We start from the raw sequence: 60948 nt of genomic DNA, 5'->3' as shown, positions 1-60948 counted from the left end.
AGTGAGTCACGTACACCGCTGTGGAAGTTGTTGTGGTGAGCAGCTAGTATTTCTGTTAAAGTGACACCTTATTGCGAAGGTCACATATGTGCACTTCCCGATGCAAAATGCAATGAGTCAGTGATTGTGAAAATGTGTGCGGCAAGCAGCAACAACATCATCAAGCGTGCAGTAGGAAGGGTAATAGCGCTGTAAAAGCACCGGCCCTAAATGTCAAGATCAAGTCGTGAGAGTGAAGAAGAAAGGAGTCCAGCCAGGAAACCACGCGTTGTGAGAAACATCAGGGCAGCAGTTGTGAAGAAGAACCCACCCACCCAAAGCAAACGTGCCATCTCATGCAGGAAGTCTCAGAGCACAATGTGTTGATTCACAAAGGACAATTTGCAAATAAAAAAAAAAAACGACATAAGGCGATGGGCCATAAGTTATCACCAAGGTACATTCAAGAGAGATTCAAGAAAGTTGTATGAACAGTACCTCTCAGATGACAAATGGTAGTGGGTTGTCACTCTGGATGAAGCCTGGATCTACCTTGATAACACCAATAAGCCCAGGGCCATTTTTTATTCACCACATGATGCGAAGAGCCGCGGCGAGTCCGTCCGTGAATGTCGCGAGAAGTTTTCGAATTGCTTCATGATGGTGGCAGGTTTCTGCGACAGTGGGAAGTTGCCAATGCATCGTGTGAATTTCGAGGGCAAGGTAAATGCAGACTACTTTCAAACGAACATCATGGAACCCTTATACAGAACGCACATCCCACAGTTGTATGGCAGGGACACCCGGAAGGTGTGGATCCACATGGTCAAAGCATCCAGTCATAATGTGCGCAGTTCTGTCGCGTATTATTGGCGTATGGCCACGGAGACTGATGTGTCTTTTATACCCTTCTCGTTCAAACTTGTGGAGTCACCAGATGCGTAGCCAATGGATTTCTGCGCCTTTGGCCTTCTGAAACAAGGACTCACACAAAGGCGTCCCATACCATAGTGGGCTTTGGAAAGCTTGTCAAGCGGTGTGGTCTACAATTCCCCTCACACATCTTCTACGCGCAATACTTCAGTGGCAACTGCGTTGCAGGGCGATAGTCCAGGCTCGTGGCCGCCACATCGAGCACAACCGTTGGTGGAGGAAGGAATTGTCTGAGCAGGTGAGCGCACAAACTTTGGACATCTTAGGTGAATTGAATTCTGTATGGAAATGGAAAACATTTCAGTTTTATTTAAATCTTGGAAAAGAAACATTCTCTGTGTGCAAGAGGTTAATCTATACATATGACGATACATCACTCCAAATGTTTAGAAAATATTAACTGGCAGAGTATATAGTTATCCTGGGGGCAAGAAGACAAAGGGATTTTACTGAAATTAAAAATCGTAGTATAGTGGTACGTACCCTACGCATGAATTTACTTGGGAGGAGGGGTCCAAATTCAATGCGAAGATAAATTATTTTCAGATTTGTCAATTTTCGAAGTTTATGTTTATAATTCCGTACCTATACGTCCGAGCGCAAGTGAACTACGTCAGTCAAACATCGGTCCTTACTGAACAAACTTGGGCACAGATCGTTGCAATTGCGTAATTAGAAGGCGCACCATAAATTCGTATTTAGGTTCTAAACATCGTGTGCGTGGGTTTTATCGTGGTTCTCCCGTTTCCTTCCACTTTTTTCATTCCACCATTTCATTCATTTCTCATCATCAGCTGAAAGAAAACGTAAAAAAAATATATATATAGTTTTAAACGAAGAGATAAGGCGCAATGTAGAGGAGTCGCTAAAATTAATTCTCTTTAACGAGGACGATTTACGAAACATCATCTACTAATTGAAGTCATGATTATTTTCCAATACAGTAAATTTCAATAAACTTTCTTGTTATCGTTAATTACTCCATATCGGACTCCCGAAGAAAACTCATCGAAACAACTTATTGACCGTGCAAATAGCGACTACTCTGTCATGACTCCGTTTTCTTTCATTCAGAAATAGGAAAGAAAGAGAAGAAAGTAGAAGGGTAAAAGAAGGAGGTAGGAAAAGAAGAAAGAAAAGAAATAGGGTATTTTAATGAGAAACAGATTACTGGATAATTCCGGAAATATAGTAAGAAGTCGAGAAAGTCCTCGAAAGATGAATCATTCTAAATGTTATTAACGACTAATCAATTTCGGAATGCTTCGGAATAGACACATGTTCCCTCATACCACCCAGACCTAGCTCCAGGCACCACGACCGTGGGATTGCCCAGACCTAGACCTGGAAACGAGAAAGGTGAAATCATTCTTTGTACTGTTATTCCAACCGGTGATTGATAACCATCCAGCATCTGAACTCTGTTCTCTAGGATCGACCACACATATGAATTAGCCAAGAGGAAAAAAAAATCAGACTTATAAACTCAATATAAATTTATGTATCGTATCAATAAGAATTTCAACTTCCTGGAAGAAAGATGTCGTATTTAGGCTCATCCTGCTATTTTTGCTTCACTCCTCGAGCCGATTTAAACCGTTAGTGACGGTCCTTCATGACCTAGGTTATTTACCTTAACACATATGTCAAAACATGACACATATATTACAGATGTTAATATGACACATGATATCACACAAATTACTTAAATCTATCAGGCATTCACACGCTCACTCACTCAGGACAGTGTATATATGTTTAAAGGAAACCAACTAACTACAAAGATACAAATAGTTTATTACATTCATAGTGGAAAGAAGAAAAAATTAATTACAACGACAATCTTAAGAGCACAAGTTCTTGGTTATATATTAATAGAGTACATAGTGTTATATTTTAGTAATTTTTTTATATATCCAATCATCTTGACAAATAGAAAGAGAAAGAAAAAAAAATTATTTACATGTATCATATCTTAGGCATGCTAAAACAAATTATGATTTGCGACATACGCAAAAAAGACACTTATTTCACTTGAAAAAAAATTGACAAAGAGGAAAGAAAAGAGAAAAAAAACTTTTTGGTGTATCAGAACTTATATGAGTCTCTACCTCACATCGGGTAATAAAATATTAATGATTTTGAGCGTTCAAATCACAGATCACGCACTACTCATAGTGTCCAAAACATTTCGCTCCATTTGACTTAGTTTGTGGTCATTTATATATCTATATATATATCTAACTATCGGTTTACAAAAACCATTTATCGTCTATATTTGGTTTGTAACTCGTAACAGTTTATGTCTGCAATCGCACATTACGACGCTTTACCCATCTAGGGATTTTGAGAAAATAACTTTCACTAGAGGATGTTTCTCCTCTTAGACGATCCATTTCCAAACTTATTATTTGAATAGTTTTAAGTTATTTATTTAACACAGGGACACGTCATGAGACCTTTCTTCAGGATCACTTTCGTATATATGTGTATATAATTCGGATTTTTAAAAACGATCTCCCGCAGGTGTACGGAGTATAAAGGTTCAAATTGAGGATAAAAAAAACTGGTCAAGTCACAGGATACATATGAAGGTGAGAAGGATTCAAGGTGCACTTTCCACAATGGTTTTAGGTTGGTAGTTCAGGGATGATATGCGTTATGATGTGAGTTACGTTTAGACCTGCCGTTACTTTCCAATACATGCCATTACATAATTACATAAGGTACCATTTACATTTATTCAAAAGAAAAGGAAAATTACTTAAGTGCACGGCGGTATTCTTAACAAAATCTACATTCTTACATTCGTCGGAGAACTTACTGGTAAACTATAGCAACCAACACACGTTTAGGGGGACAGACACGAGCGCTCTTACATATATTCATATAATACTTTTAATATCATACTTTTACTATAAAATCATATTCGTATACTAAGTACATATACATCTCGACGTATTCATTTCTCTCTATATATATATATTTATTATAAATGCGCACACATTTAAATTAATCACCCCCAACAATAAAATTTTTACAAGGTTGCAAACATTGTCCAAAAACAAATGACTTCCGACATTACATATGAAAAAGAAAATTGATTTTTACTTGATACCGCGCATCTATAAATTTTTCACTTTTATATAATCAACTCGTGTTTAAATCATGAAGGAAAAAAAAAACTTTGGAAGGCAGGCACGTAACACAGAGCATTTCTAAAGATATAACTAGATAACCTAAAATACAATTTCTGGGCCCAGATCAACTACGAGGTAATCGAAAACCAAAACAGAAAGGAAAGTGACCAATGGATTAAAAAAAAACTTAAAGGGACGACGGTGAAAGAACGTAATTGAAGTGTCGTCAAATATGAAGTCTTTGTTCATTTCGGCGATAGGTCAAAATGTGATGGAAGACCCAATCATTATTTACTCCACTCATGAATCGTGTCTTGCAACGTCTCAGCTGGTAATTTCAGATCAGAATTGTACGTTAAATAAATCGTAAGCAACAAGTTCAAAATCGGGGGGGGGGGAAGGTTGAAAATTTAAAAAAAATCTCGAAGTAAGAAGGAAGAGACAAGAGAGAGAAAGCGGCGCCAACGAAAGAAGAAAGATTAAAGTACTACTCACTACACAGAAGAGTGATCGAATTTAAATATATAACAACTCATAGCCAAAATATTCTTAACATGCCAAAAGGGGTGGTCTACTCAAATACGTAGACTCAAGGGGGCGCCCTGCTGCCAAGGATGCAAGTTCTGTGTCCATCAGATCCCAATCCCACAAGAGTTTGGTTGTAAGATTGAAATCCGAGCCCCGTATCCGGCCCAAACCAGCAGGATAAAAGGAGAGGGGGAAGGGACCAGGTAACTGCGTCCCTAATTTTGAAATCTCTAAGTAAGACAAAAAAAAATATTCGACCCGTCAGAAGAACTAAGAAGGTTCTAGGACAGTAATGAAACTAGAGTAAAAGTAATAGCTAAGATATCCCTAACTAATGATTTGCCAAAATAATAAAAAAAAAATTAAATAAGCTGAATTTTGGATCGGTGATTTCTATTGCCAAACTTCACCGATAGCTCCCCTTCGCAGAATGCGCTAAATTCTGAGGCATCGATTAATTTCCATCACTATCTAGTTTGGAAACTAAGAAAAGAAAACGAAAATATTCAAGGGGGGAGAGGTCGATGCCCGGGTACGGTATAATAAATTTCAATAATTAATTGTTTTGATTCTGTAACCCTATCAGAACCGTCGCCTCCATGAACATTGTAAGCTAGCCTGAGTAGGTAACGTGAAGAAAAAAAAATCTCACGGAGTGGTACATTCTATTTTTAAAACCGACCAGAAGATATGATTCACTACAGCCCTGTTGTATAACTACTACTGTCTTTTCATAATTGATTATTCAATATGTCTAGTCAGCGATTATATGATGCTACCCATTCTATCAGACGGTATTCCTATGGTTGATTACTACTATAACACATAAAACTACAAAGTATTACCATAGTCCGACTATATATCGCCCTCCTGTCCGCGTGATATCATGGTGCAGGGGTCAGAACCTGAGATGTTTGTAGTTACACGTATCTATTCAATATCTATATATCAACACACGGCGAAGTATTCACTGGGCTACTATATATTTAACTATATGGGTGTCCTATATTCTATATTCATTTACTACAATATTCATATACTTTATATTCATATTCACATTAATATTCATATCATATTCCTATCATCATTCTTTTCATTTGCCACGACGCTATATTCTACAAACACCCTGTTTCCTCTATCTACGCCCAGCCTATATACACATTTCATCATAACACTTTAAAATCTATAATCACTGCAAACATTTCCCATTCCGATCACCGCACGACAACCTCACTCGAACCCAAGACTCTTTCACCACACACACAATACTACGTAATACCTGGTAGCTTTATTAAGAACGAAGGAAAAAAAAGAATCCTACGTATATTCACTGAAAATAGAATTATCTGCGATAATGTTTAATGTTTATAAAATTCTGCAGCAACAATGAACTTCTGCAGCCACGAAGAAAAATGAACATCTAATATAATTCCAAAGCGAAGAACTAGCATCATATCGCCCGACTTCTGTTAAAAATTTACGTATTGTTTATTTATTTAAATATTTCGATTTCTAGACTAGGCAGAATGTTGAAATTTTCAGAATATATTAATTTTGGGTCACTTGACCTAACTGTACATTCATATGGGCTGTGAATTATACCTTCTAGGTTTTATTTCGGAAAGAAAGGTCAATTTCATGAAAACTAAATCACTAAGCACCTCGACAGAAGAATGGCGGTTAGTACTGACTTTTGACACTAGGGCTAGCGACGATATAATCAACCCTTGAACAACTGAATGTGACCTTGTACACGGAATTATTATACTATATTACGTTCACTATTAAATATTGTGTATGAGTTCACTTAATGACGGAATAATAAAGAATTTATCGCATAGTAAATACTACACTGTCCATATTTAATTATCTCACACACTCTTTCATCACTTAACTACCACAATTACTACTACTAGAACATGTTTCTACATTACGAACACATACATGCCACATTCATACTACACACTACATTAATACATGTTATACTAATAAATATATACAGAAAACATTCATATTTTACCATGTTAAATCGGCTCTATGAAAGGTAACGAAAGGAAAGAAATGAACAGGGCCAACTGGCCCTTATATTTACTAAATCACATTCTTTACTCAACCTGTTTAATCGATGCCCTGAGGGGACATATCGAAGTATTAGCTAACAATAGGACCCCTGCCCTGAAGGGGCAGGAACCCGGAAACAAACTAAATGTTCAACTCATCCCGCTGGAAGCCGTACTCCCAATTTGGGAGTCAGATAGGAGCCCTTACTGTAAATTTACACGTGCATTATTCTACCTATCTTAACTACAAAGAAATTAAATACCGCCATGTTACGAATGAATAAATACAAAAGAAATCACATCCACTATATACACGAACACAAACGGTAGTGGGGCAGGTCTTACGTAACTAGAAAAAGAATAATTTTAAGGATAAAGTATTTTAAGGGGAAAACACCACTTTCCGAAACTATTTGTGGATCCCTAAGAATAACTCGCGAACTGATGCACTTCACAAACCTGTCCACTATTGACTATATCTGCTCAACATGGCGTTACTAAATTATGCTTCCTATTTTTGCTTTTTAGTCGAGTTTTTACTCTGAAATTTAATAGTTTATGGCTCCCAAGATTTCCAGTGATTTTTAGACGTTAATAAAGTTCCAATATTACCTTTATTTGTAGTTTTTCTCACTCCTTTTCGACCTTTCTGATCGAGAAGATCAGAATCTGGCGTCTTCAGCGAGACTTCCCGGCATGGAATGGAATAATTGCGCCCTAATATCATAGCGTGGGTTTATCAGCCAATCAAAACTTAGCATTTTGGCGGTGGGGCTTTGAAACGAATAAAATTTGGTAAAATCTGGATTAAACTAGATTTTAGAAGGACCTAGGTATCTAAAAGAGAGGTGAAGGGTGGTCCTGAAAATTCTGTCGAATTTTAGATTGGTTATTTGATCTGGAAAGTTCCGTCCAATAGTGGATCTATATTTTCGGATAGCACTGACACCGTAAGAATTGTAATAATCCATATACACATCCATATACAAGACTTGTAACTAATTTAAAATATAAATAAAGGTATTGATTCCCAAAACTATAATTCCTAATGAATTTTTTACAGTTTTCCATGTTAATTTGAAATAGAATAACGAACAATATTATGAATTATATGAACAGCCAGAAATTTCTTGTTGAACGTCAAGTACAGTCAGTGCAAAAAATTTCGGGCACCCTCCTATTAAAAACATAATCTCATTAGACTGTAATGGCATATTACACAGCGTCTACTTTAGCCTAACCGGCATAATCGTAGGACGTGAAACTCAAAGATTTCATTTCATTTCATTTTCGTATTAAGGTTCTAATCCTTGATTTTTCTCACTTTTATATTTACCATAATCTATTAATTTTTAATTACTAGCTTCGTTTATTCAATATCGACATGATACTTTCAGGATATATTAGTGGTGGGCTAAGGTTTATTTTATGATAGTTGCATCTGTCTCTTAGCAGTATTTCCAGCCATAGAACTATTTATTTCCAGACTTTTTTGGTAAAAAAAAAATCCCTTTTTTCCCTTCTAAAATTTGCCTCTTATTTCCTTCTCTTCTATTGGCTACATTGAAACGAATATACCAGATTCTGGAAGCCTCATCCTTGACTTACACAACGCACTATAAAAAGTTTCACTTGGATAATTGGGGACACTACAATTCCGGTCTTACAGTATACCATATTACATAATTTTAAGGATAATAGTGACTTTCTAGGAAAAATGGTATATTTTTTTAAAATTACATGCTTAATTTGAGAGATATCATCATGATACTAGCTGAATATATTATTGGTGGGCCAAAGATTACTTTAAAATTGTTTGCTTCTGACTGGTAGCAATGTTGCCAGCTACAGAAAATGTTAATTGTAATTGTTTGTGAAAAATTTGGGAAATTTATCCTTTGCCCCCTATTATTTCAGTGTCCTTGGCTATATTCAAACCAACGTACAACTGTCTGGAATCATCCTTGGCCTACAAAACGCACCATAGAGGAGCACGATTGGATAATTAGGGAAGCCGGTGAACCACCATGTATGCTGATTTTTGCTTCTGACGCGTAAGAAGTGCCAAAATTTAATGTGTATTATGAGAGGGTTTTTTTCTTTCTCTCTTTGTATGGGAGCCAGCAACTTCAGGTTTTTACTGTACCTTGTCAACATACCAGAAAATTCTTTTTAGGTGACTTGAACCCATGTGGCTTCGGTGTTGCCAGCTAGAAAAAATCATGAAATTCGGCTAGGGATTTTTTTTAAAAAAATTTTCACTCTTACATTTTTTCAATAATCCCTCCCGTTAGCAACACTGCAATCTAACTTAACAAGGCGTAAACGATATCAATCGGGCTAACAGAGTTTGGGCAATAAATCATTAACTGAAAGTCTACCAAAAATCCCAAAATCGATTTTGTCCCGAAAGGGTTAATGAGATATGCGCGCCAAAGATGTCGGGCTCTAATTTAATGTAATCCCCCCCCCCCCCAAGTTTCTGGGCTGGTCCAGAGAATGAATGGCCTACATAGTACTGTCTACGGGCTGGATGGGCTACCAAATTTCAGCTTTCGTTCTCCCATAGTTAATGTGATATAGGCGCCGAAAATTTGGGGGCTAACTTTACCAGAGCCTCCCAACTTTCTGGGCTAGTCGAGATAAAGATCGATGGGCTAACAAATTTCATCTTTTGGGCCAATATAGTTAATAAGGTGTGAAAACCAAAGTTTTGGGGCGTTAACGTGAGCCCTTAACTTTTTGGACAAGTTGAGATAATGGGTGTACCAGGTACTAAACTTCATGGGCCTTCCAACCCATTATTATTTAGCATTTGGGGCACTCAAGGAACACAGATACAGGGTCTCCAAATGTGAAAATGAAAATGCAATCTTTGTTTTATGTCCGACTGTCATCCTGGGTAGACTAAAGGAGACGCAGATGATGAGAATAAATGGAATGGTGAAATGAAAGAGTTGTGGGAAAGGGAAACTCCGAGAAAACCCTCACACACGGTGTTTGTTCACCACAAACCCCACTTTGCGCAAGTTGGTATAGAACCAGGGCCCCGCATCATGTGTGAATCCTCTGCCACTAAGCCACTGCGGCCCAGAAGTCCTCGAGACGAGACACATAGGCGTATACCTAACGTGTAATTTGTTCGTAGCGGGAATTTCTGTTATGGTATAGTTAATTACATACAATGAAAAACCGAAAATGTGATGTGGACAATCGCGACCGAAAATGTAATGTGGACAATCTCGAACAAGCAATAAACAATCTGCGTGATTTGTTTTAGATTTCGGAAAATAGGTTCTGCCAGATTTACGCTTATCGACTGTAATCGTTTATTTATTTGTTTATTTATTTGGGAGGGAGGCAAAATATAATACATTTAAGTCATTACACATGCAAAGAGATGTTTTATGGTAATTGTTTTTTGCTGAAATATAACTTCAGTATCTTTTATACGTGTTTAGGAGCTGACAAGTAAACCTTACGTTTGGGTGAATCGAGTTGCTGACTGAGACACATATGAGAAAGTAGTACTAAATGTGGTCAGTATTTCAGTGAAGTTGTAGGTGTGAAGCTCCAGGGGTTTAGGAGATACAGCTATCAGAACATCACATGGAAGTACAGAATAGTCTTCATACAGTTGGAGGTAAAAGCTCTGTAAGACCTCTTGTAACGACAAAAGGTAAATAACAAATATATGGGTATATATTAGGACTAGGGGGAAGTCATATAGTAAGGGTATACCTGACGGCGGCCATCTTGAAATCCGCCATTTGGAATTAAGGTTAAGTTTTTAAACTAGGAATAGGGTCATGTGATATATGATTTAAGGCGCAAATTTAATCAGAAGAACAATGGTCACGTTAATTTTGAGTTACGCACAATTGGTAAAAAGTTACAGGGAAATTAAATATTGTTGCAGCATACGTATGTATTAGTCCTTTACCCCACCTTGTAAATTTTGTTTTAATGATAATAATTAAATAAAAAGCAGGTGGATAAATATTAGGTCTATGGTAAGAGTTGCCTTGATGGTGGCCATGTTCAAATCCGCCATTTTGAAGCAGACAAAAGTTTTAAACAAAACGCATAACAGTGATACCTTATTAATAGCAAATTTTACCATAACTCCAACGGTATAACATTTTTGCTTTATCATTAAGTATCATTTGTTATCTCATAAATAAGTTGCTAATTTAAGGAAAAATGACCAAAGAATAATTGAGTCATAATTGAACTTGGGTCTTTCTTCCAGAAAAGTCCTCAATTAGTACAATCAATATGTAGTTCAGAAAAGAGTGCATGACTTGCACAAATGCTCTGCTCACAGTGAGCACACCTGACAAAGGCAATCGAGTTACACATGACACATCTGTCGTTAACAATTCCGTCAAAGCAGTAGTCGTAAGGAGCGATCCATTTAATTTTGTGCTGGTTAATGATAAAGCAAAAATGGTTATACCGTTGGAGTTATGGTAAAATTTGCTATTAATAAGGTATCACTGTTATGCGTTTTGTTTAAAACTTTTGTCTGCTTCAAAATGGCGGATTTTAACATGGCCGCCATCAAGGCAACTCTTACCATAGACCTAATATTTATCCACCTGCTTTTTATTTAATTATTATCATTAAAACAAAATTTACAAGGTGGGGTAAAGGACTAATACATATGCTGCAACAATATTTAATTTCCCTGTAACTTTTTACCAATTGTGCGTAACTCAAAATTAACGTGACCATTGTTCTTCTGATTAAATTTGCGCCTTAAATCATATATCACATGACCCTATTCCTAGTTTAAAAACTTAACCTTAATTCCAAATGGCGGATTTCAAGATGGCCGCCGTCAGGTATACCCTTACTATATGACTTCCCCCTAGTCCTAATATATACCCATATATTTGTTATTCACCTTTTGTCGTTACAAGAGGTCTTACAGAGCTTTTACCTCCAACTGTATGAAGACTATTCTGTACTTCCATGTGATGTTCTGATAGTTGTATCTCCTAAACCCCTGGAGCTTCGCACCTACAACTTCACTGAAATACTGACCACATTTAGTACTACTTTCTCATATGTGTCTCAGTCAGCAACTCGATTCACCCAAACGTAAGGTTTACTTGTGAGATTATTATCTAATAATTATAAGGAAGATACAAGTTTTTTTGGGAAGAGAAGTTTTTCACCTTCGTACAACAATTCATGTTTAATAGGCGTATAGAAGGGGCTCATACCCAAAACATTGGGACTCCATTTCTGGGACCCCATGGTGGGGGCCCGGTTCCTGACCACCACTGTGCTGAGGGGAATCGGATCTTTCCAACGTCACCATCTGTATGAACAACTCCATGCTTAAACGAGAAATAGAGTGGACTCGAGCCCAACATTTCGGAACCACATTTTCTGGAGCTTCGAGGCCAGGGCCCAATTTCTGACATTACCGCTTTCGTTAATCGACCCCGACCTTTCAAACTCTAACACTATAGTACAGCGTTTCCCAACCGGTGTGCCGCGGCACACTGGTGTGCCGTGAATAGGTCGCTGGTGTGCCGCGAGGAATTGAAACAAAATTATTAAGTTTATAGCAATGAAATTGCAAAACGTAGGGAAAATGTATATTTGTATTTCACATTACTATGAACCTCTACTGTGGATCTACAATTATAGCGGGTTAGTGTTCCATACCGGATTAGTGTTCTGTACATTTCTAATGTTGAAAAAAGTATTTGTTACCATTGTTATGACCATTATTGCTTCTTTATTGCTGCAGACTATTTAGTAACTTGAAAATTTAATATATCGTTCAATCATTTCGACAAATTACCTACATTTTTGTTTTAAAAGTAAAAGAGATTTTTCTTCGTTAGTTATTTTTTGATCTTCCTTCTTAGTAAAAGGTTGGATACAGTTTTTAAAAAGAAAGCGTATTTTTAAAAACCTGAGTCCAATATTTCATTGCAATTGTTTTCTATTTTTAAATTAGAATGAAAAATAATGGGGGAAAACCAGTGATCAAGCTTTCTTCTCTGTGAGAAGGAGATCAATAATCACAGAAAAAATCACAGTTTTATATTATTTATTTATTTCTAGACACAACAGGCTACATAACCCAATTACAGTGTCCGTTACATGTATTAAGCGACTATGACACATTCATACATTCATCTTATAATACATAGTTATAATGTGATTGCAATATCATTGATGTTCTTTCATTTACAATTATTTCTTATTACATTACAAAGAACTTCCTTGAATTGACTTAGGCTGTTACTATTAATATCCAAATCCATTGTGTATTTTGTTAACCTATTGTAGGTTGTACTCAATCTCCATACTGGTGACCTCTTGTTTGTGTTGGTGTGTAATCCGTCGCAGTAAAAGACATTGAAATTTTCAAGGCGAGTTACATTTGTAGGAGTGCGTATTTTAAATTCTTGCAGTAAATATGTGCAGTCGATTTTATTATTAAATAACTTATATAGGAACAACATATCTTGCATTATTCGTCGCTGTTCTAGACTTAACGTATTAAAGTTTAAATTTAAAGATTGACTATTATATGTTTTCGGATATACTTGTGTCTCCCTATATGTCAAGTACCTTAGATATTTATTCTGAACTTTTTCTATATTATTTAAGTTTGTTTTTGTGTGAGGGTTCCATATAGTGGCTGCTTATTCGAGTCTTGTACGTACGTAGTGTTCATATAGCTTTCGGATAGCGGCAATACTAGTAAATTCTTTACTGATCTTGATGATGAATCCAAGGTTTCTGTACGCCTGGTCAATTAAGTGATTTATGTGATTATTAAATGTTAAATTTCTGTCATATACCACCCCTAAGTCCCTGACAGTATCCGAGGTTGGTAAAGTGATGTCATTCATCTTATACGAAAATTTCTGAGGGGTTTTGCGGTTTGTAAAGGACATTACATTGCATTTGTTAGTGTTCACGTTTATGATGTTCTCTTTGGACCATTCCATCAGTTCATTCAAGTCCTTTTGAAGCATTTTACAGTCATTTAATGTTTCTATTGCCATGTATATTTTAACATCATCTGCAAATATCAGCGTGTGAGAGTTTTGTATACTTCGCGGTAGATCATTGATAAATAGTAGAAACAACAATGGCCCTAAATTTGACCCCTGTGGCACCCCTGATAGTTGTACATACTCCTGAGACTTACACCCTTTGTACACGACGAATTGTTTTCTGTTTTCCAAGTAAGATTTAAATAGATCAATAAGTTCGCTGCTGAGGCTAAATTGTTTAAGCTTGCTGAGCAATCTATTATGATTTACGCTGTCGAGCGCTTTCGCGAAATCTACGTATATTACATCTACTTGTCCCCCCAAGTCTAGTGTTTTACTTATAAAGGTAGATATTAGACTAAGATTTGTGACCGTTGACCTGCCTATAAGAAAGCCATGTTGTGATTCTAATATAGATGGTCGCACGTGTGCTATTATCCGCTGGTATAAGACTGTTTCATAAATTTTAGCAAAGGTGCTTAAGATTGAGATGGGTCTATAGTTTTTAATTTCTCTCTTATTATTATTCGATTTCGGGATAACTGAAACTCTCGTTGTTTTCCACTCATTAGGAAATTTTCCGGATTTAATTGACAGGTTAAATATGATTTTCAACGGTGTTAGGAAGTGATCTATACAACCCTTTACAATATAGCTTGGGATTCCATCGGGTCCTACTGCTCTTTTGGATTTCATCTTTTTTATTATATTAGCAATTTCCTGTATTTCTATCGATGATATACACAGTATATTTAGACCGTTATCTACCCACACTAACTGTTCTGTTGCATTGTCTTTACTTTTACTGTATACAGACTGAAAGTAGTCCGCAAACTCCTTAGCGATTTCGTCGTCGTTGTTTATTTCTTTACTATTATTAGACAAGAATTCGGCATTTAAATGCCGTGTCTTACTTTTTACAAAATTCCATAATTCGGATGGATTTTGTTCTAAGGATGCCTCGGACATTAATACAAAATTCTTATATGCATTCCGTACCTCATTTTTAATTTCCCTCCGTAATCTATTGAATTCTTGTTGATGGAAACTTTTACTCCCCTCTCTCTTTTTTAAATTTCCTATGATGATATGTTTTTGATTTAATTTTCTTAATTATATCCAAAGTAAACCACGTTGGATAATTTTGCGGGGGTTTTGTTTTCTTTGGAACACAGAGGTTAAATATGCTATATATAGTATCGTAAAAGCATTTAACAGCTTCGTCTAGATCACTGTACCCTGTAAGATAGTCCCAGTTTACCCGCCCAAGTTCAGTGTAAAGTTTTCTGAAGTCTGTCTTTCTAAAATTATACCCCGTTACATTACGCTTAGATTTTGCTTGTTTTAGACGACCCAATTGTATTTCAACGTTCAGAGTAGGGTGATGTTCATCTTCTTTGACAAAGGGATAAGGTTCTTTGCTAACTTTTACTTGGTCTAAATTACTTAGAACTAGATCAAGAGTTTTACCGAATTTATTATGTACATTATTAAATGACTGTAAATTGTTAAAGACATGAAATTTTTAATGCATTGTAGTTTGGCCGGAATTTTGAGATAATTATTGTAGTCACTGAAATTTCCGTCCGGTAAATTGAAGTCACCAAGTATGAGAAAGGTACAACCTGATGGACATTTTGAATCAATTATGTCGAAAACTTCCTCATATTTTTCAGTAGGTGACTCCGGTATAAAATATACTAACAGAATATGTATAGTTACTTTTTCGCATAACAATTTAACCAACAGACATTCTACATATTTATTTGATAAGCAATCAATCATTACTACTTTATACTTTTTTAAGACCGCTAACAGTACTCCCCCTCCTTTGGTTTTCCCTGTTCTTTTGTTATCTCTATCTGTCCTATACACATAATAGCGATCGTCAAGAATCATTGAATCATAGTGTTCTTTTTGAAGCCAAGTTTCACAGATTGCAATTAGGTCAAAGTTGGACGATAACACATTACAAAGGAACGATGACATCTTTGTCCTTAAGCCTCTGCAATTTTGCATATAAATGTTTATGAGGGTGTGCCGCGAGAATCCAAGTAACACCCGTAGTGTGCCGCAAGTTGAAAAAGGTTGGGAAACGCTGCTATAGTACAACACCATGTTAAATAGGCAACTAAAAGAGACCTGAACCCAAACTTTTGGGATCTCATTTCTGGAGTCTCAGGTCCCGGAGCTTTCCAACACCACAATCTGTATCCAATAACTCCATGCTTAAAAGAAAAATGGAATGAAGCCAAGCTCAAAATTTCGGGACACCATTTTTGGACCTTTGAGACAAGGGCCCAATTTCTGACGTTAACACTGTGCTCAGACGACCCGAACATTTCCAACTTCACCACCCACATACAATTCCATGTTTAATAGGCGTATAGAAAGAACCCGCGCCCAAAACTTCGGGACCCCATTTTTCTGGAGCCCCATGGCTGGGGCCCGGTTTCTGATATCACCACTGTGCTCGGGAGACCCGGACTTTTCCAATGCCACCATCTGCATCCACTAACTCCATGTCTAACACGGCTTCCCCATTGTAGGAGGATTTTGATGAATTTTCTGCAGGTTCTTTACAACTATTTACAACGTTTCAAACTATTCATAAGAAATGAAATTTCAATACATTAGAAACTATGTTCTTTTAAAATGTTCAAAATGGATGACAACATTGATTTCCAGTAATAATTGTAAACTTTCGTAATTTTATTCTCTATTTGAATAGTAGTTTAATTTCGAATCTTTTACGGTTGAAAATATTTTTGTGAAATGTAACGAAATACATTGAAATGCTCCTACTCCCACGGGTACGTGTTCTAATTATAAATCGCTTTGAGGTTCAGTGTACAAATGAGAAACTCCCAAAGCGAAGTACAATATTGTAACGTTGTTGACATACATATGAATAACTGGCGATTAGGTCGTTAAGCTGTACATAAAATCATATAAATTTTCATTCATATTACGCAGACAAGTACACACAGAACAGCATATGAATCTTTATCTGACTTTTGTTTCTCTAACTTTCTGACAACCTTTACGAAATAATATCTTTACAATCGAAATATTCGTTAAACATTATTATTATTCTTATCCTTCAATATTCATCATACATCATATTCTTCATTACTTTAAATTCTTCATATTACATAACTATTTTACATTATATTCCGTCGAAGCTGTTTCAAAGTTAGTGTTACACTTCTGACATAGTCATCATTACAAATCATAATTGATTCTTAATCCATACGCCTGTAACTTGTCCATCCTACCTGCAGTGTGGATCCTACGCAGTTTCGACCGTACGCAGTTTCGACCGTACGCAGTTTCGATCCTACGCAGTTTCGACGCTACGCAGTTTCGACCGTACGCAGTTTCGATCCTACGCAGTTTAGGTCGTGTGGAGTCCATGAATATAACCCTAATTTATAGCTGCACAGGTTAAAGAAATTAAAGAGAGAAAAAAATATATATATTTTTTGAGCGCATGATTAAAACTTAAATTATTTCAGGGCAACTGCGTACGATCGAAACTGCGTACGGTCGAAACTGCGTAGCGTCGAAACTGCGTAGCGTCGAAACTGCGTACGATCGAAACTGCGTAGGATCGAAACAGGTTTTGAGCTGAATTTTTCGATCGTACGCAGTTTCGACGCTACGCAGTGTCGATCCTACGCCGCATTCCCGTCGTCCACCCTAAAAAGAATTACTCGTAAGATCACTATTTATTACCGCTCAATATCTAGCACTGCATTTTCGAACGCACCCAAGTATTGTGGTTAATCAGTTTTTTGTGTAGGATTACTGTTCTTGCGATTTGGCGGGAATGTGATTTTTCGTGAAGTCGTATTCAATTGTAGCTGGAGAACACAATAACAAGATATTTTTTGAGGATCTTGCCAACAGGTAAGCAAGCTTTAATTTTATTATATTAAAATGAACTGATCAACTTGAATTTCTGATGCGGGAATATATAATCATTAAACATTGTACAGGGGTGCCCAGAAGGGGGGGCTATGACGCAAACTGCGTCATTGAAATATTTGGGGGGGTTAAAATCTATATAAATATGTTTGATGAGGGGGGGTAAAATTAATCGAAAAGAAGATTTTTTCATGGAAGAACACCTACGGATAGACAATTGGGGGGGGTGCGTCATAGACATAAGGGGGGGGGTGGGCACCACTGCATTGTATTAAGTAAAGTTTTATTGTTAAAACATTTTTCGTTATGTATATTAGGGGGGAGTCGACTACTGTATGGACGATGTGAATGCATATTTTGAAGTCGACCACCCTGGTCGACTACTGTGTTTTCCGATAGCCATTAAATACTGATACGATTCTTGCCTCAAGATTCCGCGAAAGAAATAATAAAGCATATAAAGTAGGAAATATTGTTAACTTTTGAATGAAAACAGTAGTCGACCTAGGGTGGTCGACTACTGTATTTGAGCTAATTATTGAAAGTCTGGTTTGAAAAATAGTGCTAAATAATTTCCTAATCATCAATTGTTACTGGTTATCGGCATGAATTGTCTCGTAAGGCATTTCATTAAACACTTTGTCTTTATTTAATTATTTATTTTAGAAAAAAAGGCAATTTAATGTAGAAACTTGGAAAGTAGTGAGATTAAAAGTATTTCTAGCGATAAACACTTCATTAAATGGTGTTGTAGCTTAGTTCATACCCATCATTTTTATGATAGGCCCTACCTTTCCATTCATTTAAATTAGGGGCAATACTCTCTAACGTAGCCAACTTTAAGCCGATATGCAGTTTAGGTTTGATCACGCATAGCTTCTAACTGAGTTCAAAAGTGTTAAGCGTTAGGCTCAAAATTCGCTTTATTTCTTTAGGCAGGAAAAAAAATATTCCATTTTTTATTGTGTTCGCTTGCCTGTTTCCCCTAAGTGATTGTACACACCATTCGAGTTTTGTCGTATGACTCACACAAATTACATTTAATTAGCCAGATGTAGTAATTACTTTGTTAATTTCATTCGATTCCGAATCGTAATCCAATGAATGGGAACAACCTTATTTAAATCAATGTAGGATAACCTTGTAGTACGACAATTTTTGTACGATAAAAATCGAATGGTGTGTACAGACACTAATAGTTTTCTTGCTGTGTAATTGTACTTACCATTCTTATCATGATCAAAAACCTAAAACAATCTCTCTCTTGTTTTCAGGGAAAATGGTCTAAGTCAAAGCTCCCATGGCTCCAGTCAACAAGAAACGTTTGAAGATGCTATGAAGTCATACACTGAAGATGCTATGAAGAATGCTTTGGAAGCCGTAAGGTCGAAGGGAATGAGTACGCGGAAAGCCTCTAGTACGTTTGGTGTCCCAAAAACAACACTTTTAGATAAATTACACAGCAGGCGTCCAGAAGGAAGAAAAATGGGTCCCTCAACTATATTGTCAGAGAAAGAAGAGAAACAACTTGCAGATTGGTTGATTGCTGTGGCAAAATTAGGGTTTCCTAGAAAAAAGGATTATCTTCTAAACGCGGTGCAAAAACTTATTACTTCTGGTGGTAGGCCTAGGCAATCCCCTTTCAAAAACGGGCGTCCTGGTGTTGGCTGGTATAATGCGTTTTTGAAAAGACATCCCGAACTGTCTGAGAGATCGCCTGAGGTAGTGTCGAAAGCGCGTGCGTGTGTATCTGAAACAGGAATAAGAAACTGGTTTAGTGAACTGAAAGATTATCTGACTGAATCAGGATGTGAAAACTAGAGATCCTACACGTATACTAAATGTTGACGAAACGAACTTCCAAATGTGTCCAAAGAATGGAGTTGTATTAGGCCCTAAAGGATGGAAAAATCTTTACGAAATTGCACCAGGTTCAGAAAAAGATACTATCACAGTACTAGCTGGTTTTACTGCTGATGGGGAAACTTTACCAACGATGGTTGTATTTCCATATGTAAAACCTCCTAAAAACATCGTAGAGTCGGTTCCGGCAGGATGGGGCTTAGGTCTATCCGATTCTGGATGGATGAAGTCTGAAACTTTTTACGAGTATGTTGCAAATTTACTTCTACCATGGTTGAAGAAACAACAAACCATGTTTCCCGTCTTGTTTTTTGTTGATGGGCATAAGACACACCTAACTCTTTACACAAGCCAGTTCTGCTCGGATAACGGTATTATCTTGTATGCCCTTTACCCTAATGCTACACACATATTGCAACCTGCTGATGTGGGAGTTTTCAGAGGTTTGAAAACTGAGTGGAAACGAATTGTTCATGAATGGCAAGGGCAGAATCCTAACCAGTTCGAAACCAAGACGAAAATGTAATTCAAAATAACATAGGCCTAACAAATACCATTGTTGCTTCTTTCAGTGTAACAGACCTGTGCGAAATTGTGCCAACAAATAGGGAGAAAAGCAGAAGCACAAATAATGTTCGAGATGATGCTGCAAATGGAAAAGTTGAGTGTATGCAATGTGAACAGTACGTTGACACTGAATTGAATAATCCGCTAAAGTGTGTTACGTGTAACCAATGTTCCGGAAAAATACATTTTGTATGCATTCCCAAAATACACCGAACATTTTATCCTAATTTAGAAGCACCAACTGCACACACTTATGAAGAATTTCAGTGTCCTCGATGCTTTTACGGACAAAGTGACTCCAGTGATGATGAATTTCTGTTGAACTGTAGTAGGATGTAAGCAAACGTATTACTAGCATTAGTATTACAGTTCTCTGCACTATACTAGTTTATTAGAAGGGACAACATACAAGAAAAATGTTTTAAACAACAGTTTTGTAATATATTGTGAAGTGTTTAGGCATATCTTTCATATTTTAGGCATATAACTGTCTTATACTTTTAGTGGTCGACTACTGTAACAAACACAGGTCGACCACTGATTTTGTGTGGTCGAGCACTATACGTTTTAGTAGTTTTCACAAAATTTAAATTTAAAACAACATTAGAAGAATTTTACTCAACGTTTCATCCATTGTATTTTTGTAGAATGTTGCACTCTATAAAATGCATGTACTTTTATTCTTTTGTAATAAACCAGTCAGCACTAGCAAAGTTCCAAAGTAGATAGTTGTCAAATTCGGTCGACTACTGTCGCATTTACCCTAAATGTTCAATTTGGTAAAAACCGTCTGCCAAAGTGCATGTCCATATTTTATAACAAACATAGTTTAATTTTATTCTACTTCAGTATCCATTCACGCACGAATGGATAAAAAATCGATAATCAAATGTGATACACTAACACCATTTTGGTTATCTGATGCTTGTATATTGTATACAAGTGGAGTTCTGATATGTGCGTTTTGTTTCTTTAGATATATCAGCTGACTGAAACTTGCGGAACACGCCATCTTACGTAGGGAAAACTCGAGTCCAACGCTACAATTGAGAGTACGCTTGAATCAATACTGCGACATAAGGAAAGGCACCTCTAGGTCTATATAATATCTCAATGGTCATACCACAAAGTCATTGTTCCGACGCTATTTTATTTGAGAAATGCTGAAGTTTGCATGGAAAAGAGCAATAACGTACCCTTCCCGAAAGCGACGGCTTCAGCACCATTTTGCCCACCACACCACCTTTACTCTGCTACACAACAGTTTTGTTGCTCTGTGAAAATCTGGTTTGACAGGTGTCGTTGTCTTCATGCTCTTCGAATGTAAACGGGTTATCCCCTGTACGGTTAGCAACAAAGGTAGTTAAATTCCTGATTACTATAACTTCATTAGGTCGGCCCCAGTACGTTTGCTGCCAACTCAAACGCCTAAACAGATGCAACCTAAGTTACACATAACTACTCCAGCAGGTGGTAAGTCTGTGGAGGATTAAAACAGGCTTTTACTGTGAACGAAAAAGATTCTCCACTTTAAGATTGATCTCTATTGCTTGGAGTGTGTTGCCCAATGAGTGCCATGTATCAAAGAAATTATAACTCGTTGTATATTTCACTATACTGCATATGAAAAGAAATATCAAAACAGTGATTCATTCATGAGTTAGAAAATGGTTCAAATAAACTGAAAATATCAAATTTGGAACAATTGAAGGAAATAAGTTTGTACGATTTTCTCGATTCATGGTCATTCTCCCTTTACCAATATTTCCCTCCTTTACAGGAGAATTTCTTGCTTATTACACCGAGCATAGATAGGAATTGAAGCTGGTTAAAAAGTTCGGACTAACTGGGATTTGAACCTGAAACTTCTACTTAAAAATCTAATGAGTTACCCTCTCATCTATGGGGGCCGCGGTGGCTCAGTGGTAGTGCGTTCACCTCTGGTGCTAGGAGTCTCGGGTTCAAACCCTGCTCCCGCCAAGTGAACTTTGTGGTGGACAAACACCGTGTGCGTGGGTTTTCTCGGGGTTCTCCCGTTTCCTCCCACTTTCTTCATTCCACCATTTCATTCATTATTCATTATCACCGTCTCCTTTAGCCTAACCGGCATAATCGTGGGACGTAAAACTCAAAGATTTCATTTCATTTTTCAGTTAGTTAACCACGTGTTCATGTGTTCAAATCTTGGAGTAGGTCTTTTTTTCTTCCTTCCCTACCCGGAGGCTGAGAACATTTCTGAGAATACCCCTTTAACACTTTTTTGTTTTGTTTTGTTTTCAAATTGAATTAGGAAACAATATCGTAAGAATTGTAAATGTGAAATGCCATAACTGAAGACATCTTAAATATCTTTACTATTCTATTGTCCTCTCGAGCGCTAGAGACCAGGGTTCAATATGGACCAGATCCCATGTTAAGTTTGTGGTCTACTTGTCAAATAATCTCGTTACTGAAAGGGATACAAAACTATTAATTAACCAACTACTATCCTCTGAATCATGACATAGAAATCATTCTGCGATGGTTTCTTATGAAATAGAATAGTTCACTTGTTTGTTATTATACATTTCGAAATAGCAAAATCCTAACTTGTATGGAAATGAATGAAGCAATATTTATGTTGTTCCTATTACAATTAACATGTTTAACACCGCGGGAACCGATTTTCGCGGGAGGAAGGTGCTTGACGCGAGTTAAAAAGTCGAGTATTATTTTTAAAGTCCCCTCTTGTATAAAAAATAGTGCTGGAAAGGGGCATTAAACTCTGCTTTAAAATACTTTCTTGTCCAAGCTTTTGCAAGCTCCTTGCTTCTCAATTTATTAATTAATCACTCTAACACAGTGCTTAAAGTGACATCAGATGAGGTGACGGTATGGAACAAATATGACCACTTAGAGCAGTAATTTTGACAGAACCCTAAAATGTATCTCTAATCCTGACATTTTTGCACCATTTTTGACGTGAAAATCTATAGAAAGAGAATGAGTGAGTAAGTGAGGACTAATATGTAAATGTTTTACTCCCCATTATCATCAGCTTGTATTCAATGAATATTGTTTTCCGTTTTATTCCATTGTATTGTATTGTATTGTAATCCATTAGTATTTAATGATTTTTTCCAATTTCATTTCCATTTTCAAAAGCTTCTTCTGGTCTCGTTTTGTCTTGTGGTCAACACTAATGTCCTTACACCAGACTTAGAGGTCTGCACGGGCCTGAATTTTGAGCCCGGGCCCGGCCCGGCCCGACTTGTGATTTTACAATGTGAGGCCCGACCCGAGTCTGAAATATGTTTTAGCATTTAGGCCAGAGCTTGTGTGATAATCAAATGAGCCCGAAATAAGCCCGAATTACAGAAACTTAATAATTAACGCAAAATTGATTTTTATGTACAGCAATTAGAGGTTTAATTTTGCAGTTGTGATTTAAAAGTTCTCCAGAAAGAATGGTGCAATATATGTCGTTGTACAGTACATTTACAAAGTTAGGTCCGAGAAATATGGTTGTATATTTAAAAATTCACGGCCCGAGCCCGAAGTGATTTTTTGTAGGCCCGAGCCCTTGCAGACCTCTAACCAGACTGTCCCTGAAGTCCTGCACCATCAGCACACTGACCTGCATGAGGTAAAACTTTGAAAGGATAGGTGGCGCCACCAGAGAAAACTGTAGGCATGCATAGAGGACAGAGGGATCAAGTGAAGGCAAGTACTGTGTGTGTAGCGAGCGTTCATGTAAAGCCAAATGGGCAACATGAGGACTAAATTTCAACTTGAGCTGTGCTACGATTTTTATGAAAAAAAAAAGGACTAACTGCAAAAACTGTAGCGAAAGAAAGGACCGTACAAAAAGCATTGCATTTCCTCGTCTGTCCGATTTGTGTGTTTTTTGGATATGTTGTAGCTGAGGACCTCCCGGGAAATTGTTTATATAGGGTCAACTCCCTATGACCAACCCTGTGCCCTCCAGAGATCACCAAAGGTCACATAACGGCTGTTGGTAGAATTGGTTCAAACTTGGCATACAAAAAATAGTTGTGTTATACTGGGCAACGGCAAATCAGGATACTCCACGTAACGATGTGACTTTTGGTGACCTCTAGAGGTCACAAGGTTGGTTATAGGGAGTTGGCTCCATGTAAACAATTGACAGGGTTCCTCAGCTAAAACATATCCAAAAATCACCCAAATCGGACAGACGAGGAAATGCAATACTTCTTGTACGGTATGACTTTTGGTGACATCTGAAGATTACAGGATTGGACATACGGAGTTGGCCTTATATAAACAATTGAGCAGGGGGTTCTCATCATCTACAACATATCCAAAAATCACCCAAATCGGACAGACAAGGAAATGCAGTGCTTTTTATACGTCATTCTTTGTCGTTTATAACACTGACAGCAGAACAGAGCAGAACAAAGGAATACTGGATCGACCGACAGCTACCCGTTGGTTCACAAAATTTACTTCGGGTGATTTAAACCTCGCGGACAAGCCCCGTAAGGGTAGATCTCCGATGGTATTAACGGCCCTCTGCAAGATGCTGTGAGTGCTGAACCCCAATCGAGTTCGTGTGTGTTAGCAAGAGTAGTTTGGACATCCAAATCGACAGGAAACCGTCGATTGCATGCCATGCATTACGTCAATAAACTGCCCCGACAAAGTCCTCATGAGCTGACAGAGGAGCAGGTCCAGCCTGGAGTGGCAATTTGCTAGAATTTGTTTTTAAAAATCCGCATGATCTTTGTTTTTGGTGGAGAATTGTGACAGGAGATAAGTGGGTGTTTTTGAAAAGCCCTCACACACGCAAACAGTGGGTGAAATGTGACCAACACCCTGGCTGAACTTGACGTGTTTGAGTTGTTACATCATCCTGTCTATAGTCCAGATGTTGCACCCTCAGATTGTTATTTGTTTCGCTTCTCTCTCTCTCTCTCTCTCTCTCTCTCTCTCTCTCATTTCTTGTGTGGTCGGCTATTCAACTCATATGAAGAAGCACATACTGCCTGTCGCGAGTTTTTCAATTCTAAACCTTCCAACTGGTATCGCCATCAGATTGAACTGTTGTCCCAAACATGGGTGAAGGTCACCGAACATGATGGTCTGTATTTTTTTGAGTAAAAATTTGACTTTGTTTCTGATATTCGTGTTTCTTTTTCCTTCATGTGTGGTGCAGAGCTTTTGGGACAACCTGGTAATTGTAAACACAGAAGTTCAGACAATGTGAAAATAATCCTTTTGAATTTAAAGAAGAGTCCTGTCAATGACAAAGGAGGATCCAGGTTAAACATTTTAGGCGGGTGGTACGGTAGTTAAAATTTTTTGAGGGGGAGTGGATTGCTCGCCCAAATGTTGAAAAAATCAAGAGCACAAATTCTGCCATTGAATAGGGTGATAGGGAACTGTTACTTCTTTCGAAGCAGCAGAACGAAGTATTTGATAGTACAAACATATTTGTAGACTGGATGCTAACGTCGCACTCATTTCTGTGTGTAATATCTTTTCTTTTCTGCAAATAAATTACAATTTAAATCAGTGATTTTTACCGGTATGCCATACCGGCCGATTTTCGAACTTTCGGATGCATAACCGGCTCATACCGTCTCACTTTAAGCACTGCTCTAACACAGTAACAAATACGGCACAGTGTGTCAAAGAAAAATCAATAAAATCGAGTATGTGTAAGTTAGAATTACTAAAGGCAAGCGAATGATATTCTGATGGCGCTAGGTCCGGGTATACGCTAGATGAATTAGAACTTCCCAGCCAAGTTCCCGCCACTTCTAACGGATCGGTCAAGTTATGTGCGGCCTGGTGTTGTCAGCGTTATATACAACAAACACACTGTTGACCCGTTCCGGCGGTTTCTTTTCAATTGTTATATGGACTCGCGCTAGTTGTCGACGGTAGAGCTCGGCGGCAGCATGTCGTGATGCATGATGACCTTCTAATCCCATCAAATGCACATTATAGCCTTCCTGGACGTCAACGTGGGCTTTAGCGACGTACACAGGAATTTATTTTGGTGGGAGTCCAAATCTTTTGGGAGCTCCTCCGTGGCTAAGCGGTTAGCGTACGCGCCTTTGGCGTGGGAGACCCGGGTTCGATTCCCGGTGGGAGCTCATGTGGTTCGGATTCCACGTTAATCAGTAGGTCCACGTCTCATATAGCCTGGCTGCTGAAAGGGACGCTAAACTAAAATCAACTCAACCAAATCTTTTGGGGAGAACAAAATCAATATAAGGATAAATTATATTAAAATTTGTAAAATTAAACTAAATTTACAGAAAAGCCGGGATTTTGGGGTTATCCACACACCCAAGATCCACCTCCTATCCTGGTGGGTTTGCCACAGATTGTCACTTCGACCACAATCATTTGTGCATATTGTAGGTTATCCACTTTTCAATTCAATCGAGTAAACTTTTCGAGTCAGATCATGTAGCACTCAAGTGTCGAGCTTCTTTTTGTAGTTAACTTTCTGCACATGGTTCATCACTGTCAAATTGTAAAATATATCCCAGTTTTGCGGAAGTTTTATACATCTTCAGGTTGCAAAAATTTGGTTACACTGCACAGCAAATTTCAGGCATGTTTTGTCATTTAGTTGGAAACAAGTTACCTACATTTTCATTTGAATTTAGTCACGGTGATAGCCCGATGGTCTTAGCGATAATGAAAAACAATCTATCATGCATCCTGGTAAAGAAATTACTACTATATTATCCTGTGATTTAATGTTTCAATTTATAAGAAAACTGCAAATAGTCTCCTAAAGGACCGTATTTTTGTAATATTTAGCCTTACCTAGTATCCAACTAACCGATTTTTGTCGGTATATACATCGAACTCATTAACAACGTAGTGCTTGCAACGTTCAATCGTGCGAGCCAAACTGATAAATAATACTTCGATGGTGATCTGCTTCGGGCGGTTTATTTGAATAAAATTTGGAAGGAGATTATTATTGACATTGTGAAAAGCATCCAGCACGGCCTTCCCTGATTGTCGATATGCACTATGAAACATTTCGAGAGATCGAGTGTCTTCAAAACTACATTGTTAATAAGAGCCTTTTTAAATTATCGACGGATGTCCGATGTTTCGAATTCAGTTCAAAGGTTTTCTTAGTTGATCTTAATTCACTGAGAGGCGCCATCAAATCTTGGAAAAGTTCCGAGCGATTTGTAATGGTTTCGTTTTAGGTTCAGGTATTATGAATTTGCTACCACTTTTGAATAGAATTACGATTTCCCATGTTTATATATATATATATATATATATATATATATATATATATATATATATATATATATATATATATATATATATATATATATATATATATATATATATATATATATATATATATATATATATTGTGAAAACACGTTAATGAGCAATAGAAAATACAACTGTTTTTTGGTTCGGATACGTTTGGGTTAATCTTTAGAAAATAAAATGAAGTGAAATCTTTGAGTTTAATGTCCCATGACTATGCCTGTTAGGTTGAGAAAGACCATGATTAAAGCAAGTGTATTATGAGGGACGAATTGATGGAATGAGAAAGTGAGAGTGCCCTGAGAAAACCCACGAGCACGATGTTGTCCGTTTCAAGCTTACTTGCCTTGGAAACGAAGCATGTACTCCACCCACTAGATAGTTTAGTGGGCGGGCTCCCTGATTCGATTCCCGGTAGGAAAGCCCTTGAAATTTTAACGGTCCTTGATGTATCTGTGTTCGTGTCCTGTCGTTCAAGGCTACTGAAAATAACTAAACCGAGTATGATAGAGAAAGTTACGGAGATACTTTCGGTGAATCAGAAAAATAGTCTGAGGCACCAGGCTCCAGTTAAGGGTTCGAATTACTCTTAACACCACTTTCTACTTCATGTCCTTGCGTGTTTGTATGTCTTTTTTAAATGTAAATTTGAATTCACTGGACTACCGTAAATACGCGCGTAATTTTCGCATCCCAATTTTGAAGGGCATTTTCTGTATATTTTATTTTCCTCGCGTAATTTGGGCACGCGGAAACTTTTTGTGAAACAGCATTTTTTCAGGAATCAACTACGGTAGCTAATGAACAATTGGCAACGCAGCAAAGCCATTGTTGCATTCCATTGAGCCCTGTCAACAAAACAAAACAAGTACTTCCGTACTCACCCCCTCTACTTTCCCCGCCCCTCGTCTGCTGTGCGAAGGAGCTTGTTTCGCGCGTCTTATCTTTTTCTCATCCCACTTCCAGTTACAAGCTCGTAATTTTTTCCCCGCATAATTTACGCACCCTTGTTTCAAAACAAATTTTTTCGTCTAAAAAAGTGCGAAAATTACGCGAGTAAATACGGTATATTATTTTGTCTTGACCGAAATCAGAGTTTTTCATCGTTAATAAAATATTGGACTCACAAACGTGTGCAATTTGCTACATACACGAGTATTTTTAACTCTTACCTTACAGAGTAGCATTAGGGTAGTGACTTTAAGCATTCGTTTCTTATTTAGAGGTCAAGTGTTCGATTTCCACTGAGGTAATGAAGGAAAGTTTTATTAATTACAATGTTGATACTTCTTATGTATAATAACATGAAAAATATTCAATTTCTCTCGGTCTTACAAGTTAGAGTAAAAACGACTTTCTTCACAGGGGATATACTAACAACATGACGTGACATGTCTACAACCTTGATTCGCACTGTCTCAGAACGAAACGTGTTTAGCAAACAATTCATAAATGCACAAGGGACATTCTTAGGGCCTAGAATGAGTCATAAATGTGTCCGAAACGTTATTATTTTATTGTGATATTGTTTCTAAGTTCTTCCACTCTTATTACCTGACCAGGATAGCAGTGCGGTTTTGGAAGGATGGCACTGCTGTTGTGTTTACATCAGTTTCTTGGCAAGCGCCGTGGGACAGGGGAGGGAAGAGTTCCACTGCAGTGGATCTGCCCCTCACTTGAGCATATGCGTGAAGTAGTTTATTACGAAGAGGACAAAAAGAACTGTAATAGATTGATTACAAGTAATCCGGTTAGAAACACTGCTGCTTGCATTTTAGTTCCAAAACCGGCCGCCCGCACTCGTTCGCTGGTCAGGTAATACTAGAAATTATAATAATATTTTTGTTCGCTATTTCCAACACGTTCCATACACCCGTTCAACCAACATTTTTAAATAGGAACTATTCTTTTCTTATATTTGTATGTATATCTTTTTAAAAATATCAATATAACGCATACATAATCCAAAGTCTTTTACACAAAGAAAGGGCATTGAAGACAAATCCTACTTAGTTTCTGTTAAGACAGCCCATGTTCCCATTTTCATATTGTCCAGGAGCTGACATTTTCCCCCTCTTTTTCTTCCGGACAGTAATCATTCGAAAGTACAGATGGTGATCAGAAAAATGGAAACAGCTGAACGAAATTGCAACTTACCAGATTAATATGGTGTCGGGCCAGTTTTCCCCTTCAGAACAGCCTTGATGCGAGGTGGGATGGAGGCATAGAGGTCGTGAATGGTAGCAAGTGGAATTTTACACCATTCCTCGTGCAGGGCATCGGCCAGTTCTGTGAGAGAGGATGGAGGTGGAAATCGTCGCCGGAGTCGTGTTTCCAAGACGGACCACAGATGTTCAATTATGTTGAGATCTGGGGATTGGGCGGGCCAGGGGAGGTGTTGAACTTCATCCCGATGTTCTTCAAGCCACGCTGCAACAACGCCAGCTGTGTGAATGGGTGCATTATCATCCTGGAAGATGGCGTCATTGTCCGGGAACAACGTCCGGACTATAGGATGCAAGTGGTCTCCTAAAATTGCGAAATAATCGTTGGCAGTGATTCGTCCGCTAAGTGTGACCACAGGACCCAATGAAAACCATGATATGGTGGCCCACAGCATCACCGAGCCGCCGCATGTTTCACAGTTGGGCGGAGACACTGCAGATCATAAGCTTCTTTGGGCGTTCTCCATACATAAACACGGCCCGTGGTTGGGAATAGGGTGAAGGATGACTCATCCGACCATATAACACGTTTCCAGTCCTCAACGGTCCAAGTGGCATGGTCGCGGCACCATTTGCGGCGTGCGAAAGCGTTATGGTCCCTGACGAACGGTTTGGACCGTGCAACACGCCCCCGTAAGTTCATGTCACGTAATTCGCGGCGGACTGTGATGTCGAAACAGGATGGGTGGAGGTGCTGATTGAGTTCCTCCGTCACTTGCTCCGCAGTGGCACGACGGTTCTGCGTGACAAAGCGCTTTAATACCCGGCGTGACCTGTCACTCATGATTTTCTTCCGCCCACTGTTCCGCTTCCCCGATGTGGTTTTCCCGTGTGTTGTGTAGGCCGTCATCACCTCCGACACTGTCCCACGCGACACACCTAACACAGTAGCCACTGCCGTCACACTCACTCCACATAACCGCGCACCAACAATTTGCCCTCTTTGAAAATCTGAGAGGTCTCCCATTTTACACTACCTCCGTCTGCTACAGCCACTGGACACTGCTGTTCCACTGCGCCTGACGTAGTATGGAGACCGACCTAACACACCACCACCAGCGGTTCGGCGCTGCGGGTGCCACGACACCACTGCCAACCAATACAACTGACGTGTTGCCAACTACAGATGTTTCCATTTTTCTGATCACCATCTGTATCTCTTACAAGGCAGTTCATCCTAGACAGGGTCCAAATCAATTTCTATTTCTATCAACTTCAGTATATTTACTTACATTGGAATAGGACGTAATATTGAAGTCTCAAATCTTCAGTAATAATAATAATAATATAGAAGACAAATTCCGTATGAGAACAGATTGTATTAAAATCTATAAAAATCGCCAACATTAGGCAAAAGTTACAAAATAGTCGGGATTAGATAGGTGTCCAGACCACCAGTATATACCCTCTCCATACGTTCCTACAACTAGCTGAATGTTAAACGAAAAGTTTCCAGGCAAATTTCATGTAGAAAGTAGGGCTACTGAACTCACAAGAGCAGTAAGAAAATTTGTTTTTAGGTCATGGTTATACCGACTAAACTAAAGAAGATTTGATGAGAATGAATGAAATACTAGAATAGAGAAAGTGGGAAGAAGCAGAACTCAGAGAAAACCCACACACGGCGTTTGTCCAGCACAATGCCCACTGGGCGGGAGCTGGGTGGAACTATTAAATTGACATTTCAGTAATAATAATAATAATAATAATAATAATAATAATAATAATAATAATAATAATGGTATTAAAATTTTTAGTTGCCCTTAAATTAGGCAAATCTTACTTAAAAGTTGGGATTTCGGGGAGGGGGTCCGTACCTTCAAGACACACCTCTGCAACTACCCAAATTTTAAACAAAAGTGTTCCACTAAAGTTTCATGTAGAAAGTATTCTACTGAACGTTTTAAGGAAAATAGCTGTAATATAAATAACTGAATATCACTAAACAGTAAGACATATAATAAACTAACTTTTAGGATATGCAGAGGTAATTATATAAGCTTTAATACAAAAATACAACAGAGACCATAATTCAATGAGCTCTGCATTACATAGTGACAAAATAGCGTATAAGATTCAGTCTACAGCGCAATTGTCACTTAAATAATAGGCATATACTATTTCAAGAATTGAGATAAGACGAGAAATGTTTACGATCTCATTTCCAAAACGAGATGATAATTTGAGTTAGCCTTGTCCCGTCTGGAATGAAAAATCTTAATTCTCGTCCCGATTTTGTTTTTGTTTTAGAAACGAGCTAAGAAATTCCATGGACAACATTAAACAAAACCGAAATGTTCTTGCCAAATGTCACGTTTCTGCTTGTAATGTAATGACCTGAGCGATAATAGGCTTCTTACTTTTAATCTTCTACGAGGTAATTATTATTATTACTATTGTTGTTCCTGAAGATTTGATAGTTCAGGTATTGAAACATCCGAGTATTCAAAACCCTGGAAATAATAAAACGTGTCTCATCGCCGATCAATCGCCACCAAAAGTCCTAAAAATAAATGAGATCGTTGATTCATTCCAAGAACCTCCAAATTATTGGTCGAGAGCCTTGACCACTGAACCACGACCGCTACGCAGATGCTTTAGTGTGTTTACGTTACGTTTCTTTACCTCCGCTTACAAAGTTTTACATTATGGGTCTTATGCAGAGTCGTTTTAACACATGATTATTGCCATACTAAGGAGTTTTCTAACATGTTTCCTGCAGTAGTCTGGCCTTTAGTATGACACTAATCATACGTCAAAACGACTCTGCATAAGGCGGTATATTTCTTCGTTTCAAAACTTCTTTCTTTCATATTTCTTTTATCATGATATGTCAATGATTTTTGGCATAGTTTATATTAATAACTTGAGTTATTCTTAAGAGGCCTCATCCCGGCGAAATTAAAATACCGCTAATTTTACAGTAATTATGTGTTATATTCAAATAGATAAAAGATAATCGAAATGTGGAACAAGAGCGCCCTAGACAATATCATTTTACATGAGATACCGTTATCACGATTCACTTATCTGCTTTCGATTTCGAGCCATTTTGAAAATCGGCATTTATTTTGGCGTTTCTAAACGGCTGAAAACGGAAAGCTACTAGGTGACTTGTGATAACGGTATCTTACGCAAAATAATGTCTAGGGCGCTCTTGTTCCACATTTAAATTATCTTTTATCTATTTGAAGATATCACATGATTACTGTAAAATTAGCGGTATTTTAATTTCGCCGGGATGAGGCCTCTTAAACCTTTTTTTCACAGTTTCTTCTTCAGACCAAACTACAGATATGACAGATTTAATTCTCATACTCTGCATTTGTTTCAAAGCAGTCGCCATTACCTGATCAAAGACTTCTGTCCGCCACGACACAACAAACTTCTTATGGAAGATCAAATTTTCATGATTTTGTATTCTTTTAGATACTTTCATCCAATCTTTATGCCCAGAAGGTATTAAGTTTGATATGGCACTAGAAGACGAAGATGTAATTTGTTTCAAGTCAGAAAATATCTTACACGGAAAGGAAAAGATAGCATTTTCACTTTTTGAATACACGAACCAGAATCTCTTGGTTTTCTTCTGGTTTGGAAGAACTTTGTACCACATGTGATTAGTTTAATCGCTTTCTTTCTCTGGTTGTACAAAAAAGTCTATAATGCCTGGATTCAATGACGAAATCATAAAATTTTTCCAAAATAGCACTTTTGTTTGTCTGACATTTTGCTTGACCAAGTAGCCTACTAGGATCTTCAATGCACATACCAACTTTTTTCTCGCGTTTTGAACTTCTCGTAATTTATTGATTTGGTATTTGACTATGTGCAGCAACCGGGAAAAGTGTGCTCCTCTGGTTCAGAAGAGCCGCGTGCTCATTGAAGAAAGCAATTCAGAAAACTTTTCTTTTCTTTCTTTTTCTTTCTTTCTTTCTTTTTTTTTTATTTTCTGCAATACTTTGAACTGCTGAATCATTATCATTTTCAGGTTTTTCCACATTTTTGGAAGAAGAAACATCGAAACTGTGAGACGACCCGCTCGGGAGAGTAATACTCCCGGAAGTGCGTTTTTCCGCGCGCTACTCTAGCCAGCTGTTTTATACGCTATCCTAGCCAGTTGTTTTAACTTGGTCACAAAATTTATATCATGAAGTACAAGGGGAACAAAACGAGCCCTATATCATGGAGTACAAGGGCATAAGTACTACAACTACTTATCTGCACAAAACTAAATAAATCACTTTTTAAAGTATTATTTTCATATTATTTTAATTTAATAAGTGTTATAAAAATGTAAAAAAAATAAGAAAACTTTCCGCGGGCCGGGTTTGAACTCGCGCCAAAAGAGACTTTAATCACTAGCATATAGCGCTAGCCCACTCGGCCACGAAAGCCGACACTTACAAGCGTTTGCTTTCTGCTGTTTTAGGGGCAAGAAGTGGATAACGTGGCAAGAAGTGGATAACGCCAACCAATCAGAACTGTGTTTCTCTTGTCTACTTTCGGGAGCATTACTCTCCCGAGCTAGTCCTAGCTGTGAGAGTCATCCTTTTTGTCTAACCACTTCTTTGTTGCCATTTCATACACCTTATTTTCTCCCTTCTTGGATTATTCTTTTTTCTATTTTCGTTGTTACAGAATTTCTTGTTTTCAGATACCGAAGGCATTTCGTCACCGTTTCTGTAACCTACAACATAAAAACTGTTTTTACCTTTTTTTCCTCCCAGTCAATGATTAAAAAAAAAATCACTCAGTTTATTTAACCCGGAAACGGTCGACATGTGAGCACAGCGCTCACCGTTGTTTATGTTTTTGTTTGGTAGCCGCCCTTGTGAAGTTACAGACCTAAGGCGCTGTCTAGCTGTCTCTTGATGTGTCTAGTATGTGGAAGTCAAGTGTCACCTTTTCATTCTCTTCAGCTGGAGAAACATTACCGTTATGTATGTGACTGTATAATTTGTGAGCGCCACGCTCATCTGTCGACTGACGGTGTGCGTGATTTTTCCGAGATCATGGGCAACAACAAGGAGCAGATTTATCCATGGTTTGCGAAAAAAAAAAAAAAACCGAAACCAACTATATGATGTGCTATTTGTGAAGTGTCAATCTGTGGGAAAGGCACTGTCAGCATTTGCTGGAAGCCTAATGGGTGACATCAAGACACTGATGAGACATGGACCAGAACCGTGTCTTATTACAAATACTTATGTATCGAGAGACATAAGCATAGTGTTTACACTAATATTTTTTATATTTTTCCTTTCATTAGAAAGTTCAATCTTAAGATATGAAAAGTATGAACATATGAAAAACAAATGCTGAAAACCCACTACGATTATGTAAATATTTTTTAAAAAATGTAATCCTTGTGTGATAATGATAATGTAATTTTACTTAATAATGATAATCAACTAAGCGTGTTGTGTATGGGATAACAGAAATTGATTAGATAAAAAACTTTGATAATTAAGATAGATACAACTTATAATAAGAAATAGTTTTATATAAACTTATTATATAACTTTGTGACAATAATAATAAATTACAAAATGTCAACATATAGAAATGTGTTCAAAATAAATTCCGTATTGAGTCACAAACAGCTATAAAAACTATTATATTGTGAGTGTCGCGCTCACCTGTCGACCGCTCGCGTCACAAGTCAACACTCGACCGTTCCCGGGTTAAAAAATAAAAAAATCAAAAGCGACTATAGAGCTCTCGAAAACAGTGCTTCCCAAACGGTGTTTCGAAAGGCATGTGTGATCTTCGTGGCATTAGTAATTCCTCAATTATGACTGTAGAGCTTGATGTAATTTTAGTCACAGAGATCATACCGGAGTCAAGATCTGCGTCATAGTGTCTCGAAAACACTTCTCTGGATGTTTAATGTCCCGATTCGATTCTCTGTTCATGGTCATGCTTTAGAGAACAGTCCGTTTTAGTTCAACGATTCCAACTCACTTGACATAGATCAAAACACGAATCATGACAGTGTGTGAATTATGGAAAGAGGATAACTCGGCCAAGATTTTTCGTTTGAGATGTTATAAAGCCAAATTAGAGAGGTGTAATTAGTTTCGCAATGACTATTTCGATTTTTAACCATCTTTAAGGTTGATGAAGATGTATGCTAGGATTGGGAGAGACAAAGCAAAATCTCTGTTCTGATCAATAATACAGATGGAAAGTCTCAACATCATTCATTACATTTGGAAGTACTTCTGTATTGGCGGAAACGAAAGAAAGAACAGAAACCCGAAAACTCCACTTATTAGCGACATTTGGAAGAAAATATTTTCAAGCATACCACAATAGTTCGGTTTATAAATAAGTTCAATTATCCTTATATCTGTTGCTTCTTATCTCATGTATTTTGTACATGCAGCACTTTAATACAGGAATGCAAATAACCACTCGCCCGGGGCGAGTATTTAATATCATACTGAAGGTAAGTAAATGAATTATGTTGTGAAATGTAGGCTAGTAGCTGTTTTCTTGGGCGAGTCAAATTTAGTTACTTATTTGCATCCCTGCTTTAAAGTTATTTTTAGCTCAAACGGCAAGTAAGAAATTAATTACCAGAAAAGTTAAATTAAGCCTTAAATAAAATTCAAGTATAGCCACTTAACTCAGATTCAGAGCGCAACAAAGTGTACTGTCAATTATTAAGACGACACAGAGTGATGTAAGATGTCGCAACATATTGTCTTAGAACCACTTCAATTGTTTTTTTCTTTGTCGCGAGAAAACAAACATTCAAAATATCGACTCCAATACTTAAGCATGAGCAAACAAAGAAAGGAGGGAAGAAAGCAATTTTTTTTACTGTTTCAATGCAAACGAAAATGCACTTTTGTAAACATGATTTTGTCATTTTGATCACAATCACACTTGAGAACTTCACACATTATTCCAAAATTCACGTTTTAAGTTGACCAAACAGATAATTGGTAGTGAGTGCTCTTTAAATCAAAGAGATACGTTATTTTTGTAACGAATAACTTTAGTTAACCCGGGAACGGTCGAGTGTTGACTTGTGACGCGAGCGGTCGACAGGTGAGCGCGGCACTCACAATACAGTATAATAGTTTTTATAGCTGTTTGTGACTCAATACGGAATTTATTTTGAACACATTTCTATATGTTGACATTTTGTAATTTATTATTATTGTCACAAAGTTATATAATAGGTTTATATAAAACTATTTCTTATTATAAGTTGTATCTATCTTAATTATCAAAGTTTTTTATCTAATCAATTTCTGTTATCCCATACACAACACGCTTAGTTGATTATCATTATTAAGTAAAATTACATTATCATTATCACACAAGGATTACATTTTTTAAAAAATATTTACATAATCGTAGTGGGTTTTCAGCATTTGTTTTTCATATGTTCATACTTTTCATATCTTAAGATTGAACTTTCTAATGAAAGGAAAAATATAAAAAATATTAGTGTAAACACTATGCTTATGTCTCTCGATACATAAGTATTTGTAATAAGACACGGTTCTGGTCCATGTCTCATCAGTGTCTTGATGTCACCCATTAGGCTTCCAGCAAATGCTGACAGTGCCTTTCCCACAGATTGACACTTCACAAATAGCACATCATATAGTTGGTTTCGGTTTTTTTTTTTTTTTTCGCAAACCATGGATAAATCTGCTCCTTGTTGTTGCCCATGATCTCGGAAAAATCACGCACACCGTCAGTCGACAGATGAGCGTGGCGCTCACAAATTATACAGTCACATACATAACGGTAATGTTTCTCCAGCTGAAGAGAATGAAAAGGTGACACTTGACTTCCACATACTAGACACATCAAGAGACAGCTAGACAGCGCCTTAGGTCTGTAACTTCACAAGGGCGGCTACCAAACAAAAACATAAACAACGGTGAGCGCTGTGCTCACATGTCGACCATTTCCGGGTTAAGAAAAGTAACGGAAAGATAAACAGAATTGTGCGTATCAAAGCCAGTCTGTCTGTGGGGTGATTTTGTTTCATATTTCAATTCTACAATTATAATACTGGCAGATTACTGACAAAATATCGTGAAAGAATTATATATTTTTACCCAAAGTAATTGCAACCTTACTTCAGTAGTTTCCAATCCTCAGAAAACACCTGGAAGTAAATATCGTTTCCATTGATTTTATTTTTATATTCCTTTCTTAATTGTGAAATAGTATCGTTTAAAACGTTCATATATTAGAATTTACTCAAAATGTTTAACACACCTTTGTTCAGCTACCTTTATTATCTTCATTAAATACAAATATTATCTATTGCATTTGACCAGCAATTAAGAAAGGAAAAACGTCTTTTCAGCACTTCTCATAAGACAAATAGATTTATTTTGGCCTGACAAAGTGTAAATTCATTCAACTAATTGCAGTGAACAAAATTAATAAATGTTGGAAACGTTGCTTTACTCCTCACCTTTGACTCGTGTTCTCCCATTTCCTCCCCCCTTTCTTCATTCTACCAGTTATCCCATCTTCATCCATACGGCCTGAACCAAACTTGCTAGCATTAATCTTGCATCGCAATGGCGCCCCTACATACTCTCAACCAGCTGCGCCCCGAGCATACGCTCCAAATTGCTTCCCCTAGATTCCGCTCTGGTATCAAGATAGCAACATATTTCTTCCAGAAATATTGGTTAATACAGACTTTCTTTTATTCACTCAGAGGTTTTGATCATAGGAAGTAAAATTAAATGAAACGAAATTTTTCAGTTTAATTTCCCACGAGTTAGCCGTTAGGCTAAGATAGACGGATGATTTAGAAAAGTGAACGATTGAAGAATTGGTGAATGAAAATGTGGAAGGAAACAGCAGTACCCAGAGAAACCCACGTACACGATGTTGATCACAAACCTATTTAACAGGGGATCGAACCAGAGACCCTACGTATCGTAGGTAAGCGCTCTACCACCAAACTATCGTATCCCCTCCCCCATTAGGAAGTGAAAACCTCAAGCTCAGATAGTAATTGGGCTCTGGATATCGATTCAATATTTTGCATTATCTATCTGCTCTTTCTAATAATATATTATATAATTAATTTTCATCTATATGGGTATACGTGGAGTGTTAATATGTGGATTTCTGGTTACAGGACAGGTTAAACTACCTCAATATTGATAAGAGATCTTAAACTGAAAATTATTCCGAAATCAATAAATAAAATAAAAATGGTAACAAAAGTCTAAAACTAGGGGGTCTATTGTCAGAAACTAATAAATATTTAAATAGTGTCAGCGGTGACTTAGTGGTAGAGCAGTGACCTCTAGCATGTAGAACCCTGGTTCTACTCCAGATTCCATCAAGTAGACCTTCTGGTGGATAAATACTGTATCCTTGAGTTTTCTCGTTCCCTCCCACTGTCATCATTCCACCATTGTCATCCAATTCATCATCACCATCTGGCTTAGCCTTGGTGCATAGTTGTGTGATTGTTGGACATTGAACTCTCTATCTTTCTGTATATTATAACTCTAACGATTAGTTCACAAGGAGAAGAAATTCGTCCACCCGTTGCGAAATATGACGCTATGCTACTGTACCCGACATGTAGGCCCTAGTGAAAGGCTGAATTTCTCAAGTGTGACGCAAATCCTTTCCTTACCCATCCACTTAATATATTAAGCTGTTGTTTGTAGCTAGTAATCATCTAATAAGATTTCAAAGGTATTGAGACCTATTTTACAGTAATTACACGTCTGCCGACGTAAAAGCTAACATGAAAAATATTTTCTACTTCTTGCTGTTTTCCAAGGAGGACGTGAGACAAACTTATAATGCAATGAAATGAAATTTTAATTCAACTCACACTGGTAACATGCGGTATTTTTACAGAGTTGCCAACGGCTTAAAGCGTTAGGAAACAAAACGTGCTAGAGACAAAACCAGAAAGTAATGGAGGGGGAGAGGCAGTATCGATAGCAGATAATACATGTTGCTAACTTAGTGCTCGGTATCTTATTTTTCTTAAACGATCGACATACGAACAACAGAAAGAAAGGTTGTTTCAGAAATAGTAAAAAGGAAAAAAAAAACCTTGTGGCTTCTAACATTAAACAAGACGCCGTGACCATTTGAAAAGAATTTATTATTATTATTATTAAATAGTTATGATACATTTGTTGAGTTGATTTTGAGTTTAACATCCCTTTTAACCAGGCCGGTAGCCAGCCCAAAAATGTAGGGGGGCCCGGCTGAAGTTAGGGGGGGCCGATCCAGTTCATCACTATATTATAGTTCATTTGCAAGCCTACCGTGAAAATTTTAGAGGGGGCCCGCAAAAATTTAGGGGGGGCGGCCCCCTAGACACCCCTGGATACGGGCCTGCTTTTAACAGAGAGGCTATATGAGACGGGACCTACTGATTAACGTGGAATCCGAACCACATGAGCTCCTGCCGATACTTTTGTTGTATTAGTGGCGTCGCAAGCAATGGGCGATGACCCAGGGCCTCACGCTTTCAGAGGCCTCACAAAGACCAACGAGCCTAAATACAATTTGACACTGACTTTTATGAAGACCCATCGATTCAATAATTAATAAAAATTGTACATACAATTATGAATTCGGATTTGTTTACATAAAACATTACATAATGGTGGCCTGGAACATTATTCTCTATTCTAGTAATATTAGGCCACTAATATATGCGACAGACAGTCAGCTTACTTAAACATTGCAATAATGAAAACAAACAAATCTTCCATTTGATTAGCACTAATAACATCGTTGAGATTAATTAATTTCGAGAATTTATTATTATTATTATTATTATTATTATTATTATTATTATTATTATTATTATTATTATTATTATTATTATTATTATTATTATTAGCTATTTCAAAAAATAAGACGTTACGAATTTTTCTTGCCAAGGGATCCGTGAACATTTCTCGTCGAGGGCATCATAAGACTCTACTACGCTGCTAGTCGTATGTTGCCATAATGAATTGGAACTAATCTCTTTATAATAAGTAGAGTTCAAGAAATGCTTCTGTCCAACGCAAGCCTAATGTTACATTGCATTGTGTCATTTTTGTAATCCTCTCAGATTTTACTCTGATTTTCAACATTGAAGTGAATAAGAATTCCTACTGATTTCCCCCCTGGTTCTTTGCCGGAAACAAAGGAAATATCTGTAGTAGATAAGGCATGAAGCAAAGGTTAAAAGGAATGTTCAGGTAGTGACGTTAATGAACGCATTCCCCAGTTTTCGGTGAACCTGTCAACTCCTTGTCATAATTTTCATAATGTTATAATGTCATATCCAGTGGCGGCGGTTGGACGTCAAAAGTGGGAGGGCAAGACATGATCTCAATATTCGTATGTCAATGTTAGTTTTTTGGTTGCTTCTAACATTTTGTTTAACTAAAGGTTGTATAACTATTAGGATACTGTATTTTCCAGTTAAAACACCGTATATCGTGTTTCATATTTTACTAAGTAAATTGACAAGAGCAACGCAAGTAGATACTAGCCCTTTGTACTCTTAAACAACGAAGGTGTAAGAAGAAATTTGATTCCTTGCTCATGAACATCTTGAAATTCTGTCTGGAAAATTGTGTGGTCAGATTAGGGGCTTATTTAATAACGAATTCGCAAAACAAACAGAGAGGATAATATTAATCGAATAGTAATGAAAAATGACGCTTGTTTCGCAAAAGTTATGTTGAAACTGGGAATTAATGAACAACTTATATTTTTAATTCCATTCATGCTATTATATGTGTAATTACTCTCAGGGTGACAGTGAATACTACAAGTATATGCTACGACATTTAAAGAAATACTTTTGCAGCTTCCCAAAAAATGTTCGTTGCCATTAGGTACAGTTTTCACTTTCTTGGAATACATCAAAACTCAACAATACTTAGAATCACTCCACACTCCAGTTATGCAAAATAATTCTAAAACCTAGAATTATGTTGAATTCACTAAATTTAATTGTATATACAAAATTGTATATAGTATGTATACCCCTACATTCATATATTACAATGCAAAACAATGCCGCGCCTTTGACGTGGGAGACCCGGGTTCGATTCCTGGCGGGAGCTCATGTGGTTTGTATTCCACGTTAATCAGTAGGTCCACGTCTCATATAGCCTCACTGCTGAACGGGATGTTAAACTAAAAAAAAATATTCCTTACCATTAGAAAGAAGAAAAGACATTTTAGGAACTGTCGATTTTTGTGCAATTAAAGAATAGTTTGTGAACAGTGTTTCTTTCAGACATGCTTTTGGGAGGCACTGCCCCCCCCAAAGCTCTGAGAGTATCCCACCCCCCGAAGGAGACCAAAATAATACGTCTATAATATAATAATAAATAGAATAGTACCAGCAGTACTCCCCCCGGAATACTACATGTGCGCCCTGGAACATTGTTTCTGAAAGAAACACTGCTTGTGTTGTGAAGAACTTTTTTTTTTTTTTGGCGAAATGTTATCTCAATTAGTTCTAAAGCGACTGACTAACATATTGAGCCATTGTAAAAAGAAATGAGAGTACACTCGAATTGTGGCACTCCAATAGGTTAATTTTTGGACCATTTTTCGTGGCAATTAAAACGCAATTCATGTAGCTTTCTTCACTGTACGGGAAGACAACCAATACGTACTCTCGGAACGGCAAATATTTTATGGTACCATTTTTATTTTATGAACCATTAATACGTACAAAAACTTTATATTTTGCAAACGAAATTATATACAGTAATGGGTCATTTAAAAAAGTGGGGGGGCAACTGCCCCCCTTTGCCCCCCCTAATCGCCGCCCATTGTCATATCATGTCATAATGTTACTAGCAAAAAATCCAGGCCTCGGTGGCTCAGTGGTAGAGCGTTCACCTCTGGTGCTTGGGGTTCCGGGTACGATCCCAGCCCCCGCCAAGTGAACTTTGTGGTGGACAAACACCGTTTGCGTCGGTTTTTTCGGGGTTCTCCCGTTTCCTCCCACTTTCTTCATTCCACCATTTATTCATTTCTCATCTTCACCGTCTCCTTTAGACTAACCGGCATAAACGTAGGACGTAAAACTCAAATATTTCATTTCATTTCATTTGAATGTATACCATCAGACAATCTTTACGAAGATCATCATTTTCCTGATTTCTTCGTGTACGTAACGGCTGATCCTTCTTTTAATACTAGTCCAAAGATTGAGCGCATCGTCTGAAAAATCGTCTGAAGCAGATCACCATCGAAATATTTATGAAATAGAATTATCGCGTTGCGAGCATTACGTTGTTAATTAGTTCAATGTATATTCTAAGAACAAATTGCTTAGCTGGATACTAGGTAAGGCTAAATATTACAAGAAATGGTCCTTTAGGGGATTCTTTGGTAGTTTTCTTATAAGTTGAAACACTAAATCACAGAATAATATGGTAGCTGATTTCCTTAGCAAGATGCATGATCCATTTTAATTTAGTCAAAGTAATACCTCGATGAGCTAGCGACAATGAAAAACAATCTAATGTGACTAACACATAGAGCTTACTTCTGGTAAAAGAGCCTCTTGAAGATCTTGAGAGGAATGATTATAAATTGAGGGATATTTTTGAGCAAATCGAGAACGGTCATAATATAAGAAATTATGTACGGAGTAAAGGTTTGCTAATGAAGGAGACTAAAGCACTTTCATATCCCTATAACGTTGTAATTCCGTCTGACCTACGTATGTCTGTGATTGACTTCTTCCACGATAAACGTTTAGTTTGAGGGCATTCTGGTGCTTTCCGAACTTTATGTAAAATAATGAAAAGATATACGTACGTGGGAAGGAATCGTGGAAAATATAAAGTTATGTGAGATCTTGTGACATCTATCAGGGAATCGAAGATAATAAGAAAATAAGTCACTTGCAATCTCATCATAGTTCTAGAATGCTGGAGAATATAATGCTGTTATTAATTTTTTACTAACGTCTAAAACTTACAAATATATACTTATTGGGGTTGAAAATGCCACTCATTATGCATTTCTCGAGAAGTTAAGAGTTTTATCGTTTATGATTATTTGTAATAAAGTTCTCGAAATGTTCTGCCGGCTAGATTTTCCGGAGAATTTGTGATCAGATAATGTATCTGTGTTTGTATCTCAAACGTTTAGACAGTTTTGTTATAGCCATTGTATACAACACTAAAATAATTCATATCATGTTGAAGCAAATTGCTTTGAACTTTTATTAAAACAATGAAATTTTCTCTGAGTTTATTTTGCTGATAATCAGCAGGGTTGGTCAGAGGCTATTCCAGAATTGAAATTTATGTTATATATCTTTCTGAGCACTCGGAACTCAAGTCTATTGCATCTGAATTTTGGGGTCGTCTCCTAATAACACCATTGGAAATGAGGTTGGTGGTTTCACCGCCTGTGGTCTTGGTAGACTATTATTTCACAATAAGGTTCCAGGCATTAAATCTTTTCAACCCACGGGACGAAATCTTATCAAAGTGCTCTTTTGTACCGACCAGCAAGCTAATGACTTTCTTACCAATCTGATACTAAAAGAGAACGGATGGAAAAGATACATTTCATCTTACGTGTTCCATTCCGTTGGAGTGGTTACGGAGGTAGACATTAATATAAGAGATACCGAAATTAAAATATATTGCAAGGATTCCCACATCACAACAGACGCACGTGCCAGCTCAACACGTGCTAATGATTATAAACAACCTAGCAGACCAGAAGCTGACACGAAGGACACCGAGGAACGCCGAAAGAAGACGGACTTCACGGAAGGACCCGAAGAGGACAAAGAAAAGGAGGACCACCGAGGGACCCAGCATCAGTCGTCCAACTGATCAAATCACCTATACCGCCCTGAGGTCGCACTGGACTAAGGATACACCTATCCTTCCCTAGGTCGCACTGGATTAGGGGTCCTTTCTACAACCAAGCCTTGCGAAGCTGCCTTGAGCTGAGGGGACTATCCTTCAAGACTCACCAGAACCGGCAGGTGCCTTGGAGATTGCCTTGAAAGAAGGGGCACCGTACAAAACACCTATTCTCCTCTTACTTGGACATTAACAAGAGAAAACACTATTTTACTCTTTGCAATCAAAGACGTTTTGTATTTAACAAATTTTATAATAAATTGGTGAAGGGGATAAATCTCGGTCCATTATTGACTCTACCAAAATCATTACATGGTGATAGGCACCGGAGTTTTGTACGGGACGCTTTTTTTATTGACTTTTTAACAGGCACAAGGTCAGTATCAGAATCTATTTTATCTAAGTTTTACTATCAAAATTCAGCTAATATATATATAAATTCTTTCCCTCTCCTTTTTCCTCTTTTTTTCATTAAGTGCGATTTATGCCGCAAACCAGTGCCGGCCGGTGGATTGTGGTTTCGGGTGTTGCAGTACGAAAGATGAGAAACAGAAGACATGATGAGGCGTAAAATAAAATTTTTAGCCTACATCAATCGTTTCTCTGTTAAACAAGTATAGTTCTTTAGGAAAGTCTACAAACGTTAGTCGAGTTTTGAAATTTTGGGGAGGTCCGAACCCGGTGCCCCCTTCGTGGCTACGCCCCTGAGCATTGCTAACTAGTCCCAAATTCAATGTGGCATTCCCCATCATACAGTTTTCTGTGGAAATTATCGAGAGTATAAAATATACTTATTCTATAAAATAAATATGTATATACTAAAATACTATACACAAGGGGGCGGGGAGATTGTACATATTGACTTACTAATATTTGATTCATAAACTACTGTAGAAGAAGCCTTCATTAACTATATAAGATAAGAATTAACTTGTAAATACAGGTCTACTTTCATTTGTTTTCTGCTCTACTAGATATTTTCTTTCTTATTTTGTAATCCGACCATCACTTTGTTTTTAATTGTCATTATATTGATTTGCTTCAGTATGGTCTTGTAATTTAAAAATATGAATGTATAAAAACAAATTCCATTTGTTAATTGCTAGTGAAATGAAATTCAGAAATCTTATTTAGCCCGAAAAACCTTCTCGTTCATTGGAAACCGTGCTGTGTTGCAGAAGCACGACCAGTTCCTTTAACTTCTGAGATAGGAGAAAGAAGACTTAACATTCGCTCCAATTGCCGCGCTGAAGGAATCTGGTCGTTGTATGCTCGCTGCAACACAATATAAATTAGAGGCTCTGTGACGGATTATTTTTCGCTTTTTAAAACGGATTAACGGAACGGACAGTTACAGAAGTAAAAAATATGTTAATTAAAGTGTATATATGCGAGTATTAAAAAGTATTTTTTTTCTTTACTACTATTGATGATAATATTTTTTTCTTGAAATACTTTGGTCGTTGCGCAACGCTGCAACACTAACATTAGCCGCCACTGCCGGAAACTAGATCGGGTAAACAGACATATAGATCAGGAGAGAATAACACGAATATGACAGAGGGTGCATCTAATTTATCCTTTAATATGCCACAGTTAACGAAGTATGCGGGACATATGCACGAGGATCCGGACAGGTTTTTCATGCTATTCGACCATATGGCAGCAATGCAGGCATGGTCACCGGCTAAGAAAAAGGAAATTCTACCAATGTATTTAAAGACACGGCACTAGATCTCGTATTACAACTTAAAAATCAAAATCAATTTGATACAATGACCCATGACAATCTAAAATCTAAGTTAGTAGGTTTATGTAGGCCAAAGGTCCCATCGTATAAAGCAGATCAGGAATTCTTCGAGGTAAAACAGGGAATGGACGAGCCAATAGACTCATACTTTCTACGTAAGCTTCGAGCAATAAGGCAGTTATTACCGGAAGCAACTGAAGAACAAAAGATCAACCTTTGGGGTTGCAAAGAGATTTCCTTAATAATGGTCGAAGCGCTACAGAATAAATTAAACACGCCGGAAGCTGCTAATGACCTTTTAAGGAAAAGAGAACACACAGAACCATCACAAAAATTAAATATGTTATACGGCCAGAACAATATACCTAACCTACAGAATACATCCTATGGCCTATCAACCGAGCCAAAGTCAATATATCCTGGACAACAGTTATATAATCATATCTATCCTATACAAATGCACCCTGTTACACCACCAATAAACAGTTCTTTCCTACATATCAACAACAAGTTAATCCTTCCATAGCAGTTTCTCAACCCAACCCTCAAGAATTTTAAACCTCAAGTCAAGAACCTAAGACCGTTCCCCACCAAGAGCAAAATCCTCTACAAAGTGATTTCTCCACCTTGGCCAATACAATGGCAGAATTGTCGCTGGTGATAACCCAAACGAATTACAAAAGCCATCCGAGGAATAGGACATGCATCTACAGTTTAAAGTGGGATAACAACTACATGATCTCCCAGCGGAAATTGAACAATGGCCTCCGCGACCAAGGCGTGTTTTAACCATACAGACGCGAGAAAATTCACATAAGCACACACGAATATATATATATTGTTGAGTTGATTTTGAGTTTAACGTCCCTTTCAGCAGCGAGACGTGGACTTACTTATCAACTTGGAATCCAAACTGAATGAACTCCCGCTGGGAATCGAACCTGGGTCCCCCATGCCAAAGGCGCTTACACTAACCGCTTAGCCACGAAGCTCTTCCATATCGGATCCTGAGAGGTGATCGCCCCCCTCCTGCCAGAAGAGAAAACTTTCAGAGTTCGGACCTCTTAAACTCTCGGAAATAGTGTTGTAAAAAAACTTTTTTTTTCTGTGAAGTTTTTTTCAATAAAAAACCGTTCTTTTTCATGTTTTTTTTTTCAAATGTCTGTTTTTCTGGCAACTATTATTTATTGATTTATGTTGCAGATTATTGAAGTAATCAATAAAACTTTAGTCGAAGCCCTCTTAACTTATAAATCGTTTGTTTCTTTGTACCTATACGAGGAAAATTGTGTGATTATTCCTTTCGGACCCAAGTCATTTTTGGCGTTTTCCTACATTTTCAGTTAGTGACTTATTGCTCAAAAAACATTTATTCGATTGATATGGTTAAGGCCTTGTTTTTTAGAAAATAGATGTGGCTATTTTTTTGGTGTAAGTTATATTGCAGTGTTGCCAACGGGTGGGAAATTGTTGAGGGAAATGTAGGGGTAAAAATTTACAAAAAAATACCTAACCGAATTTCCTTTTTTTTTGTATCTAGTACCACTGCTGCCATATGGGTTCAAGTCACCTAAAAAAATTCTTTGGTATGTTGACAAGCTACAGTGAAATCCTGAAGTCGCTGGCTTCCATTCAAAGAGGGAAAGAAAAAATTCTATGTCATCATACACATGAAATTTTGACACTTTTTACGCCTTAGAAGCGAAAATCAACAGATGTGCTGGGGCTACAGCTTCTCTAATTACCCTATTGAAACTTTTTATGGTGCGTTCTGTAGGGCAAAGAGGAAGCTTTCAGATATTGGTACGTTTGTTTCAATGTAGCCAGCAAGAGGGTAATAATAGAGGGGAAAAGGGAAATTTTCCGAACTTTTCACCTAAAATCGGGAATTAATTGTTTGGCTGGAAATACTGCCATCAGATAGACGAAAACTATCTGAAAATAAACCTTAGTACCCCAAGAATATATCCTACAAATATCCTGGCGATATCTAACAAGGTAAGCATAAAATAAAAAAATAGTTCATTCTACCTCAGAAATTCACCATTTTCTTACCATTTACAGAACATGGTTTATTATAAATCTCAACTGTACTTCGCCTAATTATTCTAGTGAAACTTTTTATGGTGCACTGTGTAGGCTAAGGACGAGGCTTTTAGGCACTGGTACGTTTGTTCTAATGTAGCCAACAAGAGGGAAATAATAGACACAAAACAGATAATTTTCCCAAAATTTGCCCCTAAAATCTGGAATTAAAATTTTCTGTAGCTGGTAACACTGCTACCAGACTGACGCAAAACATCTTAAATTAAACATTGGTACACCACTAATAGATCTTACAAGTATTATGGCGATATTTAATGAACAAAGCTTCTAATTACCAAAAATATATTACGATAAACAGAAAAATAGGGAAAAACTAGAAAAATAAAGGGTTAGAACTTAAATACAATTTTTTGTGCGCCCCCTAAGTACTCCATTGTAACGATCTGTACCCGTGTTTGTTCAGTAAGAACAAATGTTCGATTGGCGTAAGCTGACTTGCACTCGGACGTATAGGTATGGATTTAAAAACAAAAATTTCGAATTTTTTGCCCAAATTTAGGGAAATTTTAATTTCCCTGATTGGCAACACTGCGCGCAGGCCCGTCCAATTGATGTCAACAATTAGGTATGTATCCGAGGTATCTACCTGACAAATCTTAAGGAGGTCACTACAACGAAGGAAGCTACAGGGAAAAAAGAAGTAAAGGAAATTCGAAAATTCTCGAATATTTGACTGGGGTGAAATTTGAGAAGGGGATTCGACACCAGAAGAAAAATAAATTAATATGATAAACTGTGGTCCAACCATATTTGGCAAGAATAATATCCCGATATCTTAATTAGTGTCCACACAGGAGCGGATTAGAAAAGTTACACACACATGTGTGCCACTTTGGTCACCTGGGTCCGAAAGGGTTACGAGGGTACATTTGATTACATTTTTTTGACTACTAACCCGTGTTGTTGTAGTTATAGTCTCGGCTAATAATAATATCGTTGTCGTAAACAATAACTTTATAGGAAAATTTTCTCTCCTTTTTACATCTTCGTTCCAACACTGTTGGTAAGCAATGCAGGGTTTTTCGAAATGAATATCGGGGTTTTAAATCTTCGTAGTACTTATTACATTTTACATACAATTATAAACAATACATCAAGTAAAAGAGCACCTCAAACAGTCTTTGCTACAAGTGTTCGATGTGAGATTCATTCGTCACACGGCACACATCTAGTCATAGGCGAGAAAGGCCCATAAACTTTCCGCCATATGGCACAAAACACATTCAATTTAGGGGAGTCTCGTTTCAACTGTAATATCTCCTGAGGATTTGCTGACGGCCAGATGCAAACATTATGAGTGTTCACATTAACTCTTAGGTGGAATGTCGATTTATCACTGAAGACGACACGATCCAGAAAATCTTCATTGTTATGCAGCAATATTTCACTTGCGAAATTGGCACGTAAACCGTAGTCTACAGGCTTTAGACCTGTAGCAAATGCTTACGATAAGGACGTGGTTGCAAGCGTCTCCTTAATATTCTTCACACAGACGGTTACACTGTAACTACAGATTCAGTCTTTATTAAAACAAAAAGCTTTCTGCTCTCTAGTCTCCATCTTTGCTACTTGCTCTTTCTAACGGCAAACAGAAGAAACAATGCATGTGCATGCGTGCGTACAAAACTGTTTGAGTTGCTTCATTTCATATAATATGTATAATTATAAGTTAATTGTAATAGATACTACAAAGTTTCAAAACCTTAATATTAATTTTGAAACACCCTGCATTACTTGAAATTGAGTCATCCTATATTCATATCTTGTATATACATATCATCAGAGCCGGCCCTAGGGAATTTTTCGCCCCGTGCAATGGCATAATTTGCCGCCTTTCTCCAGAAAGAAAAAATCTTAAAAGTCATGATTTTAAGTATGCTACTCCAGCATGAACAACGAAGGGGAGGGTAAGTGCAGTCGCACTCAGAAAGGCTTAAATACTTTCTAAAAATACAATACAGTCGTGTCTGTTTTTTTCTTTCAATATTAATCTATTATGATAGTGAAAGATAAAGCAAACACACCTGCAGAGGAAAGATGGTAATCTTTTTATAGAATTCAATATCGAGCTTCAATCTGAATGTATCAGTTTGCAATTCCAGTGCAACTAGCTCATTTATCTTTATTTCTTTATTTTTCTTCTACATCTGTTAACATTAAAAAAAACTTGTTTCTATCTTCAATGATAAGGAACTTGTTTGTGACAAAAACAAGACTACTTGTCATATCAAAACTGTGATAACTAACTAAATGGAACAGATATTCGCCACTATTCGAGAATTGAATTCTTGCATTTGACAACAATCAAGCAATTTGTGCTCGGATTTATTTGACCATTTGCTTTAGCATTGTCCATGTGACCTTAAACTAATGCGAGCTAAACATAATTTATGAATGTAGTGTTCAAATAGAAGGTCAGCTTTGTAAATGTAACTACCATCATCATGAAGTCTGTTTCCAACAAGAAATATTTAATTTAAATAATATACTTATGACAGATTTTGCCGGAACCTCCAAACTTGCTGCTCCATGCAAATGCACGTGTTGCATATATGGTAGAGCCGGCTCTGCATATCATATATATGTAGTCGATAAATTATTTACATATGATATTTAGAAAAATACTATTAGGCAAATTAGTTTTAGTTTTTACCTTTGGACAAGTTATTTGAATTTTATACTGTTCGTGACATTATTTTCGTACTTATTAAAGGCCTGCTTTCACGTAAAAACAAAATTTCATTTCTACTTTTATTTCTTAGTTGATATTGATGAAAACTGCTGAAACCCGAATAGTTAGTAGGTATGCTATTCATATAAATTGTAATATATTTGTAGCGTATCAGTATCTAGCGTTTAATTTCTGTTGCATTTTACGGTGATTACACCTACATAAAAATATTTCATACTTAAATAGACGTAAGATGCATTACAAATGACTATTAAAAAAAAAACGAAATTTAGGAAAAAAACGAGAGGCAATGTTTTTTTTTTCTGAAAAAAAAAAACGTACATTTCTGAAAAAATACGAACGTTTTTTTTTTCTATTTACAACACTACTCTGAAACTTCCCATCCCAGAGTTTGGAGCTGTTAAAAGTGGCTCTAAGTTGCAGTATTACAACCCAACGCCCCCCAGAAGTCTGTCCTGGATCCGCCCCTGATAGATAGATATATTCTGCCTTATGCAGAGTCGTTCTGAAACGTGATTAGTGCCATACTAAAGAATTCGACTAACATATGTTTCCTGCAGTAGTCAAGCTTTTAGTATAATGTTAATAATACGTCAAAACGACTCTGCATAAGGTTCATTATCTTTTAGTGATTTTCGAACCTTTGATCTAACACGAAACAGCAACTGTCTATTGGCAACGCTACAAAGGATCCTTTCCTTTGTCTATGTATCAAGATGGTCGCCCAACAGGTACGTATATGAGCGTCAAGCTCTTACTTTTTTATTTGTAATAATTAATCAATTTAACTTTAGACAAAAATAAGTTACATACAACCCTTAATATATATAATGTAACAACTATGTCCGACGATTCTGCCCCCAGTATGTTTACACTTACTAGACCCTGGCTAATAGTAGTAGTGATGCCATATGAAGGGAAATTTCCCTTGGCGCAGGGAAATTTTGAGTAAATTTTGGAGAAAAGGGAAAAAGGGAAATTGCTTGTAATCTCTCAATATTGCAGGGAAATTTGAACCTCTCTTCAGTCATTTATAGATTGAATGTATTTACTTATGCGATTAATATCATTAAAATTCAGTATAAATTCAACATCCTATTTGTTCCAAACATAATCTGTTGCACATATTTCACATAAATTCTCACAAGTTATCTTGCTTTGCATTCATTAATATTTATCAACATTACACATCGATCAACATATTCAGTTAAATTCGAAACATTTCAACAATGCTTATTTAAAATCTTTTATCAAAATTAATCTTCCCATTGTTGAATTAAATGCAATGCAATAAGATGAAATATTTCTCAATTAAATTATCATTCCAACTATTATAACAGTTTGGTTTGGATTCGTGTTCTGGACGTGTCGTGAATGTAAATATGTATATATGGGTGAATACTGGGTCATTAGTGTATGTGTGTAAGTTTACAAATTTTCTAGTGACTGTGCGCACAGAATTATAAAATCTTAAGAATTCCGCATCTCTAAACTTTGATTTAGTTTGTATTGTGCTTACGAACATTCCTCGTGTACAGCCAAAGACAGTAGCAGCTAGAAGAGTTTTCTTTGTAACTGTTCGTTTCAGTAAATATGGGAGTGTAGTTCTGAAGTAAGTACTTAATATTTTCTTTGTACCTTACGTTACATTAATATTAAAATCTATCATGATATCTACGATAGAAATTAAATTTACATAATATTTATTATATATTTTTTATGATTTATTTAGGTTGTCCGTCCTGACCGAGGTATTTATAGGGTTTTTTCTCAGTCACACCAGGCAAATGCAGAGATTGCAGCTTTAAGATAGGTCCTGGGCTACACCTTTCCCCTCCTCTATCGCGACGCCTTAGATACCTAAACAACAAATCAAGTTCAAATTCTGCATAAGCTCAAAGGAAGGCTGTCAGGTATCTGCTTGTATGTGGTTATAAGATTGGGTTGAGGGGGTGGAAGCGAAAACGATTAAAAATACGTTTACTAAGTACAGTACTTGAACGGTTTGGATGAAGGGAAATTTTGTCCGGAAAAGGGAACTTCTAAAGCTTGTGAAGGGAAAACGGCTCTGAGGGAATTGGCATCACTGAATAGTAGTCTACGATCAGTGTTCCCAGATTGGGCTACAAGTAGCGGATTGGGCGATTTTTTAAGTGTCCTCGCTACTAACATTTCGAATTGGGCGACACGCTACTTTTTGGGCTACTTGTAATTATCTGTGGGCTATAAATATTCAAAATACGCTACTTTTTTATTTTCATGTATAAAATTAAGGTTGTTTTATCTTATCATTGATGAATCAACCGATATTTCTTGTGAAACATTGTTTGCGTATTAGATGTAAGTCAATGGATAATCGAATAGTATCTCATTTCCTGGGATTAGTTCCTGACACATTTACTACTACAGACTGCATGATGGTGTTAGACATTTTTTTTTTTGACTGGCATTGATATAAGTATTCAGCAATGCTTTGGTATTGCAACTGATGGTGCATCTAACCTGTGTGGTAATTATACGATAACCCAAACATAATATTAATAAAGTGCATCTGCCATTCTCTTCATTTATCTTGTTCACACGCATCAGAGGAATTATCTGGAAATATAGATTATTTGCTCGGAGAAACGTATAACTGGTTTCACAGATCTGCTCTGCATAGAGATTCCCATATGGAGTTGACAAACGATGGCAAGGAACCACTAAATCGTATTCCCCAAAATACGGAGATTCTACTGAAGATTCGTAACTCCTAAAATCTGTTTGTCTCACGCATGACCACCTTCTTACCGCTCTACCATTAGAATTATTATTTAAGAGGTCTCAGGTTCGTGAGATAGAAATTCAGTGGCGTTGTCTGTTGATGATGGACTGGGAATGTTTCTTTTTCCTAATGGCACACCGACAAATGGAGCAGATTTCTGGTGCAAAGCAATAACCATTAAGAAGTGTGCTGGTGATTTCGTTATGAAAAAATTGCCTCAATTTGCACTGATTATGTACAGCTTGCCAATTAGCAACGCAGCAGCTGAAAGAGTGTTTTCGAAAGTAACCGTAACGAAAACAAAACTCCGAGACAGAATGGGGCTAGAACTTCTTTCTTCGATTCTACTAGTTAAAATATTTGAAGATTGAAATATATATATGTTGTTATAACTTCACACCATTACAAAAATACTTCGTCAGTCTATTACAAAGAACCAGCCAAATACGAAGATGAGGAAACTACAGACATTGTTTTCTGCTAGACAATTTTAAGTAGAGAGTAAGTGATAAATAATGTTGTACTGATTATATTATTAATTAATCTTACGATATATAAAATATTGTTGGGTTAGACAAGAAATGAATATAAATTAAGCTTATTACTTAGCATTCATCAGCATGTGATTTTTATTCTGAGTGACCTGATTGTGTATTCATTAAATTTATATTTTTTACTTATTGATCAAGAATTGTTCAATGCAAATACGACTGTAATGTAGTGAAAAATAGATATCGGTGATAATTAGCATCTACCTAAATTATACATATCTTATCCCAACCTAACCTAACCATAAAGTCAACTTACCCTATATTGTCTAACCAGACGTAACCATACAAAATATAATCTAACCTAACCTAAATAAAAGTAAAATGTATATAAATTTATATTAATTAACTTATATAATTGAAAACAAAAGCTGAGGCCACTACATCCCTAAGTTCAAAACTAATGAGTCGCTCCTAAAAAAAAAAATAAATAAAAAATAAAAAAATAAAAAATAAATCCCACGTTTCGACAAGAGAGAAAAGACCGTATGCCCCCTCCATATATATAAAATTAGTCAAACTACAAAGCTGCAATGCAATTTATTTTTATGTTTGGGCTACAAGTAGTTCAAATCCGCTACTTTTGAGACGCAACTACGCTACTTTTCAATTTTCCTATCTGGCAACACTGGTGTACGTGGAGAGGCCATCATGATCAACTGGATACAGTATTAGTGAAGAAGTCTACTCGGCTTTGTGGTTGCGACTATATTATTATAAACACCCGCAAGGCTTTGTAAGTTTAAGGGAGGTAGTAACTTATATTTCCCAGAAATTTGGATTATTAGATGTTAAAGGACGCGACGGAATAAATGTATATGCAGTACTGGTAAGATGATTAGTCGCTTTTCTTTTTATTTGCACGTGGTCTGTTGGTAAAAACGAGTTCATTGTCTTGCATGTATTGTTAAGTGCCCTATCGCAGGACCAATTTTAGGAAATTTACCGGGTCAGTTGGAGAATTTATGTAAGTTTGTGAGGAGGAATGAGTGAAAGTGAGATAAGTGAAATAGTAAAAGTGAGGAAATAGTATGTGGAGGCGGAAGAACTGTTTCGCGAGGTAAATTTCTTATGACATGGTAGCACGAAAGGCGAGGCGTTGGGGAAGAAGAAAGCATTTCGAGAGCTATTTAACGAAGTATTTATTTAAGGCAAAGAAACCCGAGGAAATTGTACACGATTTTCTTCCTGAAATTGGAAAAGTTTACAAGCCTCAGTTTCGAAGGTAAGTGACTTGTAATTAAAAGGGAGTGTATTTCTGCACATTGTACAGAAGCTGTATTGTATGTTAACAGTGAAGCGTTGCAAGTATTAAACCATGACAAGTGCTATTAAGATTTTTATGACCACCAAAACTCACATGTTGTCAGTACCCTCGCTTACGCGTATACCCACGATCGCTGACGCGGCTGCTTGCTTGGGACGCACCCTCCTCGCTCCGATCGGGCCCCTTGCTTCGCTCCTGCGTTGACTTGGTTAGACAGCGTTCGTGGTTTTAGTAGCCACCTAGCACAGGTTGGTTTGTTTTTGGATTACTTTATATGCCTCTAACGTAACTTAATGTAATCCGTAAGATACAACCGAATGCAATGCATTTTGATGCTTTTTAGTTTTCAAGGTGTTCCGGCGATACGGCACTAATGCCTGCATGGGGTTTATTGGTGAAGCTAAGAACACAGGGTGTTACGGTAACTTATTTATGGGAATATTATACTCATGATGTAAATACTTTTCGGATTGGGTCCGAAAATTTGAAAAATACGTGAAATTTACAGGCAAGAAAAGTTGAATTGGTTATTTCTCATGAAATTCAGACAAAAAAAGAAAAGTTATAGTTAAGGAGCCGTACTTCCCATTTAGGGAAGGACGGGAAACGCCATACTTTCAGGAATTATTCATTGACTATCTAGGATGTTAAAAAGTAGGTAATAGACTGAGTTCTTGCCCTTGTACTTAGGGTGTTTAGGTAGTGCAACAGTAAGATGTATCCTCGTGCACGGGAGATGAGAAGTATCTGTTCTTAACTATTACCCAAAAAAAAAAAAAAAAAAAAAAAAAAAAAAAAAAAAAAAAAAAGCTTTGTGGTGTTGGGTTTACTATTTTGAGTGGAGGCATGCTAATATAAGGGATTAAGGTGTAATAAGGAAATTAACGTGCATATGTACTTTTGGCGCACCACTTGAAAGAAGGGTGCTGGTTTACTTATGGCGCAACACATTTTGGAAGATCTACAATTAATATTCAAGGTTCTAGAACGCAGGTCGTCCCATATAAGTTAGTAGCTAGTTTGGTTTCTTTCAGGGGTTCACTCGAGCAGATGTTTTTACCGAAAACAAAAGTTATAGGGAAAGTGCGATGTGAATTACTTTTCGTAAAAGAAGTAGAGTGTGAATATAGATAATTCCTGTCATTAGATATTATATTAAAATATATTTTGAGTGGTATTTAACGTATTCTAACTGTAACTATTTACTGAAACGGAAGGCTGAAGAATCCAAGAATGTGAAGAAGGGGAAATACACGGCTGGAATGTTCTGTTCCTGTTAGCAATGGACGATTGGGATGGATATAATGCAAATATAAGATTTTATTTATATTTATTTATTTGCTTGTTTTGCATACAAATGAGAGTATTCTCGAGTACGCATACAGTTGTCAAAATTACAAAATAGTTACATATATGCTATTAAAAAAACTTACAGATAGAGTAATACGTACATAATTATGAATTTTATAAGCTTACACATTCATAATATAATTAACAAAGAAAAACATTTATACATCGTCTTCAAAAAACTCATTTACCGAGTAGTAACACTTATCTACTAAGAACTTGTGAAGATCAGATTTAAACATAGAATATGATTTGTTTTGCTTTAGAAAGTCAGGTAACTTTTTGAAAATTTTTGTACAGTTAATATATACACTTTATTGAATAAACGAGAAATTTTGCGGGAAAACATGCAAATTGTTAAAGAATCGAGTATTGTATTTATGGACCTTACTGTTTTCAATAAATAAGTGTTTGTTACTTACGGTAAACAAGGTAATTTTATATACATACAAAGAATTGTGTGATAAAGAGCAGGGAAACCAGTGAAGCCATTTTATGGTAAGAATTATTACGATTATTTGTTTTTTAAAGGTGAAAATTAATGCGGAGATTTATTTTTCCACTATCATTGTTATGCGTATGCCCCCCGTCACTGACGCGCCTGCTCCCTACGGCCGCACCGCCTCGCTCCGCTCGGACCCTCCTGCTGCGCTGCTGCCCTCACTCCGTTAGATAGCTTTCGTGCTTTTTATGGACACCTAGCAGAAGTTGGTTTATGGTTTGTGCACTAGCTTCTCATTTAGTGCGTGTTCTGCAAAGACAAGCCTTAAAATGCGATAAATCTGTGAAAATTTGGTAGAACCGTCTGCTCGAGTAATGCCCCTGTCTGTGCCAAAGTTTAATATTTAATTCATATAGTACTAGCTAAACCTGCGCTCTCTACAGAGCGCATCATTCCCATATGAGCATAAATCATCTCGTCATTCTTCACAAGATCTATACGTGTCCCTTCAGAGACACAGGTGGAAGTTTTGATAAAAATCGACAAGGGGTATCATAAAGTGGAGATTTTTCAATTATTCTCAATATCTCACACCGTTTGCAAGATTTGAGCCTACTTCCGGTTGGAGGTTCTAATTCATGTATGACCAGTGTTTTCTTTTTTCTTGCATGCAGTATCTAAAAAGCAAATACATTACATATACAATTAATTATAATGTCAGTTACATATGGTGTTCATTGGCCAAAACACTCAAAAACTAAAAAAAGTATTTTAGACTGGAGAAATAGTTATCCTTTTTTCATTATTATTTGGCTATGAAACGAACGCCTGAGGCATATACAATCCCAATACACAATTATGTGGTGGAATGTTTAATGCGTAGGATATGATTCTTTAGTTTTTTTTTTTTTTTAATTTCAACACTTCCAATGTACCTGTAAAAGTGTAATAAACAAATAATTGCCATGTTTTTTAAATATTCAATTAGAACTGGAAAATCTATGCAAAAGTTACAATCGATCAGTGTAAACGTCATCTTTCTAGAGCCTGTAGTTTTCGAGATGTCATTGATGAAAGGATTAGCCACATAGTCTAAAAGAACTCGAAAGATGGCAGCATGATTCATTTGCATTGATTTGGGAGAAGGTTTACTAAAATACAAAGGCTTTGATTAATAATTTTTAAACAAACTTTCAGAAAAAGGTCTATTTAAATAGTTTGTTTAAAGTACACACACTTAAAATGTTTGTACCGCAAATAAAAGATTTGAAAGAAAAGATTATAGGTCAGAACCAGGGTTGCAAAAACAATGCTTTTTATTGAAAAAACCAGAAAACCAGTTTTTTTTTTGTTTAAATAATTTACTCTATGTATTTATATTAGATATGAACAGAAATTTATTTTGTTTTGGTGTTATTATGCAACAACAAGGTTGTGCTGGAAGGGGTCACATAAGCTTAAAGCGGAATCCAAACCGCTTCTCTACTTACATCCAAGAGAAATTGTCCATTTGGACACGAAACCTGGACTTGCCGATTTACTCACGAAGGATTCCTAATAGAAATACGTTGTACTGATCTTTACATAGACCTACTTGTTAATATGATTGTCAAGGGTAATTTCAAAAGGACAAAAAGATAAACAGTTACACAAGTAAAAACATTATACCAGAATTATATATAAATCGGGAAACTCCCGCCTTAACCATTGGGAAAATCCTATTATTACTTTAATTGTATTTGTATGTAAAATTTTAAGGTTAACGTACCAATTTCACTACCAATTTCTATCAATATATTTAAGCAACCTTTGGATCTTTATAGAACAACAGGCATTCATTCCAGTAGAGATATATAATTTGGTTTCATTTCGTATGTTTAGGCTTAACATCCTTATGAAATACCAAGGTTATCACGGAGAAGACTCGCTGAAAGGGACACGTCGAATCGCTACTTGGTTTACACTTGAAAGATGGATTGTGGTTCGACCGAGAATTGAACACGAGACCCCTTGATTGAAAGGTGAGAAGTTGATAAACGTAATGCGGATGATTTGATATGTGGAAACGTCAACACGAAGTTCACACAATTTAAAGCATTTTTCGTTCTTTTTTTCTTTCTCTTTTTTTGTTTTTTTTTTGAAAAAAAAAAAAAAACAGCTGGTTTAAACCACTTTGGGTTTAAACCAGGCAACCCTGGTTTGAACTCAGGCGTTTTTAATTGGTATTGTAGCATTTTAATAGATAGATTGCCGAGCAAAGGTTAGCAAGTGAAGGGGGGTTAGGGCCCCACAGGGAACTTGTTTTTTTGTCTTTATTACTGGTAAGTGGTAAGGGGGACGAGTGTTCCAGAATCTTGCTTCTATACTTTATGTTTGTAAGTGTAGGGTTACTAGTGTAGAATCCTTGCAAGTGCTTTACTACGGCTAAAATAGGAGAGTGCATATGAAAGATGACTATATTATTAGATGTATTAAAAACTATTTTTCACCGGCGGTGTATTTCTGCAGTGTACAGGAGTTGTATTTTGTGTTTTCAAGTGGACCACTACTAGTATGAAACTCGGTTAGACATCATTCATCCTATGTTTTTTGCAGTGTAGTTTTTATGCATTCGTCCGGACGTCAAATTCATACTTAAATCTTAAAAAAAATAAATTAATTTTTGGATGGCATTTAGTATCTCTCCCAACTCGTTTCATGGTTCTAGAAACGAGTACCTTGTTTTTGTCTAAATTGTGATAAAGGTAGAAGTACAAGGGCCCTGGAGGCTTCTAACTCCCTTCGCTAGCTGTCCCTAGCTCAGCTGTATTTTTGTAAAATAAGTAACACTAAATCTTACACGTGCAAGATTGGAGGAGGTACTAAATATCAGCCTATTTTTTTTTTAACAATTTCTTATGATGTCCTCCTTGAATTTTAACTATGCCTTATGAGATCATGTCCCCCAGCGCATGTCATTTAGGAAACAATAAGAAATAAACCAAAGAAATAATTCTAATATTTGGACTCTTATTTTGGTACTGCTTTACTTTTGGCGCACCACTAGAACGGATTGTTGAAAAATTATGATTCACGAATTTCCTTCTTATTGTCACTAAAAGGTTTCCACTGGGCGACATGAACTCAGATGGTTTAGATTAAATTTAAGAAGGCCACCAGAAGTTAGTTATTTTACGATTTACGTATAAATAAGGCTTACGGATATGTGGCATAAAAACGAAAGTTCAAAAACAAAAACCAACCTGTGCTAGATCGTCCCTGAAACGCACGAATGCTATCTAACGGAGTGAGGGCAGGACCAAGCTGATGAGCCGAGCGAGGTGCTTCCAGAGGGAGCGGGCGCCTCAGCGTTGGTGAGTGTGCTTGAACGAACGATAGTGATAGGAAGTTGTCTTGGCAATGATACGCGTTTCAATGGCACTTGTCTTGGTTTCATGCTAGGCCGTAGTAGTGCCCCACTTCTAAATATAAAATTTCCGTACACAGTGCGAAAATATACCGCCGGTATTAAATAGTGTCTAATACAATCTTCTTTCATGTGCACTCATTTATTTTAACCGTCGTAAAGCACATGGAATAATTTTACAGTAGTAACCCTATACTTGTAAAC

General features: G+C 36.9%; 1 protein-coding gene across 1 annotated transcript; it reads left to right on the top strand.

Annotated features, from left to right (window-relative positions):
- The first annotated feature begins 19465 nt into the window (after nt 1–19465).
- On the top strand, nt 19466–19990 carry LOC145689575 (uncharacterized). Its single transcript, XM_081763755.1, has one exon. The coding sequence runs from the start codon at nt 19466–19468 to the stop codon at nt 19988–19990; it is 525 nt and encodes a 174-aa protein (XP_081619881.1).
- The last annotated feature ends 40958 nt before the right edge of the window (nt 19991–60948 follow it).

Source organism: Thermobia domestica, chromosome 7 (genome assembly GCF_964235325.1).
Source record: "Thermobia domestica chromosome 7, izTheDome1.hap1.1, whole genome shotgun sequence".
Taxonomy (NCBI): domain Eukaryota; kingdom Metazoa; phylum Arthropoda; class Insecta; order Zygentoma; family Lepismatidae; genus Thermobia; species Thermobia domestica.
This window is presented reverse-complemented; position numbering and strand designations above follow the sequence as displayed.

Excerpts from the sequence above, each read along its gene's own strand:
- LOC145689575 (XM_081763755.1), top strand. The coding sequence starts at position 19,466 with ATGTGTCCAAAGAATGGAGTTGTATTAGGCCCTAAAGGATGGAAAAAT.